Raw genomic sequence first — 72,089 nt, 5'->3', positions numbered from 1 at the left:
TTTGTTTTAATTCGTTGATTAGTTGATTAGTTAAAGTTTAATCGATAAACTTTAAATAATTAATTACTTACAATCGAAAAAGTTGGCTAAGTTTTTAAATCCTCAATTCACCCCTTCCCCCACCCCCTCTTGAGTATTTAGGCTATTGATAGACTCTTCAATTGGTATCAGAGCCTCGGGCTCTTGATTGCCTAACCGCAAAGAGGCTGATCTGTCTATCTTTATTTATCTTATCGTTTTATATTCCGCTGCCTATCACGTGATAAATGGATTCCAAATACCTCAAGTGTCCCGTCTTTGATGGGAAAAATTATGGTTTATGGAAGAACATGATGACTCACTATGTGAAGGGTCATGATTGGGAGTGCTGGAGGATTATCCAAAACGGACCGCATAAAATTTTGGTTGCATTCACTGAAGGCACTACCTACGAGAAAAAGGAAGAGGATTATGTCGAGGCTGACTACAAGAAGGCCGAAAAGAATTCTAAAGTAATAAGCCTATTGCAAAACAGCATGACTACTGCAGAATTCAATCGCTTCTCTTCGTGCTCAACGGCCAAGGAAATATGGGATGGCCTTGAACTAGCTTATGAAGGTACTTCCTTTGTTAGGAAGCACCGCATAGATCTGTCAATACAGAAATATGAGCTATTCAGTATGGAGCCAAATGAGTCCTTGGATAGTATGTCCGCACGTTTTTCATGCATCATAAATGAATTGAAAAACCTAGGAAGAAAATTCGATACCGAGGACATTGCAAGAAAGGTTCTTAGGAGCCTAACTAAAAAGTGGCGTGCTAAGGTCACCGCAATGGAGGAATCGAGAGATATTGCGAGCCTATCCTATCAAGAACTCATTGGTGTCCTCATGGCCCATGAACTCACTCTAAATGATGATGAAGCAGAACCAAGTAGAGGTAAAAACATGGCCTTGAAAAGCGAGGATGTCAGCTCCGACATAGAGGATAAGACCGTATTGTTTGCTCGTCGTTTTAAAAATAGAATCTTTCGAAACAAGCAAACAAAGTCTACTACTAATAACAACAAGTCTTTCAATAAGAAAGCAACAGAGTTTAAATCGTCTTTTGCCAACAGAGGTTGCTTCAAGTGTGGAGAATCTGATCATATGATCAAGGATTGTCCCACATGGGAGAAAATTAAAGACAAGACAAAAGGTGAAAAGACAAAGAAAGAGTTCAAGCAAGTAATGATGGCTTCGTGTTAGGGAGATCTTAACTCAGAAGATGATGAAGGATCAAAAGATGACGAAGTAGCAAATCTTTGTCTCAACAGCGTCAGTCTTGACTTAATCTCTGACATCGACGATGATAGCACGACCTCTCACTCAAATTACTGCCTTCTAGGAGAATCAGATGAAGATGACGATGATGAGGTTATTTATCTTGAACTCAAAAAGCGTGTTAAGAAACTATCTAAAAATGCCCTAATTGAATTCTTTGAGCAATCCCTCGATAAATGTCATGAACAGGATATGGAACTAAAGGATCTAAAAGAACATATTCTTGATATTGCTGAAGATAATCATATTCTAAAGGCAAAAGCTAAGAAGTTGAAATCTAAAGTTACGGCTGATAAAGCCACAACATTAGACACTGCTAATGCTGAAAAGAAGGAACTAGAGTCCAAAGTTATAGCCAATGAAGCTATAACCTCAGACCTAAAGCTTAATATTAAGCACCTTCAAGCCAAAGTTATAGCTAATGAAGTTATAACTTTAGAACTTAGAAAAGCCAACGAACTTTTAGAGTCTAAAGTCACATCTAATGAAGCAGTGATTTTAGACCAAAAGAAAGAAATAGATTCTCTCACAAAGCAACTGAAAGAATCTAAAACTGACATGATCAATGTTAAGAAACAACACTCAGATGTTGTATTTATTCTTAAAAAAAGGTTCTAAGACTTTCGTGACAATTTCAAGAAGGATAACGGCGTAGATCACACGAAATGTCTTGAGGAAATTAAAACCCTAAAGGACTTACTTTTATATGTTAGGAAAGTCCATGATAAGTGGGAAGGTAGCACAAAAGTCCTAAACTTCCTAACCGAACAATCTGACAATAATATGAAGATGGGTTTAGGACATGAATGCTACAGCCGTAGAGATCACTCTAAATATAAATCAACACCTTCTGATCATGATTTCAGAAAAAGAAAATATGTTGATCTTCCTGAATATCTGATTTGCAATTATTGTGGTCATACGGGTCACATCCAAGATAATTGTGTCAAACGTGTACATGATATACGAAAAAATACAGAATTTGTTAAAACGGTTGATACAACAGTCGAGGATGATGATGAATCCCCTATAGATGAACCTAACAAAGAGAGGAATAATAACTTTGGGTGGTTCTACGACATGGCCTTTGATTACACCAAAAAGCCTAGCACTTCACAAACTCCTAGTCAACCTAAACAAAATAGACCAAAACACAAGGAGACTGGATATGTGAGACCCAGGAAGTCCCCTAGACCTAGAACTCCTCCTAAACAAAACTACCCAAGGTTTAGAAATACGATTATTAGACAAGTTTGGGTACGAAAGGATTTAGTATATAGAGTAACTAACCGCAAAGGACCCAACTTAGCTTGGGTACCTAAAACTGTATCTAATCCTTTTGCAGGTAATGGTGAAAGAAAACAATCAATAGTATCTTGACAGTGGATGCTCAAGACACATGACTGGAGATGAGAATTTGTTTCTTTCACTCAAACCTTTCAATGGAGGAAAGGTGACTTTTGGGGACAACAAGAAGGGTAAAGTGATTGGTGTGGGCAAAATGGGAATTTCTAAATCACACGCAATCAGTGATGTTTATCTAGTGGATGGTCTCAAGCATAATCTACTTAGCATATCTCAACTATGCGACAAAGGTAACAAGGTTGTATTTCATGCAGATGTTTGTCGCATTATAACTGAAGGTACAAGTAGAATTATTCTTGAAGGCCACAGAATTGAAATGTGTATATGGTAGATTTAAATGTTGTGCCTACTAACTCTTGTTCGTGCGTGAAAGTTACACTTGATGATCCTTGTTTGTGGTACAAACGTTTTGGTCACATTAGCTCACATATTTTGAATAAACTCAAGAGATGGGACTTGGTTGAAGGACTACCTAAAATCAGGTTCGTTCAAGAGAAGATGTGTGACACCTATGCTCGATGCAAACATGTGAGATCATCGTTCAAGCCTAAAAGAGTGGTAAGCACGAATCAAGCCTTGGAGTTGATACACATGGACTTGTGTGGTCCCATGAAGGTAAGGAGTAGAGGAGGATTGGTGAGCCGAAGTCGTATGCTCCCAAAAATAAGTAATAAAGTCCTATTACCTAAAATATATAGTAGAGGTAAGTGGGGTGTCGAATCCACAGGGAAGGCGATGTAATTAATGTGTAAAAAGTAAAGAGTACAAGTAACAATAATATGGGGGGGGGGGAGGGGGGGTTGAGATTGATTATAACTAATGAACTAATAAGAAAAAGCAATAAGTAAATGAGATGAATTCAGATGGCTAAAGATCTTGGGTCAACAAACATCCACTATCAACAAACTAATTGGTCTTCGATTGTCTTTAATTCAATTATTCTCAAGTACTCTATTGTGGAAATACAAGTTTCCCCTTCCTCTTAAGTTTAGTCAACTAACTCGAAACGCGATATTAGAAGGCTCTAATTATTGAATAATCTAAGCCAAGCGTCTAGATTTAATCCAACAACAGCATTAACAATCCAAGGAAGCAATAAAGATAACGATCTTTAACACACGCGGTTAACGATTCGAATTATATGTTTAGTCTCTACTTCGCCCTAATAACGATGAAACGCATACAAATTACTAGGGTAAAGTTTGCTACTTTAGTCTAGATTAATTGTACAATTACGGATTCAATTTCTAAACATGCAATAAATTAAAGTAAACAATTACTAATTGACCAGATTAGCAAGAGAAAACAATAATCGTAAAATACGAGCAAGAGACATAAACAATACTTGAGAAATAAAAGAGAGAAAGAACAATCTCACAACTAATTAGTCAATAGCTTCAATCTGTCGATCCAAGAAAGGGAGGATTAGTTCCTCATAATTTCTAAGCAAAAGTAATTAGGGTTCAAGAAAGTTTTTCCCCAAATTACCCTTATTGAATCAATGAATAATATGACTGATAATATCAACTTAATACTTAACCTAATAATAAAAATAATAATAATAATAATATCCGTAGCTGAAAGTTGGAAACAAAGGAAATAAAACACGAGTAGAGCTGAGACATGGGTGACCCGCGCCTGAACCCGCGACCCGCGCCGCAGCCCGCGACCCGCGCCACTTTCTGGTCCAATTCTCCGTGTTTCTTCTTTTCCTGTTAACTTGCTCTTCCTTTCTATTGTTTGGCCCAAAACATGTTGTCAACACCAAATGTCTTAAATCCAACTCATCACCAAATCAATCCTATGATCTATTACTCAACAATTCCAATTAATTATTCTCAATTTTAATCAACATTAAAGCATGAGAATTTATACAATTACTTCTCTAAAACTCCACTTATTCCCAATAATAATCACCCAAATAGGCACTCATATACCGTAATAAACCTGTCTCATCAACTTCCCCACACTTAGATCTTTACTCGTCCTCGAGTAAACTCAAAGGATATATAGATGCTCATACCAACACCGATCCACCGAAGTATAAGGAAGCTAACAAAACGCAATGCAACTCTTTCCATACGGTCTTCAACACAACAAGGAGAAATAGGACAGTATTGGAAGAATTATTTTCTTTTACCTAAATTTCTCATTTTGCCTAGAGCGCCCGCCCTGGCGGATTTTCACTCTAGCTTATCTTTTTTTTTCAACCTCACTCTACTCTCAGTGGCACGCAACTCGATTCTTCATTTTACCCGGAGCGCCCTTTCGGGTTTTCACTCCGTCCTCGGCCACATCCCAATCTTGCCTAGGCGCCCTTTCGAGTTTTCACCTAGCCGGGATACTTTTCTTTCTTTTTCTTCTTTTTCTTTTTTTTTCATATTTTTTTTTGCTGAAATAAATAACTGAAATAAAAGCACACAATACAAGGACAAATAATTACAAATCGGAACGATTCTCCCTCCCCACACTTTAATGAAACATTGTCATCAATGTTGCAAGGACATGATAAAGGGAAACGGAGATCAAACCTTAGTCAGACGATTCAATAGACATGTCAATCCTCAACATCGCGTGTAATAGAGCAATCCACGCACCACACCTCCTCCCCACACTTGGCCATTAGCATAATCCATAAAACACAATCACACAAGGCCAACAAAAGATAAGAGTAACCAAAGAAGACTAACGCCCCTTATTACTCCATTCTAACAAATGACCAAGTAGCTCTAAAAACATATGTGCCAGCAACAAATTGCACATAAATAAAATACTTCTACAACTCCGAGCTCACATGGTCAATCCTAATCTCCTCTACGCCAAATCAACAAACCATCCAACCGCAATAGCAAGGTGCCCACAACAACGCACCGCGGTTACACCACACCATAGCCACTATCCTACCCACCCGGCCTTCTTTGTCTCCCTTCTTATATCGCCAAACACCATAAATTAAGGCAGTTCCGATTGTTTTTTTCCGTTTTTTTTTCGTTTTTTTCGTTTTTTTGTGCAAAAAATGCAAACACAAATCTATGGGTTGCCTCCCAGAAGCGCTATTGTTTTACGTCGTTGGCTCGACATCTCGCGGAGTGGTAAACCACCCGACTTAAGTAAGCGTCTAGAAATGTACCTTTCATGAATCTCCTTCAACTCAATGGTTTGTCAATTGCGGAACAACTCAATGCCCTGAGTAGTTTATCAAACATGCTCGCAAAAAAGTTAGATGAATGATGATAACAACAAAGTATAAGTCGAAACAATCCATGAACAAAATAGATACAAGCATATGAGTGATTTTCCAAGCCTCTATATTGTTCAAAGATAGCTTCATTGTCACGATATGGTTCCTTGAAAGATGACCTTGGTCTAAGGAAAACCAAATAACAGGAAGATAAGATACAAGGACCTTTAGAAACTAACTCAGGTAGCTCCTTAAGATGAGCTGTGAATGACTCCTCTTTTTGAGGAGAGAACTCAATTAACTCGTTCACTTTTACCTCCTTAATGCTCTCCTTGAAACCCGTAATTATTATATCATTCTCTAAAGGTATAGGTTCTCTAACAGATAATATATCTCTCAAATTATCAATCATGGAATGATCATCTCAAGCAAAACTTAGAACCTCAAATTCTACCTCACCCACTTCAGTGTCCTCATCCATAACTCTCTCTTGCTCATCCTCAACATTCGCACTTGAAGAATCAACAAAGCTCAAGACATCACTCAAATCATTATGAATTAAGGAATCATCAATAGAGTGTGTCATTTCAATAATATTACAAGAGGAGTCAACAGGCATACAAATAGAAGGAGGGGGTGATGAATGTGTCAAATTATAACCATCCTCCTCATCATCTTCATCCCAAAAACCATCGTCGTCACTATTGTTGGGCCTAGAAATCCGCAGATATCCCTGATCAATATCTTATCTTGGCCTGACTGCCAGGGTGTCAGGATGTCAAGCTACCAGGACACATGAAGATAGGCGTCTGGCCATGGAGAGGACAACGGTCAAAATATCAGGACGATATCTGACCAAGAAGTCATATTATAAGAAGAATATACGCGCAGTAGTTAGCAACATTAATTAGAAAGATTCTGCAATTAAAGACAGGAACTAAGAGCGTAATAATAGGCATTATTACGAGCAATAAAGACAGAATATTTGGCATTAATGATGAGATAATCTAGCCGTTCAGCACTACTATATAAGAAGCACTTGGAAATAATTCAAGGGAGAACAAGATATATTCAAGCATATAATATTCTCTTACAACACTTAAGCTAATTATGATCAATTGTGCTAGATATTCAATATAATAGTGAAATCCTCTCCTGGCTTGGTGCCCGTGGTTTTTTTCCCATTTAAGGGTTTTTGATGTGACCATTATTTGAGCATATTTAGTCCCCGAATTAGCCTCGTTCCTATGCTTTTTAGTAAATATTTGGGTCATTTACTATCTTTAGTCCTTTGTTTTGCATATTCTTTGAGGTTTTGTTTCCTTCGTAGGATAGGAGTGCAAACCTTGCATTTTCATGGCAAAATAGAGCTAAATTAATCGAATCTAATGACCAAGCATCAAAGAGAAGACAAGACTAGAAGGCCTTTGTACATATTATAGTAGATGGGCAATGATGAAGAAATCCTTGCATCCCCGACTAAATCCTGGAGGATTATTGGAAGAAGAGAGGAAGAAAAGAAGAAAAGAAAGGCTGGGATGAGATCCGCTCGTCCAACCATAAAGACGCCCGTCCAAGACTGCAAAGATCCGAGCGTCTTTGCCATAGGGACGCCCGTCCAACCACGCCCCAATCCGCTCGTCCAAGCATCAATCCGCAAGTCCAGCCACCCAAGAATCCGCTCGTCCCGACCCTTGGATGCTCGGATTGTCTTACAGGCCCATACATCCTCTTCATGCTTCATGAAAGATGCGCATATTTTTGGAAGACCGGCAAAAAGGAGACCCGCATCTTTTTCTGAGAGGAGCGATTCCTCAAGGACTTAATCGTCATTTAAGCCCTTAGTAAACCCTAATTTGTGTACCTAATCCCCACTATAAATACCCCATTAGTCTAATTAGATTAATCATGTTCTTCTTATCAATCTTTAGTGTAGTTTATATCATTCTAATCTCTTCTTAATCTTGTAATCTACTTCTAATCAAATATTAATACAAATCTCATTTCCTTAATTTCTCTTTTGTTCATCTTTTATTTTGGGTAATTGAAGATTATTTGGGATATTGTTGGGAGATTGACAACCTTCCAATCATTCATCAAGTACTTCTATTATTCTTTGCTTTATTTTGGAATCATCATTAGGTATAATTCTCTTAATCCCTTTTTAATTATTGTTAATCATCTTCATTTATTCATCATGTTTTGCTTTGTTAATATGATTGACAACCTTGTTAACATGTTAAACTTGATAATGAGTGAGTAGTTTCCTTAACTAGGGTTAATGGGTAATTAGGGGAAACCCACATGGGGGTGATTCATGCTTAATTTAATATGTTTTCATAATTTATTTGCTTGCTTGTTGATGCGTGTCTTTTATATGATGTTTTATACCTCATTTTACACGCATTTCAGAGCTCATTTGTGTAGTTTAAGCTACCATTTCCCCTATTTCCGTCTACTTTCGTGTTTTTGTACATTATTGCAGAAATGTGAAGAATTTAACGGAAATTGAGCTAAATCCGTCCCCGAGTATCCTGCATTGCATTTGACGTGAAGTATTCACTTAAGGAACGAGCTTGGTGCGCATTTCAAGGCCCAAAGACAAATCCACGAGATTTTTGAAGTCAAGTGTGGGGTAATATCCGTATAATACCCTATAAAATTAGGACTATAACGCAAATTTTATATGTAATTATTGTCATAAAACGAAAATGCAATAGAAACGATAAAGGTAAAGAAATAACCTCGGGTCCTTTGAGATGTGGCCTAAGAACAGAAATCAAAGTAGATTTCCTCCTAATCGATACACCCAAGACCGTCTGAGACTATGCCCTTGTGCTAGAAATGTATTCTCTAATTGCCTTGCAATATTGAGAGAATTGTTGTGAGTTTTCTTTAGATGTGAGATCTAGGTTTCAGAAAAAAAATGTTTTCCAAAACCCTAGTTTGTGTAAAAATGAATGCTTAGGTCAAAAATGAGAGAGGCTCTCCTTTTTGTTTGGTTCGGCCGTGAGCTTCAAGAAGAGGGAGTGGGCTTTCCACTTCCTCCTTATTTTTAACTCGTGATCCGACATCATTTTCGCTAAATGTATATGACGCAGTTTTATTATAAATCGTCATCGGTTATCGGCTATTAAAATATCAACTAATAACACAGATTAGTTGAAATATTAATACATGTCCGACAAAGACAATATTGTATAATTAATTCAATATACATCAATTAAATATAATCGTTTATATTTAATTTACGAATTAACTGTTTAATTCGCCTTAGCCCATTTTATTTAATCCGTATTAAATAAAATATCTCAACATCGCATTTTGACTAATTATTAGTCAAATAACTTGACTAACCGCTTAGTCAATTTTTCGCATCAACATGATGTATTTTCATACCGTCACATCTCTCAAACGTATCCTATAGGTGTGACTTTTAGGGACCAGTTGATCACCGCCATCCGTATGACAATAACGTCAAACTTATCTAGCAAGCCAACCGTTATTGATAAACGTGGACCAACTGATTATAATACAAAAGTATACCCTTTGACCCTTTTAGAGATTTATAAGTCCTTGCACTAACTGTAAAGGACACCAGCCCCAACAAGCTCCCACTTGTCCGTACAAGTGTATGTGCAATGACGTTATCCGCACTAACCGGAGGACACGGCTCAACAAACTCCCACTTGTTCGTACAAGTGTATGTGCGATAACCGATTCTCATATTCATATAAAATTTCTCCCACTCAATGTAAAACAATTTGCAGATCCGGATCCGCAAAGGTCGTATTTTACAATCGATCTGTATCTAGAGTGGTTTCCCCGACTAGAGAGTAACTCAACCGATAAAACGAATTCGTATTCGAGCATGGCCATGCATTTCGATTCTGACTCCTCGAGTGGCCCCGAGAAATATCGAGTACCGATAAAGGCTGAATATTTCCTTCAACTCGACTCCTTCCGATCTAAGCACAACATGAAATGACCCAGAAAAAATCTACTTGGCCCCCTGTTATGGATGACCGTGAGAAAGAAACCAAAGTCACCCAAAATCTGCCTTAGTCTCAAGAGACAGTCGATAGTCAAAAGAATCGACTCTTAGGATCACCATGGAGGTCCTATCCACGACCGGGCACCGAATGTTATAAAACATTTAGGACTCCACGTCGATGTCACAATTGTGTCCTACGAAATATCCGTATAAATCGCCTCGTGATTGGTCGGTCAACCTTTTGACTTATGGCTCGTTGAACCCACCATCAACCAACGTCACAAAATAATTACCTTGAGTTATCAGCTCACGTGGGCAATCAAGGACCAAAAATATAATGTTTGTTCAGTTCACTTTGTGGTGTTCAAAATTGTCGTACAAAACCACATGAAAAACAAATTATATAAATATCAAAACGATGATGTCGTATAGAGTACATAAGGGAATGAATCTAATCCATAAAAGAGTACTACAACTTAGGAACACGTTTAATTCCCATGGAATTAACGTGCCCTTCATGCTTATCTTGTCGTAATGGTTTAGTGAGAGGATCTGCTATGTTATCATCTGTAGCAATCTTTTCTATCACTACTTCCTTTTGCTCCACGTAATCTCGGATTAGATGAGCTTTCCGTTGTACATGTCTAGACTTGTTGCTAGACTTTGGCTCCTTAGCTTGGAAGATGGCACCTCTATTGTCGCAATAGATGGTGATCGGGTCATTCGAACTAGGCACACTGAGATAGTCCTTGTAAGAATTGACGCATCCATATTCGCTTCCTTTGCAGCCTTCGACGCGGCATAGTACTCGGACTCGGTCGTAGAATCTTTGTAACACTTTGTTTGGAACTCTTCCGGTGATCTGCAGCGCCATTAAGAGTAAAAACGAATCCAGATCGAGATTTTGAGTCATCTCGATCCGTTTGGAAGCTAGCATCTGCAGAATCGGTTGCGCATAGCTTTTGATCGCCTCCATAAGTCAATGCCCAATCTTTAGTCCTCCGTAGGTACTTAAGAATGTTCTTGATAGCCATCCAATGTGATTCACCCGGATCTGCTGGAATCGACTTGTCATACTCAATGCATATGCCACGTCCGGACGTGTGCATATCATGGCATACATGATTGATCCTATAGCCGAGGCATAAGGAATCCGTGTCATGCGTTCTTTCTCTTCCGGTGTCTCGGTGCTCGAGACTTGCTCAAATGCACCCCTGGAGCCATAGGAAGAAACCCCTTCTTGGAGTTAGTCATCTTTGAATCTCTCTAGGATTTTGTCTATGTAAGACTCGATCGAGAGATAACATCCGTCGTGATCTATCTCGATAGATACGGATGCCTAGAATTCTTTGTGCCTCACCCAGATCTTTCATCTGGAAATGGTTTTTCAACCATACTTTCACCGAAGTTAAGAGAGGTATGTCATTCCCAATCAGGAGTATGTCATCGACATACAATATTAGGAAGACAATCTTGCTCCCACTCGACTTGATATAAAGACATGGTTCCTCGACCGATCGATTAAATCCATTTTCTTTAATCACTTGGTCGAAGCGATGATTCCAAACTCCGAGATGCTTGCTTAAGTCCATAAATGGAACGCTTAAGCTTGCATACTTTCTTAGGATGTTCTGGATCGATGAAACCTTCGGGTTGTACCATGTACAACTCTTCCTCCAAATAACCGTTTAAGAAGGCGGTTTTCACATCCATCCGCCAAATTTCATAGTCATGAAAAGCGGCAATCGCTAAGATAATCTGAATGGAACGCAACATGACTACGGGTGCAAAAATTTCATCGTAGTGCAAACCTGGCACTTGGGTGAAACCTTTAGCAACTAGTCGTGCTTTATAGATATCTTGTTGACCTTCCACAGAATGCTTTATCTTGTAAAGCCATTTGCATTGAAGGGGACGAACCTTAGCAGGTAAGTCCACAAGATCCCATACGTTGTTCTCATACATGGAGTCCATCTCGGATTGCATGGCCTCAAGCCATAGCTTTGAGTCAGAACTGGTCATGGCACCTTTATAGGTTGCGGGTTCACTACTCGTTAAGAGTAGAATGTCATCTATGTCATATTCCTCGACCATACCAATGTATCGGTCCGGAGGAATAGAGACTCTTCCCGACCTCCTAGGTTCCTCAGGAGTATTCACCGCAGCCGGGATTGAAGGAATTGGTTCCTCCAATGGTTGCTCGGTATTTGGTTCTGGAACCTCCGACAGGTCGAAGGTTCTATCACTCTTTGCATTCTCGAGAAATTCCTTCTCTAAGAATGTCGCACTAGCCGCAACAAGTACACGTTGTTCGGTTGGCGAATAAAAGTAATGACCAAGTGTTCCTTTAGGATAACCTATAAAGTATGTCTTGACCGATCGCGGGCCGAGCTTATCCTCGTGTCTCCACTTGACATAAGCCTCGCAGCCCCAAACCCGTATAAAGGACAAGTTAGGGACCGTTCCCTTCCATAGTTCATATGGAGTCTTGTCAATGACTTTAGACGGACTTCGGTTAAGTATTAGAGCAGCGGTGACAGAAGAGCATAACCCCATAATGAGTCGGGCAACACGGTGTGACTCATCATGGATCGAACCATATCAAGTAGTGTTCGATTTCTCCGTTCGGACACACCATTCAACCGAGGTGTTCCGGTGGAGTTAAGCGTAGGGCAATCCCACAGTCCTTAAGGTGTTGATCAAACTCGTGAGAAAGATACTCGCCACCACGATCCGAACGCAGTGTTTTAATCTTTCTACCCAAAGAGGTTATGTACCCTATTCGGTATTCTTTGAATTTCTCAAAGGATTCACTTTTATGCTTCATTAAGTAGACATAGCCATATCTACTTAAATCGTCCGTGAAAGTGATGAAATACCTATAGCCTTCTCGTGCGGTGATTGACATAGGTCCACACACATCCGTATGTATGAGTCCTAATAGGTCAGCAGCGCGCATTCCAACACCTTTGAAGGAAATTCGAGTCATCTTACCGATGAGACATGATTCACACGTGCCAAATGATTGAAAATCAAAGGCCGAGATAGCTCCATTCTTTATGAGTTGTTTTACGCGTTTCTCATTAATGTGTCCCATACGGCAGTGCCATAGGTATGTTTGATCTTTGTCACCAACCTTTAACTTTTTATTCATTACGTGTAATATTTCGGTGGTCCGATCTAAAACATAAATTCCGTTCATGGAGACCGCCTTGCCATAAATCATATCGTGTAATGAGAAAATGCAAGAATTATTCTCTATTACAAATGAAAAACCAAGTTTGTCAAGTGCGTAAACCGAAATAATGTTTTTAGAAAGATGGTACATAATAGCGAGTTATATAAAAATAACTCAAATCCGCTAGGAAGTCGGATCACGTATGTTCCCCTCGAGACGGCAGCCACTCGTGCTCCATTCCCGACACGCAGGTCCACCTCACCCTTTACGAGGGGTTCGATGTTTTGAGCCCCCGCACATGATTACACGAGATGAGAACCACAACCAAGTATCTAGTACCCAAGTTCCGTAACTTGCGTGGTTAATCTCAATCATATGAATAAAAGTAGAAGAGAAAGAAGACATACCAACAGGTTTAACGCGACCTGCTTTTATGTCCTCATGGTAGACAGGACATGTACACCTCCAATGCCCAGTCTTGTGGCAATGATGGCATTCCATGTTTTCGGTCTTGCTCTTTGTCGCGCCTGATGAGTTACTTGCCTCACCAGGCCCACTCTTACCTGATCCCGACTTCTTAAACTTCGGTTTACCTACCGCTAGGTCTGCTTGAGCTTTGCCCTTACCCTTGCCCTTGTTTGACACAACGAGAACATCTTGTTTCATGCTCCCACTGAACTTCATGTCCTTCTCGGCCTGTACGAGAAGGAGTGCGATTCATGGGGACTTTTCTTCAAATCATTCATATAGTAATTGGCTCTAAAGAGCGCAAAACCATCGTGGAGCGAATGAAGCATGCGGTCAATAACAATGTTCTCGCTGATTTTACAATCAAGCGCCTCCAGTCTCTCGACATTCTCAATCATGCTGAGAATGTGTGGGCTAACCGGTTGGCCCTTCTGGAGTCTCGCATCAAAGAAGCGAGTGGTATGCTCATAGGTCACGATTCTCGGTGCTTTCGAGAATTCCTTGGTGAGCGTGGTGAAAATCTTGTTTGCACCTTGGGCTATGAAGCGTTTCTGCAAATTGGATTCCATTGCAAAAATGAGTACGTTTTTAATCGCACCCGCTTCCATGACGAAGTCGCTATACGTGGAGACCTCGTTAACTCGAGCCGTGGGGCCCGGGGCTGGCGGGAGGGCTCGATCAGATACTTGAGCTTCTCGTCGGCGGTGGCGGCATTCCGTAATGCCGCCTCCCATTCCGCGAAGTTTGATCCATCATTCTTCAGTCTAGTGGACTGATTCATCTGATTCATAAAGATCCGAAGCCAGGACTCACGGTCCAATGTGGCACTTGGCATTGGGTCATCGAGGATGTCAGCCATTATGTTATTAGCAGTTTAAAATTCGTGGTCTACGCTGAAAAAGAAAGAAAAACAAAAACGTCATTGCGGATAACGTCATTGCACATACACTTGTACGGACAAGTGGGAGCTTGTTGGGGCTGGTGTCCTTTACAGTTAGTGCAAGGACTTATAAATCTCTAAAAGGGTCAAAGGGTATACTTTTGTATTATAATCAGTTGGTCCACGTTTATCAATAACGGTTGGCTTGCTAGATAAGTTTGACGTTATTGTCATACAGATGGCGGTGATCAACTGGTCCCTAAAAGTCACACCTATAGGATACGTTTGAGAGATGTGACGGTATGAAAATACAGTCATGTTGATGCCAGAAAATTGACTAAGCAGTTAGTCCAAGTTATTTGACTAATAATTAGTCAAAATGCGATGTTGAGATATTTTATTTAATACGGATTAAATAAAATGGGCTAAGGCGAATTAAACAGTTAATTCGTAAATTAAATATAAACGATTATATTTAATTGATGTATATTGAATTAATTATACAATATTGTCTTTGTCGGACATGTATTAATATTTCAACTAATCTGTGTTATTAGTTGATATTTTAATAGCCGATAACCGATGACGATTTATAATAAAACCGCGTCATATACATTTAGCGAAAATGATGTCGGATCACGAGTTAAAAATAAGGAGGAAGTGGAAAGCCCACTCCCTCTTCTTGAAGCTCACGGCCGAACCAAACAAAAAGGAGAGCCTCTCTCATTTTTGACCTAAGCATTCATTTTTACACAAACTAGGGTTTTGGAAAACATTTTTTTTCTGAAACCTAGATCTCACATCTAAAGAAAACTCACAACAATTCTCTCAATATTGCAAGGCAATTAGAGAATACATTTCTAGCACAAGGGCATAGTATCAGACGGTCTTGGGTGTATCGATTAGGAGGAAATCTACTTTGATTTCTGTTCTTAGGCCACATCTCAAAGGACCCGAGGTTATTTCTTTACCTTTATCGTTTCTATTGCATTTTCGTTTTATGACAATAATTACATATAAAATTTGCGTTATAGTCCTAATTTTATAGGGTATTATACGGATATTACCCCACAAGTTCCCACTTGTCCGTACAAGTGTATGTGCAATGACGTTATCCGCACTAATTGGAGGACACAGCTCCAACAAATCAAATTCGTTTGGTGAAAATCACATAGAAAAATTTACGTGGCCTCGCTCTGATACCACTTGTGGGGTAATATCCGTATAATACCCTATAAAATTAGGACTATAACGCAAATTTTATATGTAATTATTGTCATAAAACGAAAATGCAATAGAAACGATAAAGGTAAAGAAATAACCTCGGGTCCTTTGAGATGTGGCCTAAGAACAGAAATCAAAGTAGATTTCCTCCTAATCGATACACCCAAGACCGTCTGAGACTATGCCCTTGTGCTAGAAATGTATTCTCTAATTGCCTTGCAATATTGAGAGAATTGTTGTGAGTTTTCTTTAGATGTGAGATCTAGGTTTCAGAAAAAAAATGTTTTCCAAAACCCTAGTTTGTGTAAAAATGAATGCTTAGGTCAAAAATGAGAGAGGTTCTCCTTTTTGTTTGGTTCGGCCGTGAGCTTCAAGAAGAGGGAGTGGGCTTTCCACTTCCTCCTTATTTTTAACTCGTGATCCGACATCATTTTCGCTAAATGTATATGATGCGGTTTTATTATAAATCGTCATCGGTTATCGGCTATTAAAATATCAACTAATAACACAGATTAGTTGAAATATTAATACATGTCCGACAAAGACAATATTGTATAATTAATTCAATATACATCAATTAACTATAATCGTTTATATTTAATTTACGAATTAACTGTTTAATTCGCCTTAGCCCATTTTATTTAATCCGTATTAAATAAAATATCTCAACATCGCATTTTGACTAATTATTAGTCAAATAACTTGACTAATCGCTTAGTCAATTTTTCGGCATCAACATGACTGTATTTTCATACCGTCACATCTCTCAAACGTATCCTATAGGTGTGACTTTTAGGGACCAGTTGATCACCGCCATCTGTATGACAATAACGTCAAACTTATCTAGCAAGCCAACCGTTATTGATAAACGTGGACCAACTGATTATAATACAAAAGTATACCCTTTAACCCTTTTAGAGATTTATAAGTCCTTGCACTAACTGTAAAGGACACCAGCCCCAACATCAAGTACCAGCTAAAACGGTCGATCGACCAGTACCCTTAGTCGATCGACCAACTCACGGATCCGTTAGCTCAGACATCAGTGTGTCCCGATCGATCGGCCCCAAATCGATCGACCAAGACGCTACTTCAGACGAGAATTAAAAGATTGGGAAACTTGAAGCCTATTGTGTTTAGGTTTTGGAAATAAAAGTTACGTAAGTTTGCTATATAACGTAACCTAGAACATCAGAATAGACATCGAGCTTTTATCGAATTATTATCTAGTTTTACATTCAGTTTTAGAATATCAATAATTAGGGTTTGGAATATTGGTTTGCATCGGATTTTCGTACTTCTAATCATTCCGTTACAATTCCTCTGCAATTTCGGTATTCTTTCTGTTCTATTTCAGTTCATCTTTATTGCATTGATAGTATAGAAATTGCTAGTTAGATTCCAAGCCAATTTTAACGTTTTATGTTATTTATTTATCTTTCCGTATTAATCATGAATTCAATAGTTAATTTCGTTAATTTCATTGTTGTTATCATCTCTAGTATGAGTAGCTAATTTATTCGTGCTAGGATGTAGGGGAATTATAGTGTAGGCGGCAATAGAATGAACACGGCCTGAATCGCGTGTCAGTCGATCGACTGCCATACCTGGTCGATCGACTGACCACGTGAGGTTTTACCTTCGTTTAAATTGTTTTAATTCTTTATTTGACGAATCGAGTGCACACGACTAGTTGAATGTTTAGGATGTGACTGACCCATTAGATCGAGAGATAGGGACAGTTGATTGACCACCAATTAAAATGACTAAACTATGCTGAGATCGAAAGATAGGTAAAGTTTAGATTATTAATCACTTTTCAGGACGAGAGTCAGTATTAGTGATATTAGGGACTTATAGCGAGATCGAAAGATGCTATCTGTTGAGAGTGGACTGAGAAGACCTCTTGTTTTCCCGCCTCATGTGTTTGATTTAGACCGACTTAGTTTGCTGCCGCCGAAACTATAATGAACCGACCATCCTAGTACCCTTCTTTATATTTGATTTAATATATTTCTTTAGTTTAATTTTTTTATTGCTATTAGCTTTAGACCAAATCGAATCAACCCCCATATTTGTTATCTTAGACTAAATTTAGACAACTTTTAATTACATTCGCCTCCTTGTGGTTCGACCCTGTTACCACTAGCCTAGGTTAGTTTTAATAGGAATTATAAATATTATTTTTGGTGCTCACAACGACGGGTATCACTTGTTGTGATCTCAACTTATGCACATGTTATGTTTGATGAAATGCGAACCTATGAATCCTTGCATTTTTTACCCATCACTTACCTTTTCAATGAGACTTGTAAGACATAAACCAACTCGAGTCTCATTAGACCATGCATATAGTTGAGTAGGGAGGATTAAGTCGACTTGTAGGTGTTGTACAATCTAATCGATTCGGCTCCAGGACCCAAACCTTCCTAGGATTGTAAGATATAAACCAACTCGGTCCATCACAACAATAATATGTCCTAGCTTTAATTATGTCATGTACTAAGCTACGCCCCTATTTTGAAAGCCACCCCATTATAGTCAGGACCAACTTACCCATAAAATTTGTCCTACGCAAGCTTGAATTATCAGGTAGGATGGCCAAGTGGTCAGTTCAACTTAGTACATATGATATTTCCTTCGAACCCAGGACAACGATCAAATCGCAGGCCTTAGCAGACTTTGTGGGTGATTTCAGCCCTAACCTAGAACCTGACCGGAAAAAAGAGGTTAATCAATTAGAAAACAAAACCCCAGACCAAGAATGGACTTTGTTCATAGATCGGGCATCTAATGCCAGGGGGACAGGGTTAGGATTAGTGCTTAAATTGCCACAGCGAGACATGATAGCTCAGGCTATAAGCTGTGAATTCAATGCTACTAACAATGAAGCGGAATATGAAGCTCTGATAGCAGGCTTAAAGGTATGTCTAGACCTCAGTGTTCATAACCTAAAGGTAAAAACTGATTCACTTTTAATTGCTAATCAAATAAAGGGAATTTATACGGCCAAGGATGCAAAAATGATTTCGTATTTAGAATATGCAAAAAACCTTACCACTAAATTTGCTTTATTTGATATAGATCAAATATCAAGAGACCTGAACACGCAGGCTGATGCTTTGGCCAGCCTAGGTTAAAATTTTACCCCCGCGGTTTTCGATAAAATACCAATTGTTCATTTATTAGTGCCGGTTATCAGTAAGGCTCAACAAGTTAACCCTGTCGATCCGGATAGTAATTCTTGGACCAAACCCTATTATGATTGGTTTCTCCAAGGAATACTACCTCAGGGAAGACACGAAGCAAGGGCTTTTAAAATTAGAGCTTCAACCTATGCCATTATCAATAACACTTTATTCAATAGATCGCAGGCTAGATCATACATGAGATGCTTGGAGCCTGACGAAGCCAAACAAGTACTTCAAGAAATACACGATGGATATTGTGGTAACCATAAAGGAGCAAAAAGCCTGGCAAGTAAAGTACTCAGGACAGGCTACTACTAGCCTGCACTGAGGGCCGACTGCCTGGAATACTCTTTAAAGTGTGAAGCCTGTCAAGTTCATGCACCAATAATACATCAGCCATCTGAGCTCCTTCACTCAATTTCCGCACCCTGGCCATTCATGAAGTGGGGCATGGATATTATAGGAAAGCTGCCTGTAGCTCCAGGACAGAAAGTATTCATGTTGGCTATGACTGATTATTTCTCCAAATGGATTGAAGCTGACTCTTTTAGGTAAGTAACCGAAAAAGAAGTAATATCCTTCATCAGAACGAATATTATTTGCAGATATGGAGTCCCATCAGAAATAGTATGTGACAATGGAACCCAATTTGTGGGGAAAAAGACCAAAGCATTTTGCCAAGAATGGAATATAAACCTGGTAACATCAACCCCTGGATATCCAAAGGCTAACGGCCAAGCTGAATCCAGTAACAAGATAGTCATAAGCTGCCTAAAGAAGAAACTAAAGAGAAGACGAGGCAGATGGGCTGAGGAACTTTCATTAGTGCTATGGGCAGACAAGACGACTCCAAAGACATCAACAGGCCAAACACCCTATTCTTTGGTGTATGGCTGCGAAGCTGTCGTTCCTGCAGAAGTACGGGTGCCAACATCAAGATATAGCCTGAACAACGTTGAAGCAAATAGAGACCTGATGCAAGACAACCTAGTCCTGACAGAAGAACTAAGAGACGCTGCCAAAATCAGGATGGCATCATACTAACAAGCAGTAGCCAGGACTTACAATAAAAATGTTAGAATTAGAGTTTTCAAGAAAGGAGACCTTGTCTTACGAAAAGTTTTTCCAAACAAAAAAAAGAAAAATCAGCAGGCAAGCTCGCCCCCACATGGGAAGGCCCTTAATTAATTGATTCAATCGTTGGACAAGGAGCATACAGGCTCCAAACATTAGAAGGAGAATTGATCCCAAGATCTTGGAATATAATACACTTGAAATAATTCCATATATAAAAACCTACGTCAGGCCAAAATCAGGTAAAAAAACTATATCTTTACTATTAGTGATTCAACCTGACATGCTACCTGAAAAATTACGTGATTCATATGCTCTATGTGCAATCCATGTCTATTTAACTAACCCAATTTCTCTTATTTTTGAATCTTGAACAATTATACATGATAAATGTTTATATGCATAAATATTCAGGATTGAGGGCTACTCTACTATATATCAATTTATGAAACAAAACTTTGCACTTAATTGTGCCTAACGAGTTGGTAACCATCACCGGATACAGTAAATGTCAGGACCAATCAGGCATGAAATAATTGCCTGACCTGACTAGGTTTACTGCACATATTTACAACCGGCTGGACGCAACAAGACGATGCAAGGGTGTGCTATCCCGACCATCAGTCTAAAAAGCCCTCCTGTCAGGGCGAGTACCAAGTTCTCCAGTCAGGCAGGGGACATAAGCCCTCCTGTCAGCCCGGTTTTTCCACCCCTTCAACCACTATGGCAAAAACCATACTTGGTTGAATTACTCACGATAGCTCAAATGTCAGGACAAGTTCAAAAATGTCTTACAGGTTAACAAAATAAAGATTTTTGACAGGTCCACAGGATTGGAAAAACAAAGTTCACAGTTTCAAAAAATCCAAAAGCAAACAGAACATCAGGAAGTAAGCAAAATTAGCCAAGGAAGGCCATTACTATCATATTAATAAAGCCCTTACCCCCAGGGGCAAAGGCACCGAAATATTCATTAAGCCAGGGATAGTCTCCCTGGCCCACACAGAGACAAAGAAAATAAAATTGATTGTCCAGGGACATCCCCCCCTGGATGGGCCAATACCAACAAAGAAAATTCAAATTACTGCTTCTCCTTAGAAACAGCATCAGCACTCCCACTCTTGGCCTGACCAGCCTCAGCATCAACATCCCGCTCCCCTGGAGAATCGGCCTCTTGTTCATTGCCTATGTTGTGCAGATTAGGATACTTAGAGGCAGCGAAGGCCATCTCAGCTTCAGGGTTCCAATTCGCCCTAGCCTCCACAGGCTCCGACATAGCAGCTGCCCTACCTTTAATATAAAAATACAGGGAGGCATCATCAAGCTTGAACTCTAAATCATCCCTCTCTAGGGTAAGCTCCTCATTCCTGTCCTGCACCTCCTACAAGAGCTGTTTGCTCGAATTTACCTCAACCTTAGCAGCATCCCTCTCAGCCTGCACCTTCGCCAAGTCAGCAGCCTTAGCAGCCAGGTCAGCCCGAGCAAAATCCAGTTCAGACTTCAGCTTATCATGGTCAGACCTCATAAGGTCAATCCTGGCTATCAGAGAAGTAGCCTGATAAGCGTTGTGGAGACAGGCCGCGACACCCAGACCAAAAACAAAAAGGATAGTATAAATATTATGTCATAATAATAAAAACCTCCAAATAAAATACACATATTACGAAATATACATAATAATTAATAAAAATGGCGTACCTCCCTTACAGCAGCCAAGGCACTTGCCAAAAGGCTGGCAGAATGATCTAATGAAGCAACTGCCTGAGTAGCAGTCTCAATAGGATCAAGGGTGAGCATGACATCTGACTTGGAAGAAGCATAGTCCCTGATTTTTACTTTAGCAGCCTCCACATTATCTACCCTGGCTCTCACTTCCCTGACTGGGGCAGACATATCAACATCTTCTATTTTTTTTTTCTGAGCTGCCTCAGCAGAGGCAAGAGGAACAGTAGAAACCTTAGAAGCATCAGGCAACTCGGTTAAATCAATAACAGGCTCAGCATCACCGCCTCCCTGGGAGCCTTCCTCCTTAATCTTAGCCAACTGGGTGAAGATCACCATGCCAAACCGCAAGGCGAGAGATGACCTGGTGGCTATAATACGAAACACTACATTAGCAATAAAAACTAACTATCATGGAAGAGCCAAAATAGGAAGAAAAAAGAAAACAAAATAGACTTACTGCCTAAAGTAGAAGCACTAACAGCCTTCGAAGGTTTAGGCACCCTGGTAGCACCATCAGCTTTCAGGCAGCGACGAAGATGGCCAGTATAACAACCCGACCCACCACGGCCGTAACACAACCCAATAAGATGAGATATGTACCTTTGGGCCCATTACTTGTCCTCACTTAAGCCCAAAAGCACAAGGCCTTGTTACTAAGTGGTAGGTGGAATCCCTTATAAACATATCACAACCTCCTCAATTCCCCGATGTGGGACAACCTTACTCTCAATAACTTGGGGTGTTACAATCTCCCCCACTTAAACAACACAACGTCCTCGTTGTTCCTCCAACTTGACCGCAGCCAAGCCCAGAATCCTCCCCCGCTAGGTGTGTGATCCGGGTACTCCCGACCACGGGCTCACCACACGGTCGCAGGGTCGCTCTGATACCATTTATAATAACCCGACCCACCACGGCCGTAACACAACCCAATAAGATGAGATATGTACCTTTGGACCCATTACTTGTCCTCACTTAAGCCCAAAAGCACAAGGCCTTGTTACTAAGTGGTAGGTGGAATCCCTTATAAACATATCACAACCTCCTCAATTCCCCGATGTGGGACAACCTTACTCTCAATAACTTGGGGTGTTACAGCCAGCCCCGCAACAGAGAGGCCAAGTCCTTTCCAATGGAGGAATAGCAAGAAAAGCAGAAATGTTTGCAGTAGGGTACTCAGTTTCAGTAACCCAATCATCAACTGAGCACACAGGAGGTATGATTCAATATAATTTTTTTTTTACTAACGAATAAACATGCAGGATAAAAGGAAAAGCCAAAGTACTCACCAGCAACGCAAGCTTCATAGTTCAAATATACCAAATCAAGGCCCACAGAATTGGTCCTGATAAACATGTACCCAGCAGCCCAGTTCTTATTATGGCCACTATCCAGATTGCTGAGAAGGGGAGTAGTGGAAGGCCTGGCGTTGAAGCTTATACAGCCAGGGCTATTGGTCTGGACAGCATAACAGGTCTTCAGGTCATCAAGGGAAAATGAAATATTATGTTTTTTTGCAGAGATACTCAACAGAGTAGACTACTTTCCATACCATAGGCATCAGTTGATAAGAAGGGACACCAATTTCTTTGATAACATCCACCATAAGTTGAGAGAAAGGAAGCTTGCAACCTGCCCTGAAGGCCCAGTCATGAATACAGAACCAACCAGGACATGCCCAGTCAGCCCTGATAGGAGAATTTGCAGGGATCCAAACTTCGGAATCAACAGGAATAATTCCTTTATCTTTCAGCACCTTTTCAAATTCAGGCTTCAGGCGATTTGAGAGAGACTGATCATCTTTCAGAGCTTTTGTGGGTTTGAAATTAGAAATCACCATGGAAAATTGAAATCATCTCGAGAGGAGAATCATTCGGTTTATCAACTACAGGAGGTTGAGCAGCAGAAGATGAAGGTAGATTTTCAGAAGTAGTTTCTTCAGGGTTTTGGACAAGTGGAGTCCGAGGAGACATCACCTCCCTGGAAGATTTCTTTTTTGCAGCCATTGTTGAAGGATTGTTAAAATTAATCGAAGATTAAAAACTGGAAATTAAGGAACTTGAAGAAGAAGGTTATTAGAAGAGAATAAAGCAGATTTTTTGTGAAGATCAATTCAATGAAGTAAAAGAGTATTTATAGTCGGTAAAACTAGGGTTTCAAACCCCAACTTGGAAGAGTAATTATTGAAGAGGTTGCAGTAAGTGCAATACGCGTCACAAACTGATCAACTAGCCGTTACAGAAACTGATTAGTCACGATCCAACCGTTGAGCAGTTTTCCATAGTTGGAAGTTAACTCCTTATTTTTGTCCTGACTCATCGAAAATAAGGAGATAAGGGGCAATTGTTGGGCCTGGAAATCCGCAGATATTCCTGATCAATATCTTATCTTGGCCTGACTGCCAGGGTGTCAGGATGTCAAGCTACCAGGACACATGAAGATAGGCGCCAAGCCATGGAGAGGACAGCGGTCAAAATATCATGACGATATTTGACCAAGAAGTCATATTATAAGAAGAATATACGCGCAGTAATTAGCAACATTAATTGGAAAGATTCTGCAATTAAAGACAGGAATTAAGGGCGTAATAATGGGCATTATTACGAGCAATAAAGACAGAATATTTGGCATTAATGATGAGATAATCCAGCCGTTCAGCACTACTATATAAGAAGCACTTGGAAATCATTCAAGGGAGAACAAGATATATTCAAGCATACAATATTCTCTTACAACACTTAAGCTAATTGCGATCAACTGTGCTAGATATTCAATATAATAGTGAAATCCTCTCCTGGCTTGGTGCCCGTGGTTTTTTCCCATTTAAGGGTTTTCCACGTACAAAATTCCTTGTCTTATTGTTATTCTTTTATCATACTTTAATCTTCTAGTATTATACCCTGTCAACCTGACTCACAGATTGATTAGATCTAGTTAACCCTACCTAGACTTACCCAGACCTGATTTCGCCTTGTGCAAAATTCATACAAAACAACTATCATCATCGGACTCTTTATAAGAATGGTTCACTTCAGGTGCAAGGGGAAGGGGGTCATGAAACTTATCAACATGCTCACCTTCCCACTTAATATAATAAGAATCAAGTTCTTCTTGTGTCACACGCTTATTAAAGTGATTAGTCACTTGTCCAACTCGGTCCTCTAAATCTTGACTAACTAGGTTAGTCTCACATTCGGAGGGAGTAACATTAACACAAGAAGAATTCACATCAGTCACATAAGCACGTATCAAATCCTCGGTAGACAAAGGTGAGTTATCATGACAATTCAAAGCATCAGAATAAAGGAGTTGGGGTTGTATAGGGAGTGAATTGTATCGCTCCCATTCTTCAGTGTCATAATCCAAATATTAAAAAAGCTCCTACTTTTCCTCATAGCTCAACCCATTAATGAACTTTCCCCCACTTAAAGAATAAACATTCTTCATAGTGTCATTATTTAACCCATTATAAACTACATGACAAAGTTCCCATGTTTGATACGGGTAACGACATCTAGAGACATACTCACCCAATCTATTAAAATACTTATAAAATAATTCATTCTTATATTGAGGAAAATTCAATCTAGCAACCATCAAACAAGGAATAAAGACTCAATATAGACACTTGACAAATATTAGAACTAACTAAACTCTCTACACTATGACACATAAATTAAACAATTGCCTTCCCCGGCAACGGCACCCAAATTTGGTGAGCCGAAGTCGTATGCTCCCAAAAATAAGTAATAAAGTCCTATTACCTAAAATATATAGTAGAGGTAAGTCGGGTGTCGAATCCACAGGGAAGGCGATGTAATTAATGTGTAAAAAGTAAAAAGTACAAGTAACAATAATATGGGGGGGTTTTGAGATTGATTATAACTAATGAACTAATAAGAAAAAGCAATAAGTAAATGAGATGAATTCAGATGGCTAAAGATCTTGGGTCAACAAACATCCACTATCAACAAACTAATTGGTCTTCGATTGTCTTTAATTTAATTATTCTCAAGTACTCTATTGTGGAAATACAAGTTTCCCCTTCCTCTTAAGTTTAGTCAACTAACTCGAAACGCAATATTAGAAGGCCCTAATTATTGAATAATCTAAGCCAAGCGTCTAGATTTAATCCAACAACATCATTAACAATCCAAGGAAGCAATAAAGATAACGATCTTTAACACACGCGGTTAACGATTCGAATTATATGTTTAGTCTCTACTTCGCCCTAATAACAATGAAACGCATACAAATTATTAGGGTAAAGTTTGCTACTTTAGTCTAGATTAATTGAGCAATTACGGATTCAATTTCTAAACATGCAATAGATTAAAGTAAACAATTACTAATTGACCAGATTAGCAAGAGAAGACAATAATCGTAAAATACGAGCAAGAGACATAAACAATACTTGAGAAATAAAAGAGAGAAAGAACAATCTCACAATTAATTAGTCAATAGCTTCAATCTGTCGATCCAAGAAAGGGAGGATTAGTTCCTCATAATTTCTAAGCAAAAGTAGTTAAGGTTCAAGAGAGTTTTTCCCCAAATTACCCTTATTGAATCAATGAATAATATGAATGATAATATCAACTTAATACTTAACCTAATAATAAAAATAATAATAATAATATCCGTAGCTGAAAGTTGGAAACAAAGGTAATAAAACACGAGTAGAGCTGAGACATGGGCGACCCACGCCTGAACCCGCGACCCGCGCCACTTTCTGGTCCAATTCTCCGTGTTTCTTCTTTTCCTGTTAACTTGCTCTTCCTTTCTATTGTTGGGCCCAAAACATGTTGTCAGCACCAAATGTCTTAAATCCAACTCATCACCAAATCACTCCTGTGATCCATTACTCGACAATTCCACTTAATTATTCTCAATTATAATCAACATTAAAGCATGATAATTTATACAATTACTTCTCTAAAACTCCACTTATTCCCAATAATAATCACCCAAATAGGCACTCATATACCGTAATAAACCCGTCTCATCAAGGATCCAGGTATGTCTTTGTCCTCGTAGATGACTACTCAAGGTATGTATGGCCTATCTTTCTTCATTCAAAAGATGAGACTTTTGATGAGTTTGTTTGTATTATGAAACTTGTTCTAAATAAATATAAAACTAACCTTATTTCTATTCGTACGGATCATGGCACCGAATTTGATAATCAAGCCTTTATAGAATATTGTAGAGATAATGGTGTAGGACATAATTTTTCTGCACCACGAACTCCTCAACAAAACGGTGTGGTTGAACGTATGAATAGAACACTAGAAGATATGGCTCGTACAATGCTTTTGTGTAGTGGTCTACCTCATAATTTTTGGGCTGAAGTCATTAGTACTTCATGCTATACTAGTATAGATCCCCGGTTTTTTGGATAGAAATATTAGAAAATGTAACAATTATACTATTGGTATTTAATAATGTAAATCCCGCATATTTGCGGTATATATAGAGGTTTTGTTTTGTGTTACTCCCTCCGTACCACACCAAAGGTAACACTTACTATAAACGGACGTACCACACCAAAGGTAACATTCCTTATTTGGCCCACAACATTATCAACTTATCCTTATAACCATTTGATATTTACACAAAATGTCATTACATACCTCACCTACCAACCCACAATTAAACACCCAATTACATACCCCACCTATTTATTCCCTCTTTACCCTTACTTTTTCCACTTTTTCTTAAATACTCCATTTTTCCCTACGTTACCTTTGGTGTGGTACGGAGGGAGTATTATTTAAATATTTTAAATTGATACATTATTAATTTTTCATATTTTTCATATACCATATCGTATTTCGATATGAGAAAAAAATGAATTATGAACTTCAAGAGAATTTAGTAAAGTTATAAAATATGTTTAATGATTTTTTTCTTTAACATAAAACTAATGATTACAAATAATAAATTTTCTCAAATTATGTTAATGATTTTTTTTGTGATGAAGCTAATTATATCAGTTTAATATTTTGTTTTATACAAAATGTGTCAAGTCATTCTCTCATATATAATAATAATTAATACATAACAAAAGTTTAGAAATTTACAGTTTATAAAATTCTAGTGAATTTATCTTCTTTAATTAAAATATTATAATTAAGATTTTCAAAGAAAATACTATTATTTGATTAAAAAGTTATATTTTGATGAAATGATAATAATTTAAAGAAAGAGGTTTTTTTGTTTTCTTATTTAGCTTGATATCTTTTGGAGGAAAACTTTGGAGATTTTTATTCTCTTAGTATATAGGAGGATTCATTCCAAATATTATACCTTCAAATTTTCATATTTCACCTAATTGTATTTTAATATGAGAAAAAAAATGTATTATGTCATGAATTTTTTTTTAACATAAAGTTAATGATTTTATTTTATAATTTTGCTTAAGTTATCTTAATGAGTTTTTTTTCACGTAGCTAATAATATTATTTTATTGTTTTATAAAGTTTAAGTATGCATTAAGTTATTTTCGAAAAAAAATTAATGATTTTGTATTTTATAATTTTATACTCCTTTTATTTTATTTTTATTAAAACATTATATAATTATAATCTAGAATTTAATAAAAAAAGTTATGCTTTAGGAAAAAGATTATAATTTAATGGGAAAGTTTTATTTCTTTCCTTATATATAAGTAGGTGGAGTTTGGAGGGAAAACTTTTGAGAATTTTTATTCTCTTAGTAGTAGGGGGGATTCATAATCATGCTATGATAAGACCTATCCTAAAAAAAACCACTTATGAACTTCTAAGAGGTTATAAACCTAATATCTCTCATCTTCGTTGTTTTGGGAGTAAGTGTTTTGTTCATAACAATGGTAAGAATAGGTTAACTAAGTTCGACCCTAGAAGTGATGAGGCTATTTTTATAGGTTACTCAGATCATAACAAGGCTTATAAGGTCTTTAATAAAAGAACACTTTGTATTGAAGAAAGTATTCATGTTATTTTTGATGAAGATAACGTGTTTGATAAGCCCTTACAGGATGAGGAAGAAGACATGGATGAACCTGACTTTCGCCTTTCCAAAAATGATCCTCCAGAATTGAAAACTGAGGATAATGAGATTGAAGGAACAAATGATGAGCTTGATCATTCTTCAAATGATAAAAAGAAGAAAACTAACGTTATAGTTGATGATACTATAACTTTGTCTCAAGATAAGGATTCACAACCCAATGTTATAGATGATGTTACTATAACATTGAATCTAAATCAAGGTAATGAGTCCGATGTTATACCCGACTCTACTACAACACCAGGATTGGATTCAGGGGAACGTCCATAAATTCTGAGCCAAATGAAGTTGGATCAAGTTCAAATAATGAAGAACCAAGTACTTCAACAAAATGGAAATATAAGAGATCACACCCTATAGAAAGTATACTTGGTAATATTAAAAAAGGTGTTCAAACGTGACGATCCTTGAACAATTTCTGCTCTTTCTATTCGTTTCTATCAACAATTGAACCAACAAATATTAAGGAAGCTCTCTCAGAATCGGATTGGATTATAGCTATGCAAGAAGAGCTTCAACAATTCGAACGGAACAAAGTTTGACACTTAGTTCCTAGACCCAAGGATCGATCTATAATTGGAACCAGGTGGGTGTTTAGAAATAAACTAGATGATGCCGGGGTCATAGTTCGAAATAAGGCAAGATTGGTGGTACAAGGCTATAATCAACAAGAAAGAATAGATTATGACGAGATCTTTGCACCCGTTGCTCGTCTTGAAGCTATGAGACTTCTGATAGCATTCACAACTCATAAAGGAATGAAACTCTTCCATGTCAAGACAGCGTTTCTAAATGGGTATCTACAAGAAGAAGTCTTCGTAGAACAACCTCCTGGATTTAAGGATAACAAATTCGAAGACCATGTCTTTAAATTAGACAAGGCCTTGTATGGATTGAAGCAAGCACCAAGGGCATGGTATGACAGATTATCGAAACTTCTACTTGACAGTGGATTTAAGAGAGGATCTGTAGATAAAACCCTATTCCTAAAATCCGAGGATTCTGACATTTTGGTTGTTCAAATCTACGTCGACGATATTATTTTTGGATCAACCAACCGCAATTTGTGCAAGTATTTTTCGGACTTGATGACTTCTGAAGTTGAGATGAGTATGATGGGAGAATTGAAACTAGGTCTGCAAATTCAACAAACTGAGGAAGACATCAAAATTCATCAACAGAAATATACTAAGGAATTAATTAGAAAGTTCGGAATGGAAAATTCCCATGCTATGTCTACTCCAATGGTCGCAGACAAGAAATTGACTTTAGATGAAGACGGTAAGTCAGTTGATGAAACAACTTACCAAGGAATGATTGGGTCATTGCTATATTTAACTGCAAGTAGACCGGATATCATGTTTAGTGTATGCGTTTGTGCGAGATATCAATCATCTCCCAAAGAATCGCATATGACGGCCGTAAAAAGAATTTTACGATGTCTTATTGGGACGTCCAAACTATATATATGGTATCCTATGGAATGCCATTTCGATCTTATCGGATATTCAGACGCCGATTACACAGGATGCTCCCTAGACAGAAAAAGTACGTCAGGTGTTGCCACGTTTGTTGGACCTTGCATTATCACATGGGGTTCAAAAAGCGAATTCGGATTGCCTTTCTTTCAACAGCACAGGAATATATTGCAGCAGGACTGTATGTACTCAATTATTATGGCTTAAGCAACAGTTATGTGATTATGGTGTTAACGTAGTTGTATCCCTATTTTATGCGATAACACGAGTGCCATTATTATTTCCAAAAACCCTGCGCAACACTCGCGTACTAAGCACATTGAAATTAGACACCATTTTATACATGACCACGTTGAAAAAGGGAATATAAAACTCGAAGTTTGTAGTACTGAAAAACAATGGGCAGACATTTTAACGAAGCCTTTAGCTAGAGAACATTTTGAGACTTTACGGTTGAAAATTGGTTTAATCGGTGGCACCTAAACTATCATAAATATTTCCTAACCGTATGACTGACTAGTTAAGATGAGATTGTATATATGTCCGTGTCCGTATTTTCCGCTGCAAGTACATTCTCATATAGTATTTTATTATTTTACGAGAATATTCCGTTTGCTAGTCTATTATATTTTGTGTTGTATACAAACCATAACTCTTGTTCATCACTTATACATTCTAAGGTTTAGAGCTTCATAAACCAATGACATTCATGATTGGTTTTATTTAGGATGTGAGTAGTACTCCTTACATAACATCAAATTGCATAAGCATGAAATTTGTCTCTTATTGCTTGTATACACTCGGTTTGTGGTGGTGACACATGTGGAGAGGCGACCCTTCCTTTACGTCCTTTACGTCTTACCTACCAACCTCACATTAGCCAAATTTATCTTGTTTTGACCTATTTATTCAACTGCATTCCATATGGCCTACCCTTGTCAAGCTAGTCTTGTTGGTAAATTTGGAAGTCTTGTTGTGGTCAATTTTGTTGGTGTTGTGATGAATATTGGAAGGAAGGAAGAAAAAGATGGACTAAAAAAAAAGAGAAAAATGATATTATAAAATATGGAAATGCAGAAATCTCTTATTACTCCTATTCTTATTCATTTCCATATTACTTAAGGAGAAGTACTTGTTGATGTGACTGAGTGTGTGCCATACTTGGCATGGTGCATCATCTTTCACGTTGGGTTGGAAAGTGGAATATGGTTACTTTTGGGCGTGATCGGTTCTAGCTTGGCTTTTACCTCCACATATCCAAATTATTTCGCCCCTTCTTACCTAATTACCTCACCTCACTTTACTATGTAAGTCCTCGGCATGTGTTTTGGACCTCGCTTGGTTGAAGTGTATATGTACGGTAGCTAGAGATATCTATCATGTTAGATTGCATGCATGCTTCTGTGGGTCGTAGTTAGGTGAGTGACTACTTTCCTTCTCTTCTACAAAATATGTACTCAACTTGGTTTGTTTTGCACACTTTATATGTAGGACTTGCTTATGTTGAAGTCGTTCTTATACTATAATATATGCTTTGATTAATATATATTTCTTGCCTCGGTTGATATCATTCTAGTCGTTTTATGTCTGTTATCGTCTTTTCGATGATGTCAAGAGGGGGAAGAAATGACCATGATTTAGTATTTGCCTAAGCTTGCTCCTTGTCAAGACCAATTGCCTCTTAAAGTCCTTAAAGTTTCGGTCTTGTATATAATTGTTTGATCTTGCGTTGATCTTTATCTATAAAGATGACGGTATTATATTGAGGGGGAACTATATATTTAGTCACAATTTTAGGAGACTTGCCATCATCAAAAATGGGGAATTTGTTGAACCATATAGATATATATGTTTATGTTTTGATGATGTCAAGAGTGCTTTACATTTTCTATACTCGTTGCGCGTAATTGTTTGTTTAGTCCCTTCAGATTAGACTTATTATTTGCAAAGTTTAAAGAATTGTGATGAAAGAAAACATGAACATATTATGATCAAGCCCTTAATCAAGGATCAAGATATTACAAGATATTGAAGTATTATTCAAGCATTCATGAGAAGATGAAGCTCATTTAAAGATTGATCAAGCTTGAATAACGAAGAAGCCTACATTCGAAGATCTCCTAAGAAGATTAGAATAGCGTAGGTGATTATCTCGTAATGGTAATGTAAGAATGCAGTTTTTGGATTGGTAAAGTTATAGCCTCACAGCTATAACATTGCAAGAGCTCAATGTTATAGCTCTTCTACTATAACATTGAGATGTCATGCTTATATAATACACGACTAAAATGTTTTCAAAATTGTTTTTGAAAAATGTTTTTGTTTTTTTAAATGTTTTACCAAAAAGTATTTATTTTATAAGGAAGCCTTATTCATATTAAGTGTGGTTTTATTTTAAGCTTGTAATCAGTAATATGTTGAATCAACTTATGAGTTGAGTCATATTACTAATTAGGGCTTCTAATACTACACACTCTAAAACCCTAAATCTAACCTAATGTCAAGCTAGGGTTTTAACGAAAAACGAGGCCTATGAGCCGTGTGGTTCTCGTGTAAACCTAATAATATAAGTTTAGTATTGTTAAGATTTTATTCTCTAGAATTATCTTAACATATCTCTTATATTTAGCATGATATGGTTATATATGATAAGATATTTTTGTTATGGAAAAATCTTATCATATCTTAAGATTTAAGGAAAAGATAATAGAATAATAATTGATAAAATTATCTTTTCGTTATTCTCAATCATTTCCTAAGATTTTAAGGATAGAAATAATAAGATATGATTTGTTTACATATTTTATATTTCGGCCATCTAAGGGTTTAAGGAAAATATATTAAGTATATATTTGATTGGATTATCTTATAATTATCCTATATCTTTTCTAAAAGATTGCTTAAATAAAATAAGGAAAGTTGTTATGATTTTTCCTTATTTTCATTTGGTATATCTAGGACATTAAGAAAAGAATATTAGGTGAATATATGATAAGATAATCTATTAACAACTTATATCTTTTCCTAAGATTTTATGATAAAATAATAAGATATGATTCTATTTTCATATCATATTATTTTCGGCCATATTAGGGTTTCAAGGAGACTGAAACTCCTCTCACCCTTGCTCCTCTTTTACTATAAATACTTTACTCTTTGCTGCATTTGAAAGCGAGACCTTTAAGCATAACTTTGATTTATTTTCAAAAAACAAAACCGTGTTTTAGAGCAAGAAAACCGTTTTAGAGCCGGGTCGTGCCTGGCCGTGCCGCCCACCGGCCTTTTATGCCAACTCTACTTAAGGTACCTTGGAAGTCATAATTACCCTCCTACACTTTGTGATCTACCCTTAAATGTAAGGGTTCGAGCCACGGTTGTAGATGCGTAATCTAAATAAATAACACTAAATTACTTATGATAATTTAGCGCTCAACAATGAATGATATAATTTTCAAACTTAAACACATGAATTCCCAACGATACTTATATATCAAGAAGATTCCAATAACACAACATCAACTAGAGTCTTCACAAGAGTACTTGTGGATGCTAAATTACAAACTAAGGGATAAATGATTGATTATCTCCATGATCGGATGGGTTCGCCGTGCTACTTCTACTGTTAATCTACACTACGCCTAAGAGATTAATCTAAAGATAGACTACGTTGTAGTTGTTGTTGTTGTTGTTGTTGTTGTTGTTGTTGTTGTTGTTGTTGTTGTTGTTGTTGTTGTTGTTGTTGTTGTTGTTGTTGTTGTTGTTGTTGTTGTTGTTGTTGTTGTTGTTGTTGTTGTTGTTGTTGTTGTTGTTGTTGTTGTTGTTGTTGTTGCTGTTTGAGTTGTCGTTTGCTTGAATGAAATGCCTCCTTATATAGGTATCATCCGGCTTCTTGGAAATTACTCCTTAGTGTGAGGCGGTTAGTAAACCGCCGAGTCTTCTTGAAGCTTCATATGGGCGCTTATCATGCCCCTTAGCCCAGCGTTCCTCCTTTTGGACTTCTTGGACTCCGTTTGTCTTCGATCTTGGATTGACTTAACTTAGGCCCAATAACTTTATTCTTTAGTTATCAGGCCCACATACCCTTAAAATAATAAATTTAGTACCTTAACAAAATTAGGCGCCAACACCAATCACGAACAATGTTGTATCTCTTGATTTATCGTTAATGCAGTAAAACCTACGGGTTTTCACCTAAAATAAAAAAATTAGGCGCCAACACTTAAGGCCTGTTTGGTAATTAGCAGATTGATATTAGCAGAAGCAGATTGGTCAAGCAGATTATAAATGACAGATTGGATTAACAGGTTTGACTAGTATATTTCAATTAGCAGATTTAGTAGAAGTGTTTGGTAATTAGCAGATTTTGGTTAATAGATTGTTGTATATATGTGTAGATTGTTGACGAATTCATATTTCACAATCTACTAATGTGAATATGCTGGGTAGAGCAGCATATTGGAAAATAGTAGATTGAGCTTCAATCTACTATTTCAATATGCCATTTACCAAACACTCAAAATAGTAGATTGGTGAGTCAAACATGCTAAAAGCCTTGAATATGCTGAAAATTTCTCAATCCGCCGTTTACCAAACACCCCCTTAGTCAATGGCGCATACTACTCCTGCTACTTCAATGGCGCATCAACCCAGAAATTGTTACACTATTTGTCACCAAAAAAAGAAAAAAAAAACTTGCAACATAATTTTGTCCTCACTTTCACCAAACTTCCTGAAATTTTCCAGCCTTATCATGAATTGAATTAACTATGTTTCAATCACACTAATTAAAGTATATGTATTGAAAGTGACAATAATGTTTTACCTTGATTGAGTTGGAGGGAAGAGAGTGAATTGATTTTAATTTTAGATGTTAAAATAGGGAAGAGAGATAAGCAGATAAACTCCAAATTTGCAGTCGTTGATTTTATGGATTGCTAGACCACATGATATCTTACTGATTTTGATGTTAGAAAGGGGAGAGAGAGATGGGGGTATTGGTGCTGCTTCAACATGGAGTGAAGTGGGAGATGAAGGGGAGAAATTTATGGGAGAAATTTATGAGAGCAATTCTATTAAATGAGAAGGAGTGGATTAATTGATTATATATTCTCAATTAATTTAAATTTATCCTTTAAAGTTAGGAAAATTTTGAGAAAGTTCCTAATACTTCAAGTATTGCCATTAAATACCCAAATAAAATTGACTTTCGATTGGCCCGTGGAAATCACCCGATTTGATTAGAAGACTCAAAACCGGGAGAGCAGTGGAAAAGGAAAGAAAGCAAGAAAAGATGCTAAACACGATAGGACGGCCAATAGTAAACAGAGTGGCAATATCCCACATCGCACGAATCAACCCCTCACTCCCTCTACTCCGCCGCATCAACCACCGTCGACACAGTCTGTCCGCAGTCCAAATCAGAATGTCATCCTCTCAAAGTCAGACAATAGAGCACATCGTCCTGTTCAACGTCAAACCCACCGCTGAGTCAACTCAACTCGCCGCCATGGTTAATGGCCTCAATTCTCTTCGATCTCTCCCTATGCTTCTCCATATTTCCGCTGGCAAACTTCTCCGTAACCGCTCTTCTTCCTTTAACTTCACCCACATCCTTCATAGCAGGTTGGTTTTTCTTTCTCTTCTTTTTTTAACATTATTTTATGTTTATTATACTCTCTCCCTTCCACTTCTATCCTGCACTTCTCCTAGTTATTAACTACCCAAAATGACAGTAATCTTAAGATAAAACGTCCGAAATTTTAACTAAAAATATTGCTTCCTTTGTACCATTCATTTGTTTATGTTCAAAGTTGTTAATTCTTTTTGTGGGTTTGTATTGTCATTGTACAAGTGTATCCTGTATTTGTTGAAGTCTGTTGGGACTGGATGGTGCTGCTAGTTCTAAGAGCTTTACTGGTTTAACATACTTGCTGAAAACTGAAAACTGAAAACTAGGCTTGAAAACATGGGATTTGAAAATGGAGTGACTTGTCATATTTCGGAAGCACAAAGTCTATTCATGATTTTGTGCTACAGCGAGGCTTATCTGGAGTACCAAGTGTGGGTTTGTTGAATTTAGTTTCCTGTTGCTGCTCACTGCATCGCTATAAAGCTGTAAATCCCTTGTTGAACTTCCAATGTGAGACTCAGTCTCAGTCTACTACACTCAGGTGTATGCTTTGTAGGATTTTCATATCTGGCTTTTCAATCTATCACAGGTACCGAACTAAGGAGGATCTTGCCAGTTATTCAGCTCATGATGCACATCTATCTGTGGTACGTACCAGTGTACTTCCCATTTGTGATGACATCATGGCCGTTGATTGGGTGGCTGAGAATCTTCAGGGCCCCGCAGAGGTCAAACCTGGGTCTGCAATGAGAGTTCAGTTTGTCAAGTTGAAGGAGGGGTTAGGAGACACAGAGAAGGGGAAGGTACTTGGGGTAATTGGTGGGTTAAAGGATAAATTTGACGGAATTGACCAGCTTAGTTTTGGGGAAAATTTTTCACTGGCAAGGGCAAAAGGGTTTTCGCTCGCATCAATTGGGATTTTTGCTGGGGTTAACGAGTTGGATGCTCTAGAAGGGAATGTTCAGATAAATGAGGAGAAAGATAAGGTTAGGGATTATATTGATAGCCTTATCGTTGTTGATTATGTTGTTCCGTCAAGTCAATCTGCTAGTCTTTGACGATCATGGTCTACGTTGCAACAAATAAATATTTATACCCTTTTAATTGGGACATTTTCATGTTGTACTCATGGCATTGTATTATCTACTGAGAAGAACAAGTCTTTTCTCATGTTTGATCTGTCACTCTGTTTGCTCATGCAATCCGTTTCTGTCTTCGAGGTTAAATTGTGTTGGAAGGGTTGAAGCTGTTTTGATGTCAATTATCTCATTACACATCTTTTATCTGTTTTTTGTCCTCCATATTCCTTTTTTTTTTTTTTTTTTTAATTCCTCTAAACTTTCACATTTTACTTTGTTGCTTGCATATTTTGTAATAATTCAGGCTAGAGGATATTCTAAAACAAGAGACATGATAATGATTGGTTTTTGCGATTAAAGACGAGGCGTTGATATATTGTCGAAGTTAAATCTTTTGTGTTTACAGTAGTTCCATTTGCTAACAATATGTGTCTGGTCTTTTCGGTTCTAAATTTTATCGTCCGATTATCTATATATAATTAGTTTGTTCGTATTGGTATGGGTGGTTTTGTAAAACCCTTGGCTTCCTTGTCCTGCCTTTTATATATCTATCATTACAAACTACTATCTTCCTCAAATCAGTTTTATTATGAAAAAAAATGTTTCTATTCTTCCATTTTTTTCAGTTTTTTGTTTTGTTTTATTTTATTCTAATTCAATTTTTTTATTGATTTTCATACTGAACATATGGAAACATTTCTCTGACCTTCTAGCTTCCTCAAATCAGTCACTTCCTTCAGCTGTACCTTTCAAATTTGCACTAGTTTTGTGACCCGTAAAAATTACGGGTTTGACTTTTTGTTGTTGTTTTGTTTTCGGTGTATTGTTCGTGAAAGTGTTTTTTGGCTTTTCTGTACTTTCTTTTTTACTTGGAGATATATTATAATTAGGGTATTTTGAAATTTTGTGATATGAGTCAAAAGTATGTAATGAGGAATGACACCAAAACTCCTAAATCTGTATGATGGTTTGATTTGTCTTAATGACAACCCTTAAGTTAGTATTCCATTTTAATATTAAACTTACTTAAGCGAAACAAAAATACTTGGTATATTTGAAATAAAAGTTAAAAAGAATAAAATATTAATTGTTTACACCTCGACATTTCACGTTTAGATCCTTGGTAAGTAACTTTGAAAATAAACAAAAATAAATTAGAATCCACTTAAATAGAGTGTAAAAGACTAAACAAAAGTATGCAAATAATAAATTATAGGTGCAGTAGAGATCACCTGTCCCACTTTTATGTCCCATCTTGTGTCCCATTCCGTTAAGATTTTGACACATCACACTCGAAATAATAAAAATGGTAAGATTATATATCAAAGTGCTAATGTGTCATTAGAAGAGGTGATGGGACACAAGATGAGACATAAAATGGGACAGGGGATCTGCTCTGTTATAGGTGAATGAAAGTCCCCCGCCTTTTTGTGATCTTATTTATAATCTTGGATTATATGACTTTTACTGATATATCTCTTGAGTTATCGGTTATAATTGATCTAAATAAACCCTTCTAGTGCTAATGATAATGAGAGTTATTGAAATTAAACTTTAATGAATTATAATGAGTTGATGTAAACATCATTTTAATGAGTTAATTTAACCAATTTTTATTTTTTATCTTTTTAGTTGCCAAGATCATTAACGATAATGGAATAATGAAAAATTTAATGCATATTTCTTAGAGAGTTTTTTAAGGTTCTTACATAGTCATTTATTTAACCAATTTTTATTTTTTTGTCTTTAAAGTTACCAAAATCATTACTCATGTAGTTATGAAAATTTTAGTGCATATTTATCTTTATTTTGTCTTTTTAGTTACCAAGATCATTAGTCATAGTTATGAAAAATTTAGTGCATATTTATATTAGAAAATTTATAAAGGTTCGTAAATGATCACTTAGTTAGAGTAAGATGATGTCACTTGATACTTAAGGAATTACTCAAAATATCATTTTTATGTTATTGTATAGATGATGATGATGATGATGATGATGATAATAATAATAATAATAATAATAATAATAATAATAATAATAGTAAGAGTAAGAGTAAGAGTAAGAGTAAGAGTAAGAGTAATAATAGTAATAATAATAATAATAATAGTAATAATAAGGATAATAAATTATGAATGAAAGGATAATAATTTATGAATGAATGGATTATAAAAATGTCATGTGAATTAAAATTAAATGATTTAGGTAGCCTTTTGATTGTATATTCGTTTTGTTACCCGTGCAATGCATGGGATAAACATACATTTTCTTACTAAAATTTACACGTGCTTCTTAATACTCAAAAGTGAATAATAATGTTTAATTAAACTAAATGTATAGCAAATTCTTGCACAAATCAAGATATATTAGTATAGTAGTACAAGACAATAATTACACATTGTGTTTGAAACATAAATAGTTTGATCTACGAAATTAAATATGAGAAAGTCAAAAACAATTACCCTAATATGAACAAAATAGTTATCCAAAATCTATTATACAAACTTTACAACTCATTGTCATTTGACACAAAGTACAATTTTTTTGTCTTTATCTACTAATAAAACGATACATCAATAATTTATTAGTTTATACCTTAAGTTTTATCTTTAGTTTTCACCTTAGTCTTGTGTCTTTTGATTATCTTCTTTCTTCAAACTACTTGCATGAGGCTCTACCATATCTACATTCACGTGCCTTTGATGATGTTGTAGAGTTGATACACATGTTTTATTGATCAAAGAGAAAACATAACACACTACTACAGATACAGCCTATAACAACGGGTAAAAACCGTTGTAAAAACAAAAAGCGGACGTTGTTAAAGCGGCCGTTGTAGAAGGTATTTACAACGGTTTGGTTATTTAATGAAACCGTTGTCTAAAGTATTCACCACGGTTAAAAGCCGTTGTTGTTGGGTGTTCTCCGTTGTGGAAAGTGTTTCAAAAATTTGGAGGGAATAATATAACAACGGTTGTCGTATGTATAACCGTTGTTGTAACTTTCCCTCCAAAATTGTGAAGTCTTTTGACAACGGGTTTATGGTACATACCCGTTGTTGAAATTGTTAGTAACAACGGTTCTTAGTTTAATACCCGTTGTTGTAATTTTACCTCCAAAATTGTGAAGACTTTTAACAACGGTTCTTCGATTAAACTTTTTGTTGTTGAATATTATCGCGGGTATTTGTGAATGTCATTCACAACGGTGTTATTTTTATTAACCGTTGTGAAAGGTATTCACAACGGTTTTTTTAGTAACCGTTTTTATTACGAACTCTTAATGTTTTGAAAAATTAAATTTGTTTCATGCCATTCAAAAAACTCGCATATGTCAAAGACACCATATACCAAAGACCAAAGATAAATCACAGTGGGTTCATCGAACTCAATAGATTCAATTCAACCACAACAAGAAATGCATCATATATATATATACTTACAAGGAGTTGAATTTACATGAACTAATCATTCCCTAACTTCAACAAAAAATTTACTAATAAGTTGATCTAAACTCGGAGTATCATGCATTTCTATATTCTAAGACGTAGTTGCCCCACATGTCTCTTACCTCGTCTATATCTATACTTGAGTATTGCTCAATCTGTTGTGACGGGTTGATTGCATACTGCGGAAAAAACAAAGAGAAGACATTATGGTATATATAGCGACAAGCGGACAACATTAGCAACATCATGGTATATATATAGCAAGCAAGACAACATTAGCTCTAATTTAAAAAAAAGTAATAAACACATGTTTAAATTATTACTAACCTTTTCTGGAATAATGAGATATCTTCGCCTAATAATCTCCAACATGAACCGACAAGCGTAGTATCCACATTGTATGCTATATCGAATTTGGCGAGGGGCCTATTATTACATAAAAAAAGCAGACGAGAGAAGACTCACATCGAGAATCTTGAACTTTAGGTATTGTATTAGTATTAAACACAGATTTTACACTTAATGTTATTGTATTTGAACACGTACCCCTGTTATCGTAATAAAATCGGGGCCAACATCGAATCTTTCATGGGTTGATCCGCTCGTTTGCTCTTTTCTTCTCAAGGCCCTTTTTTAAAAAATAAAAAAGGAGGCGAAACTAATTTTTTAGGGGCAAAAATATGAAAGAGCTTTTTTCTATAAATAAAAATTGAAAATGTTATTATAAATAAATCAGTATTATAAACTTACATATTAATCAAGCGCTTAAAAGTCTCGCTTGGTTGATGATGTAAAGAGTCCAACCAGAAAACTTTATTCCTTGTCGGCATGATGGCTGCTAGCACCCAATGAGTCCTACATCAAGAGACATCATCATTATTAACAAGTACATATATTAGTTATGAAAATGCAATTGTAGGGGGAAACGTAATATTAATTTGTTTATTACCCTTTTTCATTATAAGCGCCAAAAATCAGCTTCTTGGTTGTCGCCAATTCTTTGAGCAATATAATCTACCCGGTCTTGGAACGAGAAATCCGCAATAAATAAAGATAAAATAAAGGGGCACATGAATCCGTATTGATCAGATGGAATATTCTTCTCGGGGATCACTCTCAATTTCAATATCCTACATTATTACGGTATTAATTCCGGTATTTAAAACACTATCTAGTAGTCAGAATATTAGAATATGAAATTATTTATTAAGAAACTTACTTCATCCAAACAAATACGTGTTGGATATCAATCTGGTCTAGGCCAGCCCATACGGCTAGCATATCCCATGATAGAAGTGCTTGGCGCTCAACCCCTAGAATATCCTCCTCGAGCGGAATAAATATCAATTGCTCGGTTGCTATGCGATGGGCAGCCTCCTCATGCAGTTTCATCATCGTCACCGTTCTTACATATCCCATGTACTCCTTCCCTTTATATTGTGTGTCGTTTAAACTCCTAACTTTCAATGATGAGGTAGTAGCAGCAGGTAAGACTGGGGACTTAGGCTTATCAGTCTTTTTTGTCCCCTACACAAAATTACCATGCTTTTTATAAATACAGAAAAAATATAAATAAAGGGAGCGAGGTTTTTAAAAAAATGGAGAAGTTAATTAAATACCTCATCAAGTTGTTGTCTCGACGAGGTCGTTGGCATGTCTGTGGACTTAGGCTTATCCGCCAAAGCCGACTTTTTTGTTCCCTACAAAAAAAAAAATAACATATAAATTTAACATATAAAAACATTCAACAATTAAAAATTTAACATATATATAAAGGTATTTCTTCTAACCCCAATGCTTTTTTTGCTAAGGCGGAGATATCTTCGCCAAGTAGATGTGAGTTTCAGGCCATTGGATGAAACTTCCAAGCGCATCTCCCGAATAGTAATGTCGTCACGAACGGGACAGACGATTTGCAAGTTTTCATGGCCTGGTAAGACTGTAGTTATCTCTACTTTGGTATGATTCGGCAAAAGTTTTTCGCCATGAACTACAGTTTCCGCTGCTGCAGATTTGGTGTGCATTTCTACGAGACCCGCCAACACGCACATGTGGCTTTTCGGTTCTATTAGGGTCGGCAAGAATAAGCGGCCTCTTGTTTACGGCTGAAGAATATACACATACATTATTATATCTTTGCAAAAACGCTTCAGCATTCAAAAGATTTTGCAAAAACGCTTTCTGTCTCAGGCCGATTTTTGCACAAACTTCAGCATTCATATAAATTTAACTAATTAAACACTTCATGCATACCTTCGAAAAAACAGGAACGACTTGAAGGGGATGTATCTTTGTTTTCCATCACCGTCTTCTCAAGTTGCATCTCCTTTTCAAACCCATTATTTACCTAATAAAATTAACCAATGGCACCATGTCAGAAGTTATAGCATTAGAGTAAGTGGCGGTGAACACACCCCGATCTTACCAAAAAAAAAATAAAAAAAAATAAGGAAGTATTAGGTACACGATCGGCTTTAATTGTTACAACTTCGGAAGCATTATTAGGTACTGATCTTTCGAATCTCGTTGACCGATACTTCCTTCTCATGTATTGCCAAGGTAGTAGCGGCCTCTTGACCAATCTGTTGAACCTTATTATTACCCCATTTAGAAATGACATCCTCCATCATCTTCACTTCTTCTTCGGAAAGCTTACCTCCAAAGATTGACTTTAGTAGTACGGATGCCATTAATCAAGTCGCTTGCCAAGAATGTAATGTGTCGGCAATTTTTATCCCAACAATAACATGTGAATTGAACTTAAATGAAAATAATAGAATAAATGTTACCATGTCGGCCTTCTCAGACTTAGTCTTCCTTTTCTTCTTTATCTGGCAGTTTTCCCATAATATTTCGTTACTCCAACCTGTAACGGGACGCCTCTCAAACGACCTGGATGTTCGGGTCGGCCGATCGCTCTAGCAAGAACGTCATTGCGACCACTGGGAGTGAATTTCCCTTCTTCTACCTCTTTCAATACGTTGTCCTATAATATATTAAATAAACTTCAAATTATATTTGTGACTAAAATAATAAAGTTAGTAATGAACTCGTCTTAATAAAATAATGCTTACTATGTTGGCTAAAACTTCCTCATCATATTTGTCACGCGACGACCGGGATCCTTTAGGCGTGTGCCCTTCTTTATAAGTTACATGCCGATCCACCTCTTTCACTCCCTTTGCCACCTACATATTAACATGGTAACATTTATACACGTAAATGTGTATCAATGCAAGTCCAAGTGTGATTAAAAAAATAAAGTCTCACAGGGGAATAATGCATGCTACTTACGAGGTTCTCTTCTATCTTTCTGTAACCGCCTCGAGAACCATACCATTTCCCCTTCTTGCATGAAATGTTAGCACGATTTCTTCTGCTAACGGCCTTCAAATAATTATATAAAAGCGCAAGTAGATGAGATAATAAAAAGATTATATAAAGGACTCATTAATTAAAAAAATGATAGGTAAATCGTTAAAGGGCGAGGATATTTAACTGAAACTTCTCGTAGTTCTCATCTTTTTGAAAAGATCCCATTGTTCTGCTTGATGGTGGGATACTTGTTTTCCGGTGGGCTCTTACGCATCTCCCCGTTGCCTTGTCCACATACAACCAATCCCTAGCAACGTCACACCTCCACCGCTGTGGACATCTCGCCTTATGCATTAAATACTCATCATGGCTTTCATCGGGTATAATAAAGCCTTCCTTTACACGAGCCAAGTATAACTCCGCCAATTTTGGATTCAAATTTCTAAAATCATCTAAATGGATAGGCACAAACTGTCTTGTGCAAGTACCAATCCAACTGGAGAAAAGACCCGCATTTGGACCAGTAGGGAAACCCATCTCACTCCATGTTATTTTGAACGGCTGTTTAGCGGCTATAGCTGCAAGGACTCTCTGGCACTTCGTAGCACCCCTCTCACCAGGCTTGTTATCACCAGGCTTATTATTCTTTTGACTTCTTTTACGTTTTTCACCCATGATAATCCTAAAACCCAAATATGAACAGGAAATGAACAACTTAACAACGTACATGCAGAGTATTATCTAAAACCCTAAACCCTAATAGGAAGGAAAATTTAAAACAACAGATTGAGCTTCTAAAATCCTAAACCCTAATAAGAGGAGTGAAGTAGATGATGCGGGATGATAAAGATAACAAAGAAGACGAAAAACAAACAGAATTAAAGTGAACAAGATGATCGTCTTAAAACCCTAATGACGAAACACAAAATTAAAGTGAACATACCTGATGATGATGATGATGATGATGATAAAGAGAACGAGCAGGATGATAAGAGAAGGCAACGGAATCTGGGCGTCGGAAATTGGGCGACGGCCGGCAACGAGAATGTAGAAAGCGAGGAAGAGAGAAAATTAACTCAGGATACCAACGGTTGAACTAATGTTGTGTGTGTTTGTGTATGGCATGCTGTATGGGTTTCTAAATTAGTTTTTTATTAAGACAAACTATTGACAACGGGTGCTCAGAGAAGAACCGTTGTTATATGTTAATAACAACGGGTCAATAAAAGCCAACCGTTGTCAAAAGTTTATTACAACGGTTAAAATATACCCGTTGTAATATATTTTCACCAAATTTGCGCCAAAATGAAATATGTCAAAAAAATCATTGACAACGGGTAGAGGTACTACACCCGTTGTTGAAAGTATTAACAACGGGTAATTTAAATATAACCGTTGTTATTGTTGAACCTTTTTTTTTTAAAAAAAATTTACTGTAATTCCAATACAGTCCAAACTCGTAACATATCTCGCAACATTATTCAAGCAATTTCAACACCAAAGCATCCACATCTAATAATAAGATCAAGAAAATAAGACAACACCAAAGATGCATGCATACTACATATCTAAGCTACAGGATTTACCATGCCATGCAAATTTGGGAATTTTTATTTAACAATATAATGACCATTATTGATTTACCAATAAATTAAACCATCAAATTATTGGTCCGAAAATGACTCAAAATGTTGGTCGTCCATATCACGTGTCCGATGAACTATCTCGGGATCGGGGACGTTTCTTGGATGTCATAGTTTCTTCGTTAACCCAAATACCTTCACCATGGTCATCACGCATATAGATGCTTTCAGTGTCCTCATGATCAGTGTCAACATCGTCGAAATAAGATACAGTGGTAGACTGATCCATTCCCTCAAAAACGACATCCTGATCATCATCACCATTATCGGATGGACTACTCCTTCTACTCCTTATAGACAGTACAACAAACCACTTCTTATCCATAGGATCGGTGACATAGAACACTTGTTTAGCTTGGAATGCCATTATGAAAGGATCATCCTTATTATTGCCAACCTTACCCAGATTGACCAACGTAAATCCCATCTTATCCTTTCGGACACAATGGATGTTGTTATCAACCCAGTTACATCGAAACAAAGGCATTGTGAAATCAATGTAATCTAGTACCAATATTTCTTGAATAACACCATAATAAAGGCATTTTCCCCAAATAGGCTTTTTATCTTTTGAAGTAGCAAAGTGCATTGCCTCAAATTCAGAACTCACACCACTATTTTGCATTGTGCTCACCTCATCTTGCTCGCGGATGTAAAAAGTATATCCATTAATGACAAAACTGTTGTAAAAGGTGACCCTGGCATTTGGACCTAAACCAAGACGTAGTAACCTAGGAGAGATGTCATCACCAGTTTGATCAGTACACTCTAAGACAATATTCCTAAACCACTCTACAAACGTCTTCGTATGCTCGTTCGCAATCCACTTCTCGGTCTTGTTTTGGTGATCGTATTTGAGCTCATCTTTGTGTTGTTGAATATAAGGTTGCACCTCATCTTCGTTGTTTAGCACATACATGTGTGCTAAATGCAACATTTCACGTGTCAAAATTTTTTCAACCCGGCCCCTAATACCTTTTCCGGTCATCCAGTCACTATGACGATTCTTAGGAACGCCAATCAACTCCTCAGGGGAGAGATGAGCGTAATAATATGAAAGAGCTTCGTCTAAAATAGCGCGTTCAGCAATACAACCTTCCGGACGATACCGATTAGATGTATAGTCCTTGTAGACTTTCATCAATCTTTCGAAAGGATACTGGTATCTCAAGTACACGGGCCCAAGGTACAAAATCTCCCTAACCAAGTGAATGGTCAGATGAATCATGATAGTGAAGAAAGAGGGTGGAAAATACATTTCCAACTGACAAAGAGAGGTTACAACGAGGTCCTACAATGAATCCGCGTCATCGGGATCGATGACTTTCTCGCATATGGACTGGAAGAAGAGACAGAATCTAGTTATAGCATATCTTACCTTTTCAGGTAAAATGGAACGAATAGCCACAGGTAGTAATTGTTGCATCAAAGTGTGACAATCATGTGACTTTAACCCGGTGAGTTTTAGGTCTTGCATCGACACTAGGCTTTTGATGTTCGACGAATAACCATGTGGCACTTTAATTCCATTCAAGCATGCACGAACTCTTTTTCTCATTCCGTGAAAGGGTATAAGTGGCGGTAAAAATGTACGATTACCTCTCTTATGTGGTGCCAACTCTAGCCTAATACCCATCATTTTCATATCTTCCCTAGCTGCGGCGTTATCCTTTGTTTTACCAGGAACATTAAGAAGGGTATTGATAATATTATTATAGACATTTTTCTCAATGTGCATGAAATCGAGGCAATGCGACCTCCAGTCGGCCAATATGGAAGTTTATCAAAAAATATGGATCTTTTCTTATACCCACGAGTAGACAATTTAGAGCCGCTCTTCTTCCCATAATCTATCTCAATATGCTTTACTTTTCGATATACTTCATGCCCACTCAAAATTCTAGGAGGTTGACGAAGTTCTTGTCTTCCATTGAATGCTTTTTGCATCTTGCGATAACAATGGTCATGAGACAAGAACCTCCTATTTCCCATATACACATACTTACGAGAAGACTTCAAGTATTCGGACTCGATATCCTCCCCACACAATGGACAAGCCTCTTTCCCATGAACTGTGTGCCCAGAAAGGTCGCCATAAGCCGGATAGTCAGTTATTGTACACAATAACATCGCTCTCAAATTGAAAGTTTCGTTCTTATATGCATCAAATACTTCTATCCCACTATCCCACAACAATCGCAAATCATCTAGAAGAGGTTCCAAATATACATCTATATCATTTCCAGGTTGTTTAGGGCCGGAAATTAACAACGACAACATCAAATACTTTCTTTTCATGCACACATATGGAGGTAAGTTATAAATAGCCAACACTACGGCCAAGTACTATGTTGGCTACTCATGTTTCCGTGTGGGTTCATTCCATCAGTGGACGGCGCTAGACGTAAGTTTCTAGGTTCATTGCCGAACTCGGGATACTTAGCGTCGAACGATTTCCATTGCTTACCATCTGCTTAGGGTGTCTTAGCTTTCCATCATTTATTCTTCTGTTTCATGCCAAGTTAACATTTTTGCATCATCGGGATTCGCATAAATCCTTATGACTCTTGGTATCAATGGAAAATACCACAACACCTTAGCCGGGATCCCTTCCTTATCCTTATAACGCCACTCCAAACATTTAGGGCAATTGGTTAAGTTTTGATATAATTTTCGATACAATATGTAATCATTTGGACATGCATGTATTTTCTCATATTTCATACCCACTCCTCTTATTAGTTTTTTCGCCTCATATGTCTTAACAGGTAGAACATTACCATCAGGAAGCAACTCCTTTATCAAGGCTAAAAAACTAGTGAAACACGTGTCACTCACCCCATTTGCCCCCTTGATATTATACAACTTCACCACACCCGACATTTTTGTGAACTTACAACCAGGATACTGAGAGGTGCTTGGACTCACACAACTTCTCATACATGTTGTTAAGGTCATCCCAATTACTAGTGTCATCACCTACATCTTCAAAAGCAATCGACTCATCATCATTCTCTTTATTATCTATAGACCCAATATTCAACTTCTCTACTTCCCACTCTTCCAACTCAAAAAACTCGGCAAACTCAGGATCATCAGTTAGCCTTTCGTGTAACTCAACATCATCTTCTTCAGAGTTATTCTCTTCCTCTAATGATTCCCCATGAAAAATCCAACGTGTATAGGATCGACTAAATCTCCACTTTTCTAGGTGTATTTTAACGTCCGGAAAAGCCATATAACTAATATTACCACATCTTTCACAAGGACATGCAATACTAGAAGAACCTTTCAAATTGTTCGAAACGAATTCATAAAATTCAGCTAAACCATCCTTGTAGGTGCGGTCACTCAGATTTGCATCAATCATCCAAGTTCGAGTCATTATTCTACATTCGTAATAATAGGCAACTAATTCAGAAAATACAATAATAGGCAAACAAATAAACGAAATTCAGGAAAGCAATTAAGCTAAATTATCAACAAATTAGATAATAACCCAAAAAATCCTATATCTATAAGCGTTGCTAAGAAACATATATATACCTGATTGATAAACACGATGAGGGAGAGAAGACGTGACAACAGTGACGGAGATGAAGACAGAGAGACGAACAGGGGAGGAATGGAGGATGATATAGTAGCGATATTAGCTAGCTTGTGTTTGTGTTTTGTAGCGTATAGCGAGAATAAAGCAATATGTTGTTCTTAAGATTTTCATAACATTAATAACAACGGTTATTGAGTCTACAACCGTTGTTAAAAAGTATTAAAAACGGGTTCTAATATAACCGTTGTGATTACTTTTCACTAATTTGGCGCCAAATCATTAACAACGGTTAAAATTTAACCGTTGTTATTAGTTTTTTCATTAACAACGGTTGTTTAAGTATGACCCGTTGTTAAAACCAATAACAACGGTTAACAACACAGAACCGTTGTAATTAAGTTTGGTAAAATTCGCGGAATCAATTCTACAACGTGTTTTGATGATTTTCGTGAATAAGCATTGTTAAAGGGCCGTTGTGGTTGCCTGTATTTGTAGTAGTGACATGACGAACATTTAACAAAAGAATCAAAATATTCTCACATGTAGGCCATTTAAGTTAACCCAGATGAAAAGTATAAATTCCAATATAAAGCAAACGATTCATAAGAACGAATAACATAAAAAATTAAAATACTTTATCATACTACAAAACAACAACAATAACAATTTCATATAAGTGATGTTAATTCATTTTTATATACCATACGTTCATACTCACCATAATCAAATATAATATTCAACCATGAAATATAGTATGTAATTTGAAAATTTATGATCAATGGATATTAAATGGAGGATTAGTGAATGGAAATTATTAGTTTTATACCCATTATACAACCATTACTTTTAAACTTTTCATTTTACTTTTCATTTATTTTGTGAGTTATGAGTATTATTAAGTAAGATTATACAACCATTGATTCTCAATTTTCATATTCCTTTTCATTTATTTTGTGAGTTATGAGTATTAATAAATAATATAATTTATTATGAGGACCTTAGGTAAATTAATTAGGAAAAATGTTAATGAAAATTGTGGGTGTTCAATTGCCTTATTTTTAGATGCGTGAATAGTTTTTCACATAATAAGTAAATTGGACTAATGTGAAAAATGTTGATAGTTTTTCAATTGCCTTGTTTTTAAATAGTAGTTGAAGTAAAATGTCATACTTTTACTTTTAGGAACGTTATTAAACTACAAAATTATTTTATTTTTAATTAAAAATGTTTTAATTTTAGGAAAGTAAAGTATAACAATTTATAAAAAAAAAATACAACACTTTCAACAAACACTTAATCAAATTTATAAATTAGAAAAATAAGTATGAAGGGCTTTTAATCAATTCATTAACAGGTTTTATTACAAAAACTTTAATTAAAATGTTAAATTTTATTTGTATAGATTTCATTGCTTTTGATTTTTTTTAACTCATGAAATATTTAATGTATAAAATTAATTTAAGAATAATGCTAATATCCTTCGATTTGGTTTAACTTATATGTTACAAAAATTATGAAATTTGTAAGTGAATTTGTATAAATTACATCACTTATGAAATTTTTTTAACTCAAGAAATATTTAATGTATACAATTAATTTAAGAATAATGATAATATCCCTTTATTTATTTTAACTTATATGTTACAAAATATATGATGACACTTTTGTGAGAAATGTTTGTAAATTTAATAATCAATACAAATTTTAAAATTATAAAAATGCAACATAGAATAAAATTTAATGATTATGCCACATGGAATTAAATTTAATGCTTTTAAAAGTCTTTTACTTTGATTTACTTTAACTTATATGTTACAAAATATATGATGACACTTTTGTAAGACATTTTAGTAAATTTAATAATCAATATAAATGTAAAAATTATGAAAATGCAACATAGAATGAAATTTAATGAGTATGCCACATGGAATTAAATGTAATGCTTTTAGAAGCCTTTTAACAATATTGTATAGATATAGTCATAGTAATATAAATGCGAAGTAATGTATTATAAAATGTCATTTGAAATAAAATTAAATGGTTTAGGTAGCCTTTGTTTAACTTTACCCTTTTAACTATAATTAATAATAATATAATATTTTATGGATTAATAAAATTAAATGGTTTATGTAGTCTTTTAAGTAAATTATATAGATATATATATATATATATATATATATATATATATATATATATATATATATATATATATATATATATATATATATATATACTAGTATTGGTGTGCCGCCCCGGCTACCTCTACTTACCATTAATTTTTTTATTAAATAAAATTACTTAAAGTTGCATAACCCATAAATTTATCATTAATATATTTTTTTATGACATATCCTAAAATTACGATGAAATAAATTTTTAGACAAATTCACTACTCCCCCTATTAATATTTTACTCTTATTAATGAAACAATAGTAATAACATTTCACTATTTGCCCGTAATTATTGTTACTTTCACTACTCTCGCCGTAATTATTGTTACTGTCACTACTGCCGCATTAATATTGATAATTTCATTACTCCCGTCGTAGTTATTGTTACTTTCATTATTGCCGCATTAATATTGATTATTTCACTACTCCCGTTGTTGTTTCTACTATTTTCACTAATCTCGCTGATAATATTGTTACTTTTACTATTCAAATGAGTGATTACTATCATATAACTATATCCAATGTTACTTCAATTCTTTTCTTTACTTAAGAAATTACTTTTACTACTTAAGCATGCAATTTTAAGAGGATTCTATATTTATATAAATATATTACATATATGCATTTAATCAAATCGAAACAATTATGCAATATTATATATTATGGAATCTACCTTGAATTATTTATAACCTACTTATATAATATTTTTGTATGTTAAATATCTAATAAATTAAAAGTTTAATAAAATTTCATAGATTTTAAATTTAATATATAATTTTATGATGATAATAATTAATAGCATAAGTGTACATGTTTATACTAATTAATTATTTTATTTTAAGAAAATTGATCATCTTCTAGTTTTCTATAAATATTTAGGAAAATTACCAAGCATCTTCTTTCTTTTAGTCTCCTTGAAATTGATCATCTTAATTAATTATTTTATTTTAAGGAAATTGACCATCTTAATTAATTATTTTATTTTAAGGAAATTGACCATGTTTTAGTCTCTTACAAATGTTTAGAAAAATTACCAAGCTTCTATATAATTTATTTTTAACCAATACTATATAATATTTGCATTGAGATCCCTTAATCGGGTCCATCACACGGTGCTAGTGATTTAAAACTATATAATATAATTAATTTGTATAACTTTCTTTAATTACATAAAAGTCCCTTGGTTTCTGGATTTAATATATAGTATTGATATCATAGAGGTTGGGTGAAATGTGAATAATAAACTACTCTTTTTTTTTGTCATTTTTTTGCTACTCCTTTGTCTCCTCATCTTTTTGGCTTGTTAATTAGTAATAAATTAAATAGATAATTAAAATGTATAGAAAGTAATTTGATTGCTAAGCTTATGTGGAATTAAGTTAATTGCTAGTGACATGTGGAATTAAATTTATTGCTTTTGCCTAGCCTTTTAATTATATAGTATAGATTTGCAGATATGATCTGCTAAAGTATGCCAGGGACTAATCTATAAATTCACCGAGTCTTTTTCATCCTTGAACTCCATGGCCTCCTCACTCACTAAAGCTCATACTGTTTAGTGTTTACAGGCCGGTCAATTGGGTAGGAGTCAGGTTATATTGAGTCTTATTTATTAGGATTTTTGCAACTATGTACTCTGCATTTGTCATGCGGATAGACATGTAAGTTTTAAGTTAATATGATTAATTTCGAAGCAGATCATTTTCAAGGTTTGGAGGGATGGGGTAGTTTTGGAATGGTATACCATGTAAGGTTTTGAATTGGGTGACTTGGGTTGGATCAATTTCAGTTTTGGTCATATTCTATTGCGATCTCTGGTTTTATTCAGATTTTGTATTGGTTTACTAGAGTCAGGTCATCCGGGTTAGATTTAGGTGCAATGAAGTGGACTCTTGTGGTTCTCAAAAGCCTAAATAGCAAGTTGTATTAACAAGCACCCTAGAGAGCTGTTGAAGAGCAACGGCCTAGGAGCCCCATAAAAGCCGTTGGCTCAAGCTCCACACAAGGCAACATATTATCCGCCTTCCGTAATTAGCGATACAAGTTAATTCCTTCCGTAAATATGTTATTCATTCATGTGTATAAATAGCATAGTATATAGCCATATGTACTCAACACAATTACTTTGAATAATTAACTCAGTATCATCTTATTCTATTCTCTACGTCTTTAACATGGTATCGAGCTAGGGTTCGATTTTCTTTCACATCTCATATCTGCCGTCTTAAATTTTTTTTTCTTTCTTTCAATCTCTTGCTATGGCAGGCAAAGAAATCACTCCTACACCACAAACTCCTTCTATCACAATGGTCCATGTCGAGAATACGGGTCATAGCATCACCCCGATTCCCTTCAATGGAAACAATTATGACGAATGGTCCCGTTCTTTCCAATTAGCTCTCATGGCCAAAGGGAAGCTCGAGTATATTGATGGCTCTATTACGAAACCGGCTGCAACCGATGATACTTTCGAGACATGGCAATCTACTAATGCCCTGGTTACAATGTGGATTTTTAATACTATTGACAGTAGCATCCGTAATCAAATCATGCTCCGTCCTGAGGCAAAACAGGTTTGGTCCGATATTAAAAATCGTTTTAGTCAAGTTAACGAGTCTCGTATCTATCAATTGCAGGCCAATTTGTTGTCTTGTCGTCAAGAACCAACTGAGTCCTTGGTTGCTTACTACGGTCGTATGACGGCCATCTGGAATAGTATCTCTGATCTCGACGCACTCCCGGCCTGTTCTTGAAACCCGTGCCAGTGTGATTGGCTCACTCTTATCACGGCTAGAAGGGAGAATAAACGGGTACGTGATTTTCTCATAGGCCTCGATGACCGTTTTGCAAACACCCGTTCCCAAATAATTGGTATTAATCCTCTTCCCTCTTTAGACTTGGTTTATAATCGTCTCCTGCAAGATGAGGGGGTTCGGCAATTATCTTTGAATAAAACAGAGTCTAACCCTGCCCCCATGGCCTTTGCTGCGCGAGTCACTCAAGGAAACCGACAGTCAGGGGGAGGGGGGCGTGATAATCGTCGTAATTCATCCGAACCTTCAAAGTATTATTGCATCGCCTGTAAGAAATCTGGTCATAGTTTACAGTTTTGCCATCAAGTTACTGGTAACTACCCCGAGTGGTGGGGTGATAGACTGCGTCCCCGTATTTATCTTGCTCCAAATGCTACTGACCTTACAAACGCTGTCTTCGTCCCCGACCCTCGTAGTAAGCCGTCTGTTTCTGTGCCTTCGTCTGCTGCCCCTGTTTTGCCCTCTGTTCCTGCACCAAAAGCTTTAATGGTGTCGGGCAGAGGCACGGTTGCCAGCACGGGGGAAGGAAGTTCTCGTCCGCCTCTGGCCAATTTTGATCGTCTTGATTTGAACTCACTTTCTCCACAAGAATTGGAGGAACTTGGGAATTTATGGCAGTCTCGCAAAACCGAGGCTTCTTCTATTGAGCGCTTAAACGGTAATATCTCTTCTTTTTGGATTATTGACACGGGAGCATCCCATCACATGTCGGGTTGTCTTTCTCACTTTTCTAATATTAAAAATATTACGCCTTTATCCGTTGGTCTCCCTAACGGAGATCTTACAATCGCTACACAAAGTGGCGATATACACCTTTCTTCTCGTCTTATTTTACGAGATGTCTTATATGCCGCTAATTTACATTGTAATTTAATGTCGGTGTCAAGTCTTTTAAAAGACACGACACTCACAATTCAGTTCTCTCATAATCTTTGTTTTATTCAGGACCGTATCTCGAGGATGGTGATTGGCGCGAGTGAGCAGCATGAGGGGCTTTACTACCTTAAGAGTGTCCGGAACGACAAAGTACACGCTTGTCTAGCTGGGACAGTTGAATCTGTTGAATTATGGCACCGAAGGTTGGGACACCCCTCTTCACAAATTTCTCGTTTTTTACCTTTTTTGAATAAAGTCTCTAAAACATCGAATATTTTTCAGAGTCAAAATTGTGACATTTGTTTACGCGCGAAGCAAACTCGCGAACATTTTCATTTAAGTTCAAGTCATGATAATTCTTCTTTTGATCTCATTCATTGCGATCTTTGGGGTCCATATTCTGAGAATGCCTCGTGCGGATCTACTTATTTTCTTACTATTGTTGATGATTTTTTCGCTATGATCAAAAGTCAATTTGAGAAAAAAATTAAAATTTTACGGACCGATAACGGCACCGAATTTCGTCCTCTTATCCCCTTCTTCACCGAAAATGGAATCCTCTTTCAAACATCTAACGTTGACACCCCCCAACAAAACGGGCGGGTCGAACGTAAACATCGCCATATTTTGAACGTTGCACGTGCTCTACTTTTTCAAGCAAGTCTACCTTTATATTTTTGGGGAGAATGCGTTTTGAGTGCAGTTTACCTTATAAACCGTACTCCAACGCCTCTTCTACATGGCAAAACGCCTTATGAAATGCTTTTTAATAAACCTCCCCCGTTTGAAAATATACGCATCTTTGGTTGTCTCGCTTACGCTCGGACTTTAAATCGCTCTCATGACAAATTTGCCCCTAAAAGTCGTAAATGTATTTTCATTGGTTATCCTTTTGGCAAGAAAGGATAGCGCCTCTACGATTTGGACACCGGCTCCTATTTTGACTCACGCGATGTCGTCTTTGTCGAAAGTGAATTCCCTTATAAAGGTCTTAACATACACGATCTTGACTCTAACCCTTCCTTCTTAACGGACTCTTTAACACCCATCGACCAACCTATACTTATCACTACTACTTCCGCCTCCACACCGTCCACATCACCCACATCTTCCCCTTCCCCTGCCACAAACACGGCCCAATCAGCCCCATCGACGACTCCATCGACCACAGCCACTGAGACCACCGAGACCAACCCTTCCACATCTACGACTACCAATGACCCACAACCCATGGGTCGAGGACATCGTCTCAAAATACCGAACTCCAATCTTAACGATTTTATCCTTTCTAAATCACGCCCCTCATTAAACTCTCTCGTGGCCTCATCATCGTCTTCAGGTACGGCATTCCCTCTTTCTCACTATTTAAATTATGATAATTTTTCTACTAACCACAAAGCTTTCTTGTCGGCCGTGACTAAACACCACGAGCCTAGCCATTTTAAAGATGCCGTGCAGGTCAAGGAATGGCGCGACGCCATGAAACTGGAACTTGATGCTCTCAACAAAAACAACACTTGGACTCTCGAAACTCTACCTTCGCATAAGAAAGCCATTGGTTCCAAGTGGGTCTACAAAATTAAATACAATGCGGATGGGTCTATTGAACGTTACAAAGCAAGACTCGTTGTTATGGGAAATAAGCAAGTTGAAGGGGTGGACTACAACGAAACATTTGCTCCTACTATAAAACATGTTACCGTTCGCACCTTGCTTGCTATTGCCGCCGCCAAAAGATGGGTCCTTCACCAAATGGATGTTCACAATGCATTTCTCCATGGTGATCTCGATGAGGAAGTTTACATGACACCTCCGCCGGGTTTTCATCCATCTACAGCCGGCAAGGTTTGTCGACTTCGCAAGTCTCTCTATGGTTTACGCCAAGCCCCACGGTGTTGGTATGCTAAGCTCGCTTCCGCTCTCTTACAATATGGATTCAATCAATGCCCATATGATCACTCCTTATTTTCTATTAACCGGACCAACACCGAGGTACACATACTTGTCTACGTGGATGATTTGGTCATTTGTGGGAACAATCCCGATTTCATTAATCAATTCAAGCAATACTTGAGCACATGTTTTCATATGAAAGACTTGGGAGTTCTCAAATACTTCCTCGGCCTAGAAATCGCTCGTCATAACTCCGGGATTTTTATTTCTCAACGAAAATACGCCCTCGACATCTTAAAAGAAACGGGCCTCCTTGGCACACAACCAACGCCAACACCCATGGAACAGAATCATAAGTTAGCCCTATCCAAGGCCGCCCACATGAGTGATCCCCAATCCTACCGCCGGCTCATCGGCCGCCTGGTTTATCTTACCATTACACGGCCCGAACTTACTTATTCGGTTCATACACTAGCTCAATTTATGCACGCTCCTGCCATCGACCACTGGCAAGCCGCTCTCAAAGTTGTTAAGTACTTAAAGAACTCGCCGGGTCAAGGCATACTTCTTCGCTCCGACAGTGACCTATGACTCAATGCCTATTGCGACGCCGACCACGCTGCATGCCCTACCAGTCGACGGTCACTTTCCGCCTATCTAGTCTTCTTGGGCTCCTCTCCCATCTCTTGGAAAACCAAGAAACAAGCCACCGTATCCCTTTCTTCTGCTGAATCCGAGTATCGCGCCATGGCCTTCACCGTCAAAGAACTTAAGTGGCTCAAAGGACTACTTCATTCTCTCGGCATTCCTCATGACAAACCCATTCAACTCAAGTGCGACAACCAATCCGCTCTCTACATAGCCCGCAATCCAGTTTTCCACACGAGCGCACGAAACATATCGAGATTGATTGCCACTTTATCCGCGACGAAATACAAAAGAACGTCATAGCCCCTAGCTATGTCCACACTAAAGCTCAACTCGCAGACATCTTTACCAAAGCTCTAGGACGGGAATCATTTGAAGACCTTCTATCCAAGTTGGGTGTGTTCGATCCTACCCACTCCAACTTGCGGGGGGTATAAACAAGCACCCTAGAGAGCCGTTGAAGAGCAACAGCCTAGGAGCCCCATAAAAGCCGTTGGCTCAAGCTCCACACAAGGCAACATATTATCCGCCTTCCGTAATTAGCGATACAAGTTTTTTCCTTCCGTAAATATGTTATTCATTCTTGTGTATAAATAGCATAATATATAGCCATATGTACTCAACACAATTACTTTGAATAATTAACTCAGTATCATCTTATTCTATTCTCTACGTCTTTAACAAGTTGTATCTCATTATTATCTAGAAATTTTGAGGTAAAAAATTTCTTTGGTCCAATGTCTTGGAATTCAGGGTAGTATTTGTTACTCTTTGCTATTACGACGTAGCTCTGCTCCTCTGCATCTGCTAGTTGTTTAATTGTCATATTCTGATTTGAAATGAACATAATCTACAGTTACCTATGAAGCCCTGATCAGCACAAAACATTCACTTTTTATTTACATTATTCTTCCAACATTTATCACACAAAATGCAGTTTAGTTTGTTACAATATGACTTAATATCGAGGCTGTAATATGATGTGAGCTCCATGCTGAGGTTGAAGCATCATCACAGTATGAGGAGCATGAATGTAAGATGGCGAAAGTTGAATCGAAAAATTCTGTAAAATCATAGATAAAGCCACCTTAGCTTCAATAAGAGCAAAAATTTGGCCAACACATATCCTTGGACCGTAACCAAAGGGGAAGAATGCATCTTTGGATGCCTTTGCCGCTCCTTCAGAAAATCTCTCTGGTTTGAACTCCTCCGCATCATTGCCCCAGATGTCATGATCATGTTGCATAAGTAACGTAGGAAGGGTGACATTCACTCCAGCAGGTATGCTGATTTCTCCAATTTTGGTTTCCTTGTATGTGTGTCGGTAATGTGCAATCACTGGAGGATATAACCTTAAAACCTCATTAAGGATCATCGTCACCTGAAGGGCCACAAAAACAAGAAAAGAATGAAATCCGAGCTGGTTGTGTCTTTACTTTCCTTTGTTTTACTCGGTTATTTTTCTGTTTTTCTTGTTCCAAGTTTTGAAGGAGTTGAGAGATTGATGGCGATGGTAAGGATGACTGAAACTTGGACCCTGTTCAGTTAGTGTTCACGTAGTGAACTGTGGACCTAATACTAAGTTACTAACTGTTGAAATGAATTTGATTACAGTTTGCATCTTCAAGATCTAGAACTGTAGAATGAAAAAAATTTCATGCAAATGTGTCGAACTGCCGGTCTTTATACCGACAGATCTTGATTTGAGAATTTAGACCTAGGAATAAAATTCAGCTTTAGGATTGAAATGTGAAAAGCTGGTGGACGTAGTTAAATTAAGCTTGAATCAAGACTTACAATGCTGAGGTTCTTAATTGCTTCGAAATTGATAGAATCTCTTCCACAGGCTTGCATAACTTCGTCTCTCGCTTTCTCCTGCCAGTCAGGGTGCATAGCCAATACGATGATTGTCCATGTAAGCAAGCTCGCCGTTGTTTCTTGTCCAGCCAAGTAAAACTGTTTGCACTCCTCAATCACCTCTTCAATTGCCATCCCGCCATGTTTCAGGTCTTCTGTTTTGTTTGCCTCGTTATTCTGGTAATTTGAGTGTAAAAGCAGTCCTAGCAAGTCATCTGTCTGAGATTCTTGTGATCTAATAGTATTCTCCCTTTTCCTGATCAAGTCCGTGAGCATTGATGTGATCATCTTGTCTAATTCCTTTCTCCTTCTGTTCTTTTTGGTTGGAATGAACCTGCGGAAAAAAATACCCTCGTCAAACTCCCTGAATATTACTTCAAGCATCATTATCTTTATCAAGCTACAAGTTATTTGTACTCCTTTCTGAGCTTCCGATAGTTGTTACCTTAGCTGAATCGAGGGTTTAGAAGTCGTGGTGATCCGTATTATGAAATTAGTTTTATAGAGTACCTGAAGCCGGGAATGTACAAGGTTTGCATGGCTTCAATCACGAGGGTCACCAGCTCCTTTTGAAGCTTGAAAATCTTACTCCCTTCTTCATAGTTACTTCCAAATCCTGTTCTTGAAATAACATCTGCTGTCAAATTTTGAAACTCAGGCCAGATATCAAGCTCACAGCTCCCCTCTTCAGGGTTGATCATACTTCTCCATCGATCAATAAACTCATTGCAAGTAGCGGCCATTACTGGTACCATGCCCTGAAGTTGGGAACACATATTAGGTATTCTCAAAGGTATCAGTGTTACAAGTTTTTAAAAAATAAAGATTTTTATTTTGGTGTGTACAAACCTTTAGTTTCTGAATGTGGAAGGCAGGATTGATAATCTTTCTATGTTTAGCCCATTTATCACCCTCCAAAGTGGTAATGCCTTTGGTAAGGACAAGAATAAGAGGGTTTATGTAAGGCTTTTGGAAGTGACCTTGCTTGTTGATCAACACTTGTTTGATCATTTCTGGATCCTTGATTACAAGACTTGGCGTTGGTCCTGTCCAACACAAGCTCACCTTCCCTGTTTCATCAATATTCATTCTTTCAGCCATCAACAAGGTTATACTTCCGTACTCTGGGAATACTGTTATGTTTAAGACTCATACCGTACTTATCCACCATGGTATGGGTGAAAGGATCAACACGAGCGGCAATCTGGTGATTAAGGTTGCTGGGTTTAGACCAAGCTTCCTTGTACTGATTCACCAGCTCTTTCATGTCACCAAGCAAGACCTTGTAGTGGTTTCCTTTTATGCCTTGTAATTTTAGTTGCTTTCCTAGCCTTTTTGGTTTCCACCATATTGAATTTCCAATTTTCAACACCAAATATGAAATTAAACATGCAGAAAATATAACAACAATTAAAATACCCATTTTCTTTCAAAGTAGTTATATATTTTAAGTTGTAAGTAAATGCTAAACGTTGCCTTCTATTTATACATGAATTTTTTAATTTTTTTTTTCTTCTTCTTCTTACAGAGAAGGTATATTTCTTGGGAAAAAAGCTTCTGTAGTCAAAATTAGTAATTGTTTAAGTAGAGTAGTGATACATGTCTTCCATCTTTACATTATTATAATGGAGTATAATTATTTTGGATAACCTTGTGATTAATTTACTCATCTTTTGACCAGCCATCTTGAAACTTTCTTTTAGCTGTGCCTGAACAAATTCTTGGAGAAGAAGCTAATAAAGAAAAGGAAATGACCCGCTAATTCCTGCCATTTGTTTCTATTGTGAAAGATGTGTCATTTGAACACCGAAATATAGAGTATATTTCAGCCGAGGATACGGGGGTAGAAGTAGAACAATAGAAAGATTAGTCATAACAACACCGTAAGGTTGAGGCCATATCCATGAAATTATGTCCAACGTTCGACCTGTTGGCTGTTGGGATTAACATTGTCTCTATGATAACAAAAAGGGTTATTTAATGACAATAATCCAACCTAAGTCTCTTTTTCCCCGTTTAATCCAACCTATTCATTATCCCATATTAATCTGATCTTTCCTATCATTTAACTTCCATTGATCTCGACCCATATTTGACCTGTTAGAACCGGTTGCCCAAGAGGTCATCTTCTTTTCTTTTCTTTTTTTTTTTTTTTTTTTTTTTTGTTCCCTTCTTCATTTCTCCATTGTTATTCTTCAAAGCTTCTCCTTCCTTCATAAATCTAATCCTTCATCACCCAAAACATCACAAATCCCCACAATTTCGACATCACCACACAAATTCGACATCACCACCCGAACCCCACACCTGCAAGTGCAACCACCCAAAAAATAGAAAAGGAGATCTAACAAAATACCCAGATGCATCATATTCGCAAGTAACACTATCGTCGGAACCCATTTGTAGCGGCTGTTCTACTTCTTCCTCGAAATCATGATCACCAGATTCCAACTCTAAGATTTTTCTATTGAAATCAACAGAAGACTCACTTTTTGCATCAACATTATAAACATCAACATTTTCCCCATTTAACCAACAACCCACAACAACCAGCCGCCTCACCACCACCCACAACCACCAGAATAACGACAATACTACTGACACCAACAACCACCACCACGAGATCTGGGTCCGTAACGAGGGCTAGTGGTTTTTCGTTGTTATGCTGTGGTGTGGCTGGGGTTGTCGTCAGAGCTCTCTCGGCGGTAGGGAGTGGTCATCGTCAGTTGGGCATTAGTGGTTATGGGGGTGGTGACCTGGTGAGAGAGGAGGGTTGGGTGAGGATGCGGTTATGCTTAGGTGGTTTGGTGGTGTGGGCTTAAAGTGATGCGGTTCAGTGGTGGTGGTGGACATGCGGTGTGGTTCCGTGGCTGTGGTTTTTAGTGTTTGGTGAAGGCTGAGACGGGATGAAGCTTGAAGGTTGAAGAGGATGTAGAAGTGTTGTTGTTTTAATGATTTTATTTTTTTTTCTTTTATTTTTTATTTCTAAGGATGACCTGTTTAATAGGTTGTCTTTCCAACGTATCAAAATAAGTTAAATGGTAGTAAAGATCAGATTAATATGGGATAATCAATAGGTTGAATTAAATGAGGAAGATGAGACTTAGGTTGGATTATTGACATTAAATAACCCTAACAAAAATTGTACATTTTCATGTTAATTAAGAACACAAATTATCGCAAAAGACCCCGTATCATTTAATGGGCAAGATGTGATTTCTGATTTTGAACTTCATAACTAGTTCCGTGACCCGTGATTGCTCACGGGTCTGCTTAAGTACCACCTATTTGTTGCTTTTAGCTATGTTTGCTTAGGATTTTTTATTTTCGAATCACTATCATTTTCTAGGATGTGAAGTAGTAGTTTTCATATGATGATATTGTACGTTGTAAAATTTATGACGGGTGTGTATTTAGTATTGCTTCCACCTTTTGGACTGTAATATGTTAGGCCCTTTCCTATTAGCTTATCCTTTCAGCTTAATTTCAACGCTTATTTCAGCTTTAATCATCTTAGTAAATTCAATTCAATTCAATTTAATTCAGCTTATTTCAGTTTACTTCGATTCAATTCAGCTTCATTAAGCGCAAAAAAATAGGGGCTTAGAAAATGAAAAGGAAAATAAATGATTCGTCAAATAAATAAAAAATTGAACGAAAGCCTGATGAATGTTTAAGTAAAGGACGAGCGGCTACTTGCATGTGTTATATAGAAGAGTGCGCTTTTTAGCATTACTAGTTGGAACGCCGCGTGCTACGCACACGGCATCCAACTTTTTTGATTATGTTAAAGATGAAGATGTAAAGATCTTATGTTATGATGTTATTTCATGAATTTATTTTTGATATTGTGAAAAGTGCAAAGAAAATATTCAAAATGGGATGCAATCGAAACGTATTATTATGGGTAAGGTAAAAAGTTGTCTTGCTCTATCACTTTGGATGAATTGTTAATAAATATATAAATTACAGTAACCAAGTTGTCGAGTCATCCTACAACATGTCGAATTTATAAAAAAAAAAAAAAACAAATAATATGAGAAGTTCGCGTACAACGCAGGCGGTGATAAACTACTGAATTATATTCAAAGTTCGATAAAACCACCGAAAGACGTTATATACTGTAAACGTATGCTTTATTCAAAAACTCTTACTAATATACGAAGTACAAATTACACGCTTTGTAATTTTTTATTATACATATGCTTTTATTTAGACAACGCTTTTTAGTAAAGTACACTAAACAGTAAATTCGTCGCTCGAAGTAGCCACTGCTTCGACTGTTTCATGGGCCATTTGACATTTCAACTGATTGTATTTTTGCTCTAGCATATGATAATTATGTTTTAACATATTGTAGATCATAGAAGTTCAAATCAAGAACATCGATTTCATACATATCGCAAATAAATTTCATTGCTTTTCGCGTGCAATTTTGCTCAGATGGAGCAATAAGTCTTGATGGGCTGCCAATAAATTTAGCACATTTGGGAGGATTTCCGATTCCATGTATCTGAACATAAGCTTTTATCTCGTCATGGGTGACAGCGTGTATTCCATATTCTACAGGTGCTAATTTGATCTGATTCAAAATAGCATTCAAAACGGTTTTAAGATTAACTTCCACACAAACCCGAGATGTATCCATCGATTCTAGAAAAAAAAACAAAGCAATTCAGCCGTTAGTTAATGTTATATGTAAAAAAAATATATATAATATTATAGATATACCCATTATGTGCAGGTCGATTGTAATAAGTGTTCGATGTATACGACATGCATATATGTATATATGTATATATATATATATGTATATATATATATGTATATATATATATATATATATATATATATATATATATATATATATATATATATATATAGAGGCAAGATCCGGTGAGTCCACCTATATTTTTAAGTCCCATGAGTCCACTTATGTATCACACATTGTACACAAGAATATCACTTTTTACTTTTTTTCAATAATTTTATTTGACATATAGGCTTTAACTTTTAACATTATCGCCAAAAAAGACGATAAATTGTTGACTGAGGAGAAGACTACGACAATAATTTGATGGGAACTAATCAAGTTGACTGCCAAGTTCCCATTTATATTTACAGGGGGACTACATTATTTTACTCCGTATCAGTTTTAGTAATATGCTTCTCTGATTGCACTTCGATCAACAATGGTACTCAATACAGTAGCATTCCCGAGCTGTGTGACAAAGCTGAAGCTATCAAGGAGGTCCAAACATCACTCTCTAAGGTTAGTCGTGTAGGTACTAGGAAGAAGGAATGTACACAACTCGAGTTTTATGTTTTTAAAATTTAATGCAAAAAGGCCATTGAGTCCGCCTTATGGCAACCACTAGAATGACATTGGGATAACTTTTTTCTGAGACGGAGCCTTGAATTTGTCTATCTCTTGACATATCACCAAGTTTAGAACGTCTTCCAGGTTATTTCATTTTGTGTAACTTTTATTGAAGCAATAGTCATGTATATTGCAGGCCGCAAAAGAAGCAAGATTGGACAAGTTTGAAATACCATCAATGATTAAGTTAGTAGCTGATTCATGGACACCTGAATCAGGGTTAGTAACAGCTGCTCTTAAACTCAAGAGGGAGCAACTGAAAACCAAGTATAAGAGTGAACTCGATAAGTTGTACACTAGATCCGGTGAGTTTATTGAACGATACTGAGGCGGAGTAGCGAACGCCTGCGATCTCGTCACCATTAGGGTCGTCGATAAAGAAGGTATTGTGACTGACAATGAAGATGGTGAAAGGTGGAGTGAAAGGCGGAATTAGGTTCAGTGGTGTGATATTGTATAGTATTGATCGGTCCGTTTCGTGTTCACAATTAAAGGTGTGGTCGTTGGGTCACGTCCGAATCAAAACACAATTTATAGCTTCACAAACAACTCTACAATTAGTAAAGAGGCAAGTAAAGGTCGGATCCCAAGGGACGGGTATTGAAATGAGATTTATATTGCAACTAGTGGTGTCTAAGGGGTGTCACAAATTGGGTTGATGTAGAAGGTTACTAAACTAAAATAGTAATGAAAATAAACAAGCAAGATGAATTAAAGGGGTGTAAACAATTGATTAAAAAGCACTAGGGTGTCATGGGATCATAGGGGAATCATGAGAATCGATCATACGAACATGTTCTCAAATTATAAGCAAGCAATTATTGTTGTGATGGATTGAGTTGGGTTATATCTTACAATCCTAGGAAAGTTTCGGTCCCGGAGCCGAATCGATTAGATTGTACAACACCTACAAGTCGACTTAATCTTCCCTACTCAACAACATGCATGGTCTAATGAGACTCGAGTTGGTTTATGTCTTACAAGTCTCATTGAAAAGATAGGTGATGGTGATAAATGCAAGGATTCATAGGCTTAGCATTTCATCAAACATAACATGTGCATGAGTTAAGATCAAAACAAGCAAGCAAATAAAACATGAAAGCATATTAATTTAAGCATGAATCATTCCCCATGTTGGTTTCCCCTAATCACCCACTAACCCTAGCTAAGAGACTACTCACTCATTATCATGTTAATCATGCTAGCAAGGTTGTCAATCATACCAACAAAATGAAACATGATGAACAAATGAAAGTACTTAGCAATAATTAAAAAGGGATTAAGAGATTATACCTACTAATGATTCCAATAACAAAGCAAGAATAATAGAAGTACTTGATGTTTGATTGAGAGGTTGTCAATCTCCCAATAATAACCCAAATAATCTTCAATTACCCAAAATAAAGGATGAACAAGAGAGAGATTAAAGAACTAAAACTTGGATTAAAACTTGATTAATACTTGATTACAATATTAAAGAGAGATTTGATTGATATTAACTATACTAATTATTGATAAGAAGAAGATGCTCCTCTAATTAGACTAATGGGGTATTTATAGTGGAAATTAGTGTAACACCCCCATATTCAGAGGAGCCTTAACTAGGCCTTCCTTAGCATATAAGGGCGTTACCATCTCGGTTGCCCGAGGAAAGTAATTATCAAACGCCAATAAAAGAACTATTAAGTTATATTACAAGTGATTCAAACCAAAATACAATATAAAGGTACAACTCAAAGACTACTCGCTATGACCATCATATCTCGTGAAGACTCATCCCCGCCTGGGACCTCGCCTATCAACAACATCAACACCGCTAAGACCGATTTGCTCACCATAAGGGATCACGGCGGACACATAACAAACAAACAACCACACAAGGTCGATCGAGACAAGATAAGACAATGGCAACTACAATCAACAATACAAACAACACTACCAACTCCAACCGCAATCACCACAATCCAATCAACTCATCATCGATCGTCCACTTTGGACAGACCCCGCCAAAGTGGGGGACCGCAGACCGTTCCCACCTAAGCCCCGCTCATCATACCGAGCGATAACCCTGTCCCATTAATGTGCACATCCCCTTCCGTGGCGGGTTCCACGAAGGGCGAAACTAGGGCGTGAAGCCACTCCCGCAAGTGACCCCACTCAGCCGAGAACGCATCTCGAGAACCATCAACAGCCATCACAACCACAATCACAACACACACAAATACTATATCAAACAAGCACAACACTACCACAACGACCGACACACTAGACCGTCAACAGAAACTGAGTAGGCGAACCTACCTTTAAGCAACCGCAACCAATCCACGCTGACAGATAACATATCCAGCGACCAAGCAAAGCTTATTACCATCATACAAACATCTATTACTAACAAGCAAACCCTAGCTATAGAGACAAAGGCACGGATGATGATTGTGACATACCTATTAGGGGGAAACTCAGCAAAAGACTGCTACCCGACTCAAGAGGCGCTCTCCTAGGCACAAGAATCTTCCAAAAGACATCCATGGAGGTTTTGAGGTGAAGGGAAGGGAAAGGGGCGACTGAAGGATAGGAGGAAAGTGGCGGAAGTGATTTGCAGATTTGACAAAACGCGATATAAAACCCTCGCTGAAAACCCGGTACTCGATCGAGTACCCAACCTACTCGATCGAGTGGCCCCCTACTCGATCGAGTACCATAGCTACTCGATCGAGTAGCCTCTACTCTATCGAGTACCACCCTTAACACGCAGCCTTAAACGGGTTTTGGCATACTTTCTTAAGACTACCTCCGCTCCCAAGGTCGGTCAACGACGGTCAAAGGGTCCCTAAAAGGGCGGGTATTACAGTCTTCCCCCCTTAAAAAGAACTTCGTCCCCGAAGTTCACCTCCCCCATCTCCCGCTCGAGACACGAGAACAACACGTCCTCACTCCTCCTCCCGCTCACTCACTACACCCTGGAATATCATTCCCCCCCATGTCATCATCATTACCGTCTATACTTATATCTAATGACTTTTACTATTATCATGCGAGCACTATTACCGTTAACCGTTACTTTATATACATGTAAACATCAAACTCTCCATGCGAATCACCACTTACGATCACCCGACATACGGTATCGACATACCGTATCGACTGTCAAACTAACGATCAGGACATGTCTCATATCAATTATCATATGGTACAACCAACGCCACCATGTTACTTGGCAACGTGATTCGAGCACGATTTATCACACTATAACTATTTTTCATGACCGTCTCTTGAAACATACAACCCCTTCACTTTAAATAACTAAAGTAATTCGTTATATCTCAGAAATTTTTGTAACTAAAGCAAAACATAATACCAACAACATTGTAAACAAGCAAAGCATTATTCAAAAACAGTCTTTTTATTTCGCGACATTACTCTTCCCCTCTAAAAAGGAACTTCGTCCCCGAAGTTCACCACCCAAATATCAACGCGTATTACCTATTATTTGTATCTTAACATTAAAGGAAACCATATTATTTGTTGTGGACATTACTTGCTAACTACATACTCGTTAATTTAGAAATCATACGCAAGTCACCGGAATAACTAGTTACCGTTGACAACACACGTTAAAATGATATGCACAAATATAGGCGGAGTTACAACTCCGATAAGTAGATCGTAATGAGGCGTATGCAATATTAAAGTAACAAGAAAATGATTACCGCTTCACTAATCGTGACTACTATGCTTATAAAAGTTCAACCACAACTTGCAACATATGAATTACTGGTTTAAAGGTGTTACTACGCACTCACAACTACTTTAAACATTAAACTCGCAATTATAAAACAATTGAACATTTTTAATTTTCGAAAATCTTTTGTAACAGTGCTACTCGATCGAGTAGGTAACGGTACTCGATCGAGTGCCATGCTACTCGATCGAGTGTCTTGGCTATTCGATCGAGTAGCCCGAGATCAGAATGTTTTCCTCTCTTCCTTTCCTGCAGCTACTCGATAGAGTGTGGGGTACTCTGTCGAGTACCTTGCAGGCCAAGTGCCCTACACAACCTGTCATAGACCGACATATATACACACGATTGTCACACAAATTGAGTCGGGATGATGCCCCGACTCTTAATTATCCTGCAAAAGGTTAGAGTAGCAAATCCGGCCTTATGGCCTAACGATACAAGTTCTCAAATAAAGTTTCCACTAAAAGAAAACAACCGAAAAATCTAACTCCGCTACCAACAACTACTACTAATAACAATCATGAATGAAGATAGAAACAAGGAGTATCACTCCTCCTGCTGCTGCTGCTGCTCGATCATCACCTCATCATCATCACCACCACCTCCAGCCATACCCGCACCTGATGAACCCACTCCCGCATCACCTCCTGCTCCTGCTCCCGGGCCCACGTACCACGGGGTCAAGCCACCGTAAGGGAAGGACTGGGGTGCCCCCCACGTCGACTGATCCACCCCGTAGGAATGGAAAACCCCTGTGTAGTCCCCGACTCCGCTCCACCACACCGGATGCGGTCCCTCTGTCCCTATCCCCTGAGCGTAGGCCATCTCGTGCATGTTCCGGAGTGTCAAGGTAGATGATACTCTCTCCGCAGGTAATGGATCGCGTCTCGGGGTGTCGAGGTAAGGGTAGCATGGAAAAGGCTGCTCTTCTTTGTGGTGCTACAGTCGTGACCTAGTCTCCGAGGCCCTCTCTCTCACTCGACGGGGTCCCCTCACCACTCTGGGTCTCTCTGCCACCTGCACTCCCGCATTCTCACCCTTCGTCGGCTCCGGCATCTCCGTGAGAATGGCGCCGTCGATGAGATAGGTCTGTAGCTGGCGGGGTCCGTCCTCATCCTCCTCCTCCTCATCATCGGAGTCCACCGTCACTACTGTCGGCTCCAAGGGCTCCGTGGGTGGGAGGTGCTCGGGAGCTGGAATTTTCATCCAACTCATCCCATGCACCCTCCATGCTAGGCTGCCGTCAGCCAAGGTCCTCAACCATTTCAGGTCGAGGTAGTATTCACGATCCATGGTAGGCACTGGGGTAGCTAGAGGCACGTACGCCGAGGAAGCCTCAAAGGAGGTTAGCTTTTCAGCTAACCGAGTGGCAATGGCACCACAACTCAGGTACCGGGAAGAGGAAGAAGCCATCAAGGCAAGGCAAAGACAAACTATAGAAGGAGCATTAAAGACCACTTTCCTGGCCCGCTCCGGGTTGAGGTACGACATCAAAAGTAAGACCTCATGATTGTTCAATTTACTGATATCCTTTCGGTCATAGAGGAGGTTCGAGAGAGAACGGAGAAAGACCCTCAAGGTAATGTGCTGAACATCATTAATCAGCATGTTGCTCGAGGTGGGAGCTTGCTTCCCAGTCAAGCAAGGCATTAGGCGGCAGACGCCGCACTCAGCTGGGATGTCGGTAAAGGAGTCCTTGGAAGGCTTGGCCAACCCAAGGTGAGAGGCAAACAGGTCCATAGTCAACAGGAAACTGGTATTCATCAATCTAAACTCGACATCGACCATTTGGGTCATAGTTAAAAGAGCTCATGAACTCCAAGGTAAGAAAAGGGTAAGTATGCTTCCTCAGCCTATACAAACCCGTAAAACCCAAGGTCTCGAATATGTGACGGACATCCGTCTCTATCTCTAACTCCTCTAATACACTGGTGTCTATACACTTTGTAGGTCTCAATTTGCGTTTTTGTAAGGCTACAAAACGCTCCCTTTGCTTAAAGTCAACAAAAACAACTGTAGGGTATTCGGGGACTGCGGGTACCACAGGCCCACTTCCTTCCCCTAACTCAGGTGGGTTACCCCTCCCTCGTTTGCTTTGGCGTAGTCCAAGGTTCAGTCTCGGCATCTGCTTAAGGCATATGGTCAAACAATTTGTATAAAACATGTAGGCATATACTTCATACAATTTGAGTTCTATATACTTAGCAAGTTCACTAACTCATCAACTAGTTCCATATTTGAAGCACATAAATTATGCCATTAAACTTAGATGCTCAGCTAGGTACACACATTTCATCAATAGTTTCCTCAATTTTAACATATAGCCTCAGTTTGTAGTCACTTATAAACCGCAATTATGAAAATTTGGCATGTGAACACATATACTCAGCAATTCAAATATCCTAGCATGCTTCTAGAGGTCGTTCCGTTTATATTGCTAATTACATGTTACTAATTCAAGAGAAAGAATAATTTATGGTATATCATCATCACTTTCATATTATATTTAACAACTCAACTAAAATTTTCAGACGGTCTTTACAGCTGTGAAAATTTCGGCATATATTCATCACCCATCGGTTCTATTAGCATATTGAAGTTCAACTCTCGCTTATACTGTCAATTACAACATCAATTTTTCAGTTATAAATCACGAGTTTCCATTTAAGGCACTTTTAAGACGGAGTTTTAAGGCAACTTTCTAAGGGTAAAATCATCAAAATCTATCTTCCAACATGATATAAACAATACTTAAGGCTCAACTCTACCATCAAATCATTGTAAAACAACCAAAAATCAATTTCAATTTTGGAAACCCTAGAAATTTCGATTTCAACTTTGCAAATTTCTAATCTAATTTACAGCAATTAGTCACCAACAAGCATGAATAGGAGGCATATGAACCATATTTCAACCATAAAAAACAACAACTTACTAATGTGAACCGAGACTTTCAGATTATTTCATTATTCTAACACATTCAAAGTAACAAATCACATAAATTAAGAAGAATAACATACCTTGATTGATTAGTAAGGTAAGGAAACGAATTAAACAAAAAAATCAACCCCAAGAATCACTACTAACCCAAGAGAAAGAGAGGATTTGAGAGGGAATAAGGGGTTTGAGAGTGATTTAGGATGGGTGTGTCGAAATATAGAGGAATAAGAAGAAGAAATAGAAAGATGGAGGGTTTTAAGAAAACCCGTAGGAATTTCTGCACAGTAACCTACTCGATCGAGTGCCTGGGGTACTCGATCGAGTACCACCCTACTCGATCGAGTAGGAGCTAAATCATCGAGTAACTGCAGGAATTTTCCCAGGTCCCGACATCATAGCTTCCTAACTAGATCGAGTGAGGTCTACTCGGTCAAGTAAGCACTCGCACTCGGTCAAGTATAGTTAAGTACTCGATCATAAGTACGAAGTAACTTGAAGATTCCTGCAAAAACAACACCGCGTGTCGATTCCAACTAAGTTCGGAATTCGGCACTCATTGTCAAGTTCATTCACGTATTACTATTATTAACAAAGTCTACCATATTGCCAAACAAATGAAGCTTATCCCACGTACACTACACCCATTACCCAACTCGGTTTACCTGCTACCGAACCTTCCGTAAACATAATCACGTCATCGTATTACATTTAAGCTTACTTTATATATTACTACTAAAGTGAAACATTTAAATTAACATTAGTTCATTCTTTCATTTGTCATGTAATTGCATAATTTTCATAATAAATGAATCTATCACCTCTCGCATAAATGCTTACTTTTAAACAACCTATTCGATCATGTCTTACATTCTATCATAAGAAATTCACCTTGCACGAATCAAATATTACGCAGCGGAAAAATTTCGACCATCCTATAAGGCAATAACGCATTACCACATGCTATGTCTCGAATTATAACCCACTATACTATACTTAC

The 72,089-nt window shown here is 37.4% G+C and overlaps 3 protein-coding genes across 3 annotated transcripts; 2 read left to right on the top strand and 1 right to left on the bottom strand.

Annotated features, from left to right (window-relative positions):
* Positions 1 to 35,303: 35,303 nt before the first annotated feature.
* LOC141605779 (stress-response A/B barrel domain-containing protein UP3) lies at positions 35,304 to 36,999 on the top strand. The gene is made up of 2 exons (XM_074424668.1): positions 35,304 to 35,731; positions 36,328 to 36,999. The coding sequence occupies exons 1-2, from the start codon at positions 35,400 to 35,402 to the stop codon at positions 36,794 to 36,796; spliced, it is 801 nt and encodes a 266-aa protein (XP_074280769.1). The 5' UTR covers positions 35,304 to 35,399; the 3' UTR covers positions 36,797 to 36,999.
* Positions 37,000 to 58,049: 21,050 nt separating this feature from the next.
* On the bottom strand, positions 58,050 to 60,624 carry LOC141605777 (cytochrome P450 CYP72A616-like). The gene is made up of 5 exons (XM_074424667.1): positions 60,186 to 60,624; positions 59,880 to 60,100; positions 59,541 to 59,788; positions 58,971 to 59,364; positions 58,050 to 58,554 (listed from the first exon to the last, which is right to left on the bottom strand). Exons 1-5 carry the CDS (start codon positions 60,451 to 60,453, stop codon positions 58,132 to 58,134), a joined length of 1,554 nt encoding a protein of 517 aa, XP_074280768.1. The 5' UTR covers positions 60,454 to 60,624; the 3' UTR covers positions 58,050 to 58,131.
* A 3,483-nt stretch (positions 60,625 to 64,107) lies between these two features.
* Positions 64,108 to 64,738, top strand: LOC141607976 (long chain acyl-CoA synthetase 8-like). Its single transcript, XM_074427324.1, has 2 exons — positions 64,108 to 64,302; positions 64,547 to 64,738. Exons 1-2 carry the CDS (start codon positions 64,108 to 64,110, stop codon positions 64,736 to 64,738), a joined length of 387 nt encoding a protein of 128 aa, XP_074283425.1.
* The last annotated feature ends 7,351 nt before the right edge of the window (positions 64,739 to 72,089 follow it).

This window comes from Silene latifolia, chromosome 10 (genome assembly GCF_048544455.1).
Source record: "Silene latifolia isolate original U9 population chromosome 10, ASM4854445v1, whole genome shotgun sequence".
Lineage (NCBI taxonomy): Eukaryota > Viridiplantae > Streptophyta > Magnoliopsida > Caryophyllales > Caryophyllaceae > Silene > Silene latifolia.
The sequence above is the reverse complement of the archived record's forward strand: the minus strand, read 5'-3'. Positions and strand labels throughout refer to the sequence as shown.

Excerpts from the sequence above, each read along its gene's own strand:
- LOC141605779 (XM_074424668.1), top strand. The coding sequence starts at position 35,400 with ATGCTAAACACGATAGGACGGCCAATAGTAAACAGAGTGGCAATATCC. Across the intron at positions 35,732-36,327 it reads ACCCACATCCTTCATAGCAG|GTACCGAACTAAGGAGGATC; the intron begins GTTGGTTTTTCT and ends AATCTATCACAG.
- LOC141605777 (XM_074424667.1), bottom strand. The coding sequence starts at position 60,453 with ATGGGTATTTTAATTGTTGTTATATTTTCTGCATGTTTAATTTCATAT. Across the intron at positions 60,101-60,185 it reads TACCATGGTGGATAAGTACG|GGAAGGTGAGCTTGTGTTGG; the intron begins GTATGAGTCTTA and ends TTGATGAAACAG. Across the intron at positions 58,555-58,970 it reads CAATTAAGAACCTCAGCATT|GTGACGATGATCCTTAATGA; the intron begins GTAAGTCTTGAT and ends GTGGCCCTTCAG.
- LOC141607976 (XM_074427324.1), top strand. The coding sequence starts at position 64,108 with ATGGGAACTAATCAAGTTGACTGCCAAGTTCCCATTTATATTTACAGG. Across the intron at positions 64,303-64,546 it reads TCCAAACATCACTCTCTAAG|GCCGCAAAAGAAGCAAGATT; the intron begins GTTAGTCGTGTA and ends TGTATATTGCAG.